At 39.6% G+C, this 72,089-nt stretch overlaps 3 protein-coding genes and 1 long non-coding RNA gene across 8 annotated transcripts; 2 read left to right on the forward strand and 2 right to left on the reverse strand.

Annotated features, from left to right (window-relative positions):
* Nucleotides 1-2,644: 2,644 nt before the first annotated feature.
* Nucleotides 2,645-24,756, reverse strand: LOC114312073 (uncharacterized). Of its 5 annotated transcripts, none has more exons than XR_014328513.1 (7): nt 24,571-24,711; nt 24,125-24,369; nt 23,856-23,994; nt 22,753-22,806; nt 6,009-6,201; nt 5,298-5,438; nt 2,645-3,092 (listed from the first exon to the last, which is right to left on the reverse strand). It is a non-coding gene; the product is annotated as an uncharacterized LOC114312073 (long non-coding RNA). The 5 variants fall into 5 exon arrangements; XR_014328514.1 differs by lacking the exon at nt 6,009-6,201 and adding an exon at nt 7,009-7,097; XR_014328511.1 differs by lacking the exon at nt 6,009-6,201 and adding an exon at nt 7,009-7,194.
* Nucleotides 24,757-29,190: 4,434 nt separating this feature from the next.
* Nucleotides 29,191-33,122, forward strand: LOC114312002 (B3 domain-containing transcription factor FUS3). The gene is made up of 6 exons (XM_028258185.2): nt 29,191-29,625; nt 31,649-31,738; nt 31,923-32,023; nt 32,190-32,236; nt 32,344-32,420; nt 32,542-33,122. The coding sequence occupies exons 1-6, from the start codon at nt 29,320-29,322 to the stop codon at nt 32,938-32,940; spliced, it is 1,020 nt and encodes a 339-aa protein (XP_028113986.2). The 5' UTR covers nt 29,191-29,319; the 3' UTR covers nt 32,941-33,122.
* Nucleotides 33,123-35,717: 2,595 nt separating this feature from the next.
* Nucleotides 35,718-42,329, reverse strand: PHT3;1 (phosphate transporter 3;1). The gene is made up of 6 exons (XM_082867713.1): nt 41,809-42,329; nt 39,869-40,230; nt 39,738-39,781; nt 36,520-36,734; nt 36,311-36,435; nt 35,718-36,189 (listed from the first exon to the last, which is right to left on the reverse strand). The coding sequence occupies exons 1-6, from the start codon at nt 42,106-42,108 to the stop codon at nt 36,126-36,128; spliced, it is 1,110 nt and encodes a 369-aa protein (XP_082723839.1). The 5' UTR covers nt 42,109-42,329; the 3' UTR covers nt 35,718-36,125.
* Nucleotides 42,330-57,840: 15,511 nt separating this feature from the next.
* On the forward strand, nt 57,841-72,083 carry LOC145824467 (uncharacterized). Its single transcript, XM_082924137.1, has 3 exons — nt 57,841-57,957; nt 70,289-70,871; nt 70,981-72,083. The coding sequence occupies exons 1-3, from the start codon at nt 57,841-57,843 to the stop codon at nt 71,901-71,903; spliced, it is 1,623 nt and encodes a 540-aa protein (XP_082780263.1). The 3' UTR covers nt 71,904-72,083.
* The last annotated feature ends 6 nt before the right edge of the window (nt 72,084-72,089 follow it).

Genomic DNA, 72,089 nt, shown 5'->3' on the forward strand with positions numbered 1-72,089 from the left:
AGAAGAACAAAGAAGAAGAAGAAGAGAAGAGGAGAGGAGCAAAGGGACAGAATTATCATCAGCAACCAAAAATCAACAAATCATCAACACAGCAGAGAGGGAGAGAGAGAGAATCATCATCAACCAAAAAGGTATAAACTTTTGTTTTCAACATTTATATATATATATATATATGTATATGTCCATGCATCAATTATTTTATGGAAGTTCGAATTTTTATTTGATTTTGTCTTATTTGGGTTTCAATGTTGATTTTGATTTGTGGTTGTGGGTTTGGTTTTGGTTTTGGGTTTGGTGTAAAATTCTCATATCTCTCTCTATATTGTTTTTTTTTTTGTTTTATCTCATTCAACAATCTAGAAAGAAGAAGAAGAAAAAAGGAAAAAAACAGAGGAAGGAAAAAGGAAAATGATTTGTCCCCCTAATTTTTTTCCCCCGAATCCCCCGAAATCACAAAGGAGAGAAAGAGAGGGGAAAGAAAAGAGAGGGGAAGAGGAGGCAGGTCTCAGCCGTCACAGCCCTCTGCCCGATCGTCGCAGCCTCGCCTCCGCCGTCGCCTCCGCAGGTCCGCCGTCGCAGCCCCACCCCTCGCAGCCCCTGCCCCTGCCGCCTCCGCCTCCGCCCCATTTGTTGGGCCCCCTCCAGTCCCTCCTCCTCCTCCTCCTCCTCCCCCTCCAGTCCCTCCACCTCCCTCTCCTCCTCCCTCCTCCTTCTTCTTCTTCCATCTTCTTCTTCGTTTCTGATTCAACCAAAAAACAAAAAAAAAAAAAAAAAAGGCAAAAACGACGTCGTTTTTGCCTTTAGGGGGATTCGGGGGACCTGTTTTCGAGCGACGTAGCATTGCTCAAGGAAAAAAAGGAAGAAGAAAGAAAGGAAGGAAGGAAAAAAAGAAAAAGACAAAAAAAAGAGGTGCCAAAATCTGCTCTGACTTTCCCACCCAACACAGAGAAGAGAGAGTGAGTCATGGAGAGAGTGAGTGTTATAATTTTCGAGCCATTCGGGGCGGAGCATTTCAAGCTATAAAGCATTACTGATAACCCTTACTTGGACCATTAATTGCAACTCGAGTAGTTAGAATTAATTGCAACCTCGAGTAGTTAGAACCAAGTTAAACAACTTGATATACCCAAATCAAACATAGATGAAAACATATTTGTCATACTAAAAGTGCATGTGAATTTTTTTACGGAAAGATAAGATGTATAAAAGTAGAAAAAAATTATTTAACAATTTATAATTTTTTTAACTATTGATAAAACGGAAGATGAGATAGAAGATAATAAAAAACAACGAAAGGACTAGCAAGAAAGAAAAAAAAAAAGAATAGCAAGTGTTTTGCCTCTTCCCACTAAGAAAGAATTAAGAATCCCTTGATGACCCCCTTTTCGAGACAAAAATAAGTAAAAGCGGGAATTTACCCCACCTAGTCACAAGCGAGAGTACCACTCGTGATTTCTCACCAAAAGTTCCAATCGTTCCAAGATTTCGATTTCATTTGAACCTTCTGTTGATTTTGTTTTGTGCCCCGACAGATTTTAGCTAGATTCGGGATTTGTTCTTTCAAATGATCCCCAACCACAATTAGATTTGGATACTGTTTCGTGAGATAAGTATAAATAGATAGCCATTCTTTGTGATGCATTTGAAAATTACATGCATATTCATCCCACTCAGGAAAAGTTATCCTCACCTTCTTAATTAGGGAATATCTGTGTGTCAAGAATTAAGTATAGAAGACTTAAGTGACAACCTCATCGAAATGCTTAATTCAATATCATATACTCATTTTTTGTTAGGGTTAGGCTTTTCTCATGTTAAAACACTGTAAGATTTTTCACTTTTGACGATTAAATTTTTAGTCGCCAAAAGTTAATTTTTAGTCGCCGAATAGTTTTAGCAACTAAATTATTTGGTCGCAAAAGTAGTCGCCAAAAAATTATCGGTGAAGGTAATTAAAATTATTTTAGTCGCCAAATGTATACAATTTCTAACTAAAATTCTAGTCACCAAAAGATTGGACATTAAATTAAATTAGACCATTTTCAACGACCAAACTTTTAGTCACTTAAAGTTTCAAATTTTTAGCTACTAAAATTTTAATCGACAAAGAGTTCTTCTTTTGGCTACTAAAAATTTGGTCGCCGAAAGTCCCACATCTTTGGCTATTAAATTTTTAGCCGGGAAAGAGTTTCTCTTTTGGCTACTAAATATTTGGTCGCCTAAAGTTCTACATTTTTTACTATTAAAATTTTAGTCGGCAAAAGTGTTTTTATCCTTTAGTTTTTTGTTTTTAGTTACGAAATATTTTAGTCGCCAAATATTTGATTTTCTTTTGACTACTAAATTTTTAGTCGCCAAATGTCTATTCTTTTTTTTTTTTTGCTACTAAACTTTTAGTCGTTAAATGTCTTTTTTTTTTTTTTTTTTGCTACAAAACTTTTATTCGCTAAATGTGTTTTCCCAATTTCTTTTTAGCTACTAATTGTTTAGTCGCCAAAAACATGATATTATATTTTATCACAAAATTATAATTTCTCTACAACTTGTCTATATTCCATGCAATCTGTAATACGTATATAAACAAAATGATACATACTATCAATCATTTCACAATCTACATCCATAGACAAAAAAAATAAATAACTTTAAATGTCAAAGCCCATACAAATCGACTATTGTCCAAACTAAAATAATAATTTCATACAAAATATATCATATAAAAATCAAAACCCTCCGTACACAAAAAATACATTTACTACCAAGCGAAATTACCATTTGGCATGGTACAAATTACTATCGTAATCTGTACCACGACAAAAGGTGATATATGAACCACGACAAAAGTTTTCTATAGACCATGACAAAACGTCCTATATGTATGCCGACAAATGATATATATGTACCACGACAGAAGGTAATCTATGTACCACGACAGTCATTATCTGTTGATTGCCAGAAGTTTTCTATATCAGTAATAATGAACTACACAAAAGCTGAGGACGACAAAAGTATTATATTAATTCTACACAAAAGTGAAAATTCTTCTTCATACACCAATATGAATTATCCACAAGTCCACGCAACAAAACCATCTACAAAGAAAAATAAAAAACGAAACATTAGAATTGATTACAAAATATCAATTCAGTCAGCCATATGGAACATGTAGTAACATGCATTTAAGGTAGAACAATCGAGAAATGCCTTCTTGGAAATAAAAGAAAGTATATATATATATATATGTATCATATAATATTTATTCCAACCAACTGCACAAACAATCTAGTATGTAATTTCTTTGTCCTATAAATATATAAAGGCAATTATTAGAATATGCAGATGTTATTTTCATAAAGTTTTCGCTTTTTAAACTAAGTGTTGCAAGTTTTTCGACAAAGTGTAAGGCGTATTCGGGAGCTGTTATGAATTTTTGCCCCCAGAAAGTTCTCTTTCGAGTAAGTTTAGGGCGTATTCGGCTCTAACTCCCAACCTACGGGTCCGAATTACGTTTCGTCAGTTCTCACAAGTCCTATTTGTCATGGCGAAGCTATCCGTGTGAGCCACACTGTCGTTCGGGGACTATTTTGAATTTTCACCCCCGAAACACCCTTTTTCGACTAAGTTTAGGGCGTATTCAACTCTAACTCCGAACCTACGGGTCCGGATTACGTTCCGTCAGTTGTCACAAGTCTTATTTTTCATGGGGGAATTGTCCGTGTGAGTCACACGGTGGTTCGGGGGCTGTTTTGAATTTTCGACTAAATTTAGGACGTATTCGGCTCGAACTCCCAACCTATGGGTCTAAATTATGTTCTGTCAGTTTTCACAAGTCCTATTTGTCATGGCGAAGCTATCCGTGTGAGCCACACGGTTGTTCGGGGGCTGTTTTAAATTTTTTCCCCTGAAACACCTTTTTTCGACTAAGTTTAGGGCGTGTTCGGCTCTAACTCCCAACTTACGAGTTCGGATTACATTCCGTCAGTTGTCACAAGTCCTATTTGATATGGGGGAACTGTCCATGTGAGCCACATGGTGGTTCAGTGGCTGTTTTGAATTTTAGCCCCCAAAACGCACTTTTTCGACTAAGTTTAGGGTATATTCGGCTCTAGCTCCCAACCTATGGGTCCGAATTACGTTCCGTTAGTTCTCACAAGTCCTATTTGTCATGGGGAAGCTGTCCGTGTGAGCCACACAGTCGTTCGGGGGCTGTTTTGAATTTTCGCCGCCAAAATACCCTTTTTCGACTAAGTTTAGGGCGTATTCGGCTCTAACTCCCAACCTACCGGTCCGGATTACGTTCCGTCAGTTGTCACAAGTCTTATTTGTCATGGGGGAATTGTCCGTGTGAGTCACACGGTAGATCGGGGCTGCTTTGAATTTTCGCCCCAGAAATGCCATTTTTCGACTAAGTTTAGGGCGTATTCGGCTCTAACTCCCGACCTACGGGTCTGAATTACGTTCCGTCAATTCTCACAAGTCCTATTTTTCATGGAGAAGCTATCCGTGTGAGCCACACAGTCGTTCGGAGGCTGTTTTAAATTTTGCCCCCGAAACGCCCTTTCTCGACTAAGTTTAGGGCGTATTCGGCTCTAACTCCCGACCTACGGGTCCGAATTACATTCAGTTAGTTGTCACAAGTCCTATTTATCATGAGGGAACTGTCCGTGTGAGCCACACGGTGGTTCAGAGGTTGTTTTGAATTTTCGCCCCCGAAACGCCCTTTTTGACTAAGTTTAGGGCGTATTCGACTCTAACTCCCAACCTACGGATCCGAATTACATTCCATCAGTTCTCACAAGTCGTATTTATCATGGGGAAACTGTCCATGTGAGCCACACGGTCGTTCGGAGGCTGTTTTGAATTTTCACCCCCGAAACACCCTTTTTCGACTAAGTTTAGAATGACCTAATACACCCTCAGATAATTTCACAAAACCAGTGTCAAATAAATTGTTGCATACTAATACACCCTCAGATAGACAAAATGGCAATACACTATTATTATGTTCTTTACATCACCTTTTGCTATCATTGTATTAAACTAATATAGAAAATATAAATCCCAATACTGAATAAATTTTCATCTATTAACATAACCATGCCACCAAGGACCACAAACTTTACAAAAATCATGTAAATCAATTCGATATTCAAATCTGGCTTCATTAACCACTAATGGATCACACGTAATAAACTTTGTGCTCAAAGAATAGATCTCAGGAAAACAAATTTTTAAACACACACACAATTCTTGAAACAAATCATAATGAATGCATTTATATGTAACCAAAAACGTACCTGTAACTTGCAGAAGTTGGCGAGAATTTTGTTGGAAAGTCTAAGAGACATTTTATCAAACAGTTTGGAGGCAAGAAAAAAACAATGTATTCAATGGAAAGGATTCCATACCCTGTATTCAACTTTTGTCCCATCTTCATTCTGAAAGCAAAAGAAAAATGACTAAGCACATCAACAAACAAGTAATGAACAAGCATTACTCAACAGTCAGTTAGAAAAGTGTCACATTGGTCAATCAAGAAACAAACACAAGAAGTAACTCAAAAAATTATAACTCAAGGTGAATGGAAAGTCCAATGTAGATCAATAGCTATGAAATTACAAAACCCCAACTTGAACCCAACAAGAATCCAATACTCACAGACATTAAGCTCATATTTACGAAAAGGTTAATCAACACTACTCCACTCCTCCAAAAGCCAAATCTTTGACGCATAAATATGTGTCTTTCACGTTGTATATTTGTAATACTTCATTCAATAGCAGAATTTGCAAATACAAAGGGTTTAGTTGCAGCTTATTCTCAAAACAACAGAGGCAACCAACAGATTAGATCAAACTGATGCAGCCACAAATGAGCAAAAACAACAAACAAAACGCAGCCACTGAAGAGCTTAGCAGGACAACAAGACAGCCTCAGATTAGATCAAATTCTAAGCCACTAACAGCAGACTACCAACAGCAAACAGTGCTGAGCAAACCAGAAGTTACCAGACTAGCACCATGACTAACACCACTGCTCCACATTTCCACAGCCACAATTCAATCAATGACTACTCCACAGCTTAATACACCAGAACCTTTTGCCCCTGCAGTGGCAGATTAGGACAGAATACAGCACAAAGACAGAGTGCAGCAGCTGATGCTCCAACACACAGGCACCTTCTAACTTCAATAGCAAAACCTGATTTGCCTCCAATTGAGAACCAGATTAGTTCTCTAGTTATTTAATTCTCACTTTCACAAAACACAAACCAAATATTTATGCACTTACATATTGGGTTTTTTTGCTCATATGAGTTTTTTCAGTACTTACATGTTGGGATTAGTTACTAGTTCTATCAAGTTCATTCTTGGAACATGAAAAAAAAAAAAATATTCAAACCAACATTTATTTGAAAATTTGTTATCAAGAAATGCTTTGTGGGACATCAGTGGTTGAAACTTGAATGAACTTTTCTGAATTTAGCATGGTGATTGGTGAGTCGATAGCAAAGCGCATATTACACAGGCCATCCAAAAATTGATCACTGAGTCACAAAATCTCAGAATATGTATTACCATTCTTAATATGAATTTGAACTTGGAATGCCAATGGAATGGAAAATTTCCCAAGGAAAAAAGCAGTGCACACTAAAAGTAATTCAGCTCAGAAATAGATTTTCTTCATATTACTAAGAAGTTTGAGGAACTTTGAGTTAATCGACAAGGTTTTGAATTAATTGACAAGGTTTTGAATTTTGAGTTAAGTAATGTCTTAGGTGAATTGAGGAAGCAATCAATCAAATTACTAAGAAGTTTCAAGGAACTTTAAAACCATAGGATTGAATGTAATAGAAATTATCCTCAAGAACAAAATATCGCTTTTGGGGCAGAACAAAGCTCAAGAATCCACTTCACTGAACTGAACAATTAGAAACTACATGTCTAATAGGATGAGAAACAAACATGAGCGAGCAATATACTTTATCTGTGTGTCATTACTCATTACCTCATCGTAATTGAATGGATCAAAATTGGATACTACTTTGATAGTAGCTTTACCAGGCTTTTTTGCTTGCACAACCCCATAGGCAGATACTGATATAATACCCAAATATAACTCAATATAACCATGGAAATCGGTTACTCTTTTTGGATCCAATAGATGTAGCTTAGAAGAAGTAACACAAAAGTGCTGCAAAAATATGAAGAATCTCTAAAAAATAAATAAATAAAATCTTCTTTTGAAAATTGACTAACTCAAGGACTAGTTTGACAACCCAAGGTGTTAATCTTGTTGAATTACTTTAACTCCCCAACAAAAATGATTTATAAACACACAAATCTACCCTTTTGTTTCTACATTTGCCTTTTACCTTCTATCATAATTACTCTCCTATCCTTAACAATTTCAATCAATTATATATAGACTATCTATCTTACACTAATGATGAGTTAAATATAATCTTTGTTCCACCATACAAATATATGAAATATCATCCTTATGTAAATAAAATTACAATTATGTTATCAAGTTGCCATTAGTTTACCTCCTTTTTGAATTAATTTTTCATTCATCGCATTTTAATAAATATTAAGACGAGGACATTGCTTTAATGCCAAAGAATAATATTTCTGTTAAAATTTGAAGTAAAGTAATATCTGAATAACATTTTCTACTTAAATGACAAGAAATGTGTGTGTATATGGAAATAATAATACAGACTTAGTACATGGGGAGAGATCCCTTTACATCCAATGTAAAACCTTTTTAATCTTACATTACATCGTTTCATAACTTTTTGCTAGATTCATATTTCATAAAATAAAATGGATCATTCATGCATGCCAAATTTTAGGTTAATCAGAGATTAAAAGTGTACGGGGAGGAAATAATTCTCCTCGTATAATCCTGTTGACCAAGTCCACGCTTCTCCGTACGACGTCGCTTTCTCACCTGAAAACACAAACGTGAGCTAGCCGGCGGGTGTGTGCCGGAAACCTCTCCGATGCCTAAGTCAGAAAACTTGACAAATAGACAAAGCTCTAAGTTCTCAGAAAATTGTGTTCAATTACCTCCTCCAAGGTGATGCTTGTCAGCTTTTATAGGTTTCGAGTGGCATAATCCTAGTAGGACTTTTATTTCTCCATGCAGAGTCCTCCTAGGATTCATACTCCTAAAGGATAATGCTTATCCTTTTACACCCCCCCTGCTTAAACCAAGTGGGATGGTTTTCTCCATGGCCGAACTACCATTTGACCGAAGTAAAACTGGCTATGCTGAGCCACAAAGTAAGCCGAACTATCCTTAGTTCAGCCCTTCCCTTTACTCTTCCTTATATCGGTTTCTCATCTGTTCAACCCATGGTGTGTTTGGACCGAACCAACGACTCTCGACCGGTATAACTCCCTGACCGGTACACCTCTAAGGCCGACATAACTTCAAGGCCGGTCTAACTCCAAGTTGCTCCCGGACCCGAAGTACATTTACAATCCTTTAACCGGAGAAACTTTATAATTCCTGAGCCGAAGTAATTTTACCTCCCTGGGCCGGAGTAACTTTGTTTCTCCTAGGCCGGAGTAACCTTGCTCTCTTGGGCCGGAGTAACCATTACGGCCTTTTTACTTAGTCCTTCGCACTTTGGGCCTCAAAGCCCAACTCGCAGCTCGGCCTAATTTTTCCCAAAAATTACCCTCTCAATTGCCCCTTAATTCCATCTGCGCAACATGATTGGGATTACCAGTCTACTGGCCGAGCTAGAGTTTATTAAGCCTTTCCAGCCGAGCTAAAAACCCTTTAGCCTCTCCAGCCGAGCGAAAAACCCTCGGGCTCTCCAACCGAGCTAATTTTACTTCGGGCTTCACTTTGTCCGGTCAAAACGTCTCTTCAATCACGACTGTAACGCTTCCCTTTCCGTATACACGTGGCACGCCCCCATTCGTAGAAGGCAGCTGTCAACGCCGTCTTCGTGTTTCGTAATTTTTGAACAGTTCCCGCTTCTTCCCTTTTCTTTTCCCTCTCTCTCATTTCACAAAACACTTTTTTCATACTTGAACCATTCACCTTTGGATTAACCACTCTATCATTTCCTTTCTTCTCTCTCTACCTTGTGTTCTTGCTGCTCTCTCGTTGCTTCTGAAGACTGATCTTGCTGCCATCATCACATCTTCAGTTCCCTCTTCTTCAATATTGGTAAGTAAACTCATTTTCTTTCCTTCGTTTTGCTTTCGTATATGTTCTATGTATTTGGTTTAATGTGTTTTTGCAAAACAAGTTCTTCACTTTCTGTTTTGCTTCTGAACTCTCAGTAGAACTTATGTATGTGTATGAACTATTCTGTAGAAAATTAGTTTCTGATCCAAAATCTTGCCCCAACCGAACTAGGATACTGTTTTTGTGCTACAGCGGTAGATCATCTTAGACAATTAACCGAACTAGAACTTGTAAGATGACAGTAGCTTTGAAAAATAAATTTTCGATTCAATTTAGCCGAAATAAGATCACCGAGCGAAGTATGAACTCAATAAACCAGGAACCTCAGTCATTAACCGAGCTAAGCCTTTGGGTCTAAGCCAGCTTTCTCGGTTTCTATATCAGACTCCGAAAGCTGCCCCTAGAGGCTCAACCGAAGAAACAAAACACATAGGTCAACCGATTTAGGCCCTGGGGCTAAGCCAGCTCTCTTAGTTTTTAGATCGAACTAAGAAAGCCGCCCCTAGATGGCGAACCGGTCTAATAAGCAACTTGCTCAAACCGAGCTTACCAAACCTTTTGCCAAACCGAGATATCACCTGCCCTTAAAGCCGAAATAGGGCATTTTTACCTTGTTTTTAATTTGCAGCACGGTCCTATGATCTGTGCTTAACCCCTTTGTTTTCTACTTTGCAGACTTAGGTTGCCCAGGCATTCCTTCTTGTGCTCAACCGAGCTACTTGAGTCCAACCTTCCGACCGAGATAACTTATTAATAATTTATACCACAAATGGGTAAGTATAGGTATCTGGTAGATACCCCAGGTGGCATGGCCGAATTCCGAAGGGATTATGGCATTCCAGATGATGTACACCTTACCCTAGCCAAAAAGGAAACCATTCCGTGGAACAACCAAGGCTTTGTCCCCTTTACTGTTTTATCTATTATAGAAACCGGACTAAGGTTCCCGGTCCAGCCTTTAATTTGCGAATTTCTTAGGCAAACCAGACTATGCCCAACCCAGCTATCCACCAATACATACCGGATAATAATGGGTATTGCCGAGCTAAACCGCCAAGCAGGCTTGAACCTCGGTTTAGCCGAAATCTTCCACCAGTACTCCATAGGTTCCAAAGATGATGGCTGGGTTTATTACCTTAGGATACGCCGACGTAGAGAAAAGATAATAAAAGATACCCCGGATAAGGATGTTAATGACGACGACTTCTTCTGGGTATCGGGCAATTTTGAGGATCACCAAGCCCAAATCCCAGGCCGAAGTATTAACTAGAAGAAAGGAGAACCTAGTAAAGTTACTTCGGTTTTATGCATGTCTTTCTTTTACTTCGGTTTCAGGCGTCATGACCGATCTAACAGTCGTATATTTTTTGCAGACTTGGCCCATCTTGCTTCCTACTATAGTTACCCACATCTGAACACACTCCGAGCCGCACTACGGATTAAAGAAAGAAGTTGGGCCAAGCTTCTAAGCTTTGAACCGACCTACCGATATAGCGGTCGTCGAAAGGCCCGAGTGACCGATTTCCTTCTTGAGGAGGCACCAGAACCGGACCCAAACTTGCCCGAAATACGACTTGTCCCATTAACTGCTGAAGAAGAGATGGCAAAGAAAAGCAGAGTTAGGGCCCTTCTGACTGCAACAACCAGGGCCGAAGTACCACCAACTATTGAAACGCAGCCTGCCGTTGTGGCCCTCCCTTCACAACGGCCTTCTTCCTCTCGCCCTTCCAAACGCGTCCGATCTACATCAACCGAACAGCAACTTATCGATGAGGTTGAATCCATCCCCCAGAGTCCTCCACCTATCCTCCAACCGGAGCAAGCCGACCGAGCTGAACCTTCCAATTGGTCTCCGAAGCTAACCTTCAACGACCGAGATATCAAAGTTTCCGATTCGGTTGTTGCTGAAAAAGATCATTTGTTGGCATTCAACTTGGCCAAGAGTGTGTGCCTCCCAAAAGATATGGAGCACCACTTAAAGCAGCTAAACACCGAAATGAAGTCAATCCGGTCCGCATCGAAGTCCATGATTTTGGTAAGTAGCTCTGTCAGTTTTTTTTTCTGTCTGATTTCTAACTTTTACTTCGGCTTAAGAGAAGTCTTCGTTTTGTCAGGCCTTACAGAAGAACAACATCACTTACAAGAAAGTCCAAGAGCTTAGAAAAACCACAAGGCAGGCAATGGCGGAAGCCGAGGCAAAGGTGGCCGAGCTAGAAGAAGCTGAAAAGAAAATGGCCGAGATGTAAGCAGAGAACGGCCGACTTGCCGATCTGGTTAATTCGGCTGAAGCGAAGAAGCAGAAAGCCGCCATCGCTATGAAGGACAAGTATCTGCGGGAGTTGGTGAAGCTTGAGAAGAGAAAAGACACCGAAATAACTCAACTAAAAAAGAGCGCGGAGGAAGTCGAAAAGGAGGGGTACAAGCAAGGTTACAAGAAGGCAGAAGATGCCTATGTTAAACAATGCGACGCTGCCAAGGAGCTGTTCTTCAAGTGCGGCTGGATGGCGGCTGTTGAGAAGCTCGGTCATGATCAGCAGACCGAGGTCTTCGACCCTCCAGCTTACTTTATACCGAAGTCCTTTGCGGAGTATGCGGATGCCTTGCAACAAGAGTTTCTGGAAGACTCCGATTCTGATGACTCCTCTGCTCCCGAAGACATTCCGGTTGTTAGTGCAGACCCATCACTTCGGTTGGAGCCCATGGTAGAGGACCTACCTATCGAACAGCCAAATGAAACCGTGGTTCCAACCGAAAGCATCCTGGCAACCGAGAGTGAACTTCCTCTTGAAACCGGTCTTCAAGTCGCTGGTGACGCGGCTTTTGACGCCGAAATTGAAGAACTTTTTTCCTGATTTTTTTCCTTTTTTGTTACCTTTTTTTTTGTAACCGGGCTATGTCCTCTTGTACTTGCTTTTTAATGAATGAAAATTTTGTTGGACTCTTATTCTGGTTTCTGATTCATATGCTTGCACTTGTAATGTCTTCTATTTACTCCAACTGTTATTTCGGTTTTGGCTGGTTAAACTATGCTTACTAGCCAACCACTCCTTAGCTGATATAATCACTTCGGCTGAGGAGTACAAAGTGTTTAATCCAGCCAATCCAGTTTCAGCCATACCCTTACTTTGGCTGAAGAGTAACAAGAGTTGGTTTATTCCAGCCAACCACTCTTCAGCCTTGCACTTACTTCGGCTGAAGAGTAACAAGTGTTGGTTTATTCCAGCCAACCACTCTTCAGCCATGCACTTACTTCGGCTGAAGAGTAACAAGTGTTGGTTTATTCCAGCCAACCACTCTTCGGCCATGCACTTACTTCAGCTGAAGAGTAACAAGAGTTGGTTTATTCCAGCCAACCACTCTTCAGCCTTGCACTTACTTCGGCTGAAAAGTAACAAGAGTTGGTTTATTCCAGCCAACCACTCTTCAGCCTTGCACTTACTTCGGCTGAAGAGTAACAAGTGTTGGTTTATTCCAGCCAACCACTCTTCAGCCATGCACTTACTTCGGCTGAAGAGTAACAAGTGTTGGTTTATTCCAGCCAACCACTCTTCAGCCATGCACTTACTTCGGCTGAAGAGTAACAAGAGTTGGTTTATTCCAGCCAACCACTCTTCAGCCTTGCACTTACTTCGGCTGAAGAGTAACAAGTGTTGGTATATTCCAGCCAACCACTCTTCAGCCATGCACTTACTTCGGCTGAAGAGTAACAAGTGTTGGTTTATTCCAGCCAACCACTCTTCAGCCATGCACTTACTTCGGCTGAAGAGTAACAAGAGTTGGTTTATTCCAGCCAACCTCTAAGTTAGTTTTTTCCAGCTAACTTAGAACAATGCTTGCAATATACCTAATCTTTACTAAGGCTAACTTTTACAAAGAACATCTTGTGCTGAAAAGAATTGCTTGTTTTATTGAAGGAAGAAAAAATTACATATGTTTGAAAAAAGAAAAGCTAAAAGTAAAATAACTTGAGATTGGCCGTGTTCCATGGCCTAGGGATTACTTTGCCATCCTTGTCTTCTAGGTGGTATGCCCCTTTGCCTGCTAACCCAACCACCTTATAAGGACCTTCCCAGTTTGGGCCTAACTTGCCATCTCCTGGGTTTGAGGTGTTTCCCATTACTTTGCGCAGTACCCAATCTCCAATCTTGAATTGTCTTGGATGGACCTTTTTGCTGTATTTTCTGATTAACTCTCGTTGGTATGAGGCGATGTGGACTAGTGCTCTTTCTCTTCTTTCTTCTACAAGGTCGAGTTCTAAGGCTATGGCTTCTCCATTTAAGTTTGGATCAAAATTTTCGCTTCGAATTGTGGGGAGGCCAACTTCTAGTGGGATTACTGCCTCCATTCCGTAGGCTAAGAAGAATGGTGTTTCTCCTGTCGATCGTCGAGGTGTGGTGCGGTAAGCCCATAAAACGTGAGGAAGTTCATCTGCCCACTTGCCTTTTGCCTTTTCTAGCCTTTTCTTTAGTCCATCCAGGACGACTTTATTTGATGCTTCTGCTTGTCCATTTGCTTGAGGATATGCCGGTGTAGAATTGTAAAACTCTATCTTGTACTCTTCACAAAAGTTTCTAAAGATTCTGCCGTCGAACTGAGTACCATTGTCTGAGATCAGTGCTTTTGGTATGCCAAACCGAGTGATAATATTTTGCCAAACAAACTTCTTCACGTCTTTTTCTTTGATTGATGCCAATGCTTCTGCTTCCACCCACTTTGTGAAGTAGTCTGTTGCTGCGAGAAAGAATTTTCTGCCGCCAGGCGTTGTTGGAAGTGGTCCTACTATGTCCAAGCCCCACATTGCGAAAGGCCAAGGGCTAGTTAATGGTAGGAGTTCTCTTGCTGGTTGATGTATTTGGTGCGCGAATTTTTGGCATTTCTCACACTTCTTCACATATTTCTCTGAGTCTGCTTGCATATATGGCCACCAATATCCTTGCGAAATAACCCTGTAAGCGAGCGACCTTCCCCCTTGATGACTTCCACACACCCCTTCGTGTATTTCGAACAAGAATGCTTCTACTTTGCTGGGATGAACGCACTTGAGGTAAGGCCCAGAGAATGACTTCTTGTATAATGCCAAAGATGGAGATAGCCAAAATCGCTGCGATTTTGCCCTTATTCTGTTGGCTTCTTTTTTATCTTCTGGTAGGATGCCGTCTTTTAGGAACAGGATGATGGGATCCATCCATGAAGGGCCTAATTCTGTGCAACATACTTCTTCTGCTTCGGGGTCTTCTATGCTTGGTCTTGGTAAGAAGTTGATGAGTAATGGATGAGGGATTGATGTATCTGCCATTGAGGCGAGGCCTGCTAGTTCGTCCGCTCGGCTGTTTTCCTCCCTGCCAATTTGTTCTATCCTTACTACATCAAACTTCTTGATCTCTGTTCTGACTAACTCTTGGTACTTGGCCATTCTGTCATCCTTTGCTTCGTATTTGTCAGAAATTTGGTTTACCACCAGCAGAGAGTCACTGTATACCATTAGTTCGGTGGCCTTCATGTAGTATGCTGACTTGAGTCCTGCGAGAAGCGCCTCATACTCCGCTTCATTGTTGGATGCTGGGAAGCCAAGGTTGATTGCTTGCTCTACAACCAGGCCGTCTGGAGAGATGAGGACTATGCCAAGCCCTGCACCATGCCGGTTGGATGCTCCATCCACAAAGAGCTTCCACATCTCTCCAACGAATAACTTCCAGCAAGTGGAAGGATCAGATGATGTCGTGGGGTCAAGAATGGTGTTTTCTTCAAGGTCCATGTTGGCTGTCTGCCCTTCGTCCTCTGTTTGAACTGCTGGTGAGCTTTTGTTTGTCTCTTCCTTGTTGTCTTTAGTATGGTCTGCCTTGATGCTTGATTGACTACCTTCTACTAGGGGTTGCGCTATTCCTGCGTCAACTTCCGTCCCTAGTTCGGTTGTGTCAGTTAGGTCGACTGGGCAGATATGATGACTTCCAGGAGTAAACTCTGCGACGAAGTCTGCCAAAGATTGGGCTTTTATTGCGGTCTTGGGTTGGAACTTGATGTCGAATTGTCCCAACTCTACTGCCCACTTCAAAATTCGCCCACTAAAGTTCGCCCTTTCAAACAGAGCTTTTAGTGGAAAAGGCTGTGAGGACGACTATGGTGTGGGCGTGAAAGTAGTGCGCCAATTTTTTGGATGCCATCATTAATGCTAATGCTAGTTTCTCCAAGGGCAAGTACCTTGTTTCGGCTCCCAACAATGTCTTGCTGACATAAAAGATGGGCAAGTGTTGTATTCCTTCTGCACGAACCAACACTGCGTTGACTGCGTGCTGAGAGACTGCCAGGTACAAAAAAAGTTCTTCACCAGGTACTGGAGTAACAAGTAGTGGTGGGGAAGACATGTACTCCTTCAAGCTTTCCAGAGCTCGGTCGCATTCTTTATCCCACTCAAACTTGGCCTTTAAAGCTTGGAAGAATGGTCGTAGTCTGTCTGATGACCTGCTTATGAACCGGTTGAGCGCAGCTGCCATACCAGTGAGATGCTGTACTTCTTTGACTGAGTTTGGTCTCTCCAACTCCTGGATTGCTTTAATCTGAGAGGGGTCTGCTTCTATACCTCGGTTGGTCACCAGGAAGCCCAAGAATTTGCCAGATCCAACTCCGAATGCGCATTTGGACGCATTGAGACGCAACTTGTGTTTCTTCAGGATCTGGAACATCTCGCCTAGATCTTTAAGATGGTCATTCTCATCCTTGATTTTGACCACCATGTCATCGATGTAAGCCTCCATTGTTCTGCCTAACAATGGTTCAAACATCTTGGTGACCATCCGTTGGAATGTTGCCCCTACGTTCTTTAGGCCAAAGGGCATGACCTTGTAGCAATATAATCCCCTTGGTGTCGTGAAGGATGTGACCTCCTGGTCTGGTTCATGCATGGCGATCTGGTGGTAGTGTAACAACCCCCATACTGTTTACTGATTAATGACCGATTGATTACCGATAATCACCGATTACTGTTAAACGAAACTGATAATGACTGATAACTGACTGATAATTGAACTGATTAAAAGTACTGAACTGACTGACTGAAATTGGAAACCGAATTGATTGAGTATATGTTAGTTAAATTGCATTCTATCTGTTTGACTGTATGATTATCTGTTCATGCTTATATGTTTAAACTGCTAATTGAAGGCCATATCGGCGGCCGAATTAGTAACCGATTGATGTTTTATGAGCGTCATAATTAATGTGATTTTATAGTATAATTACCTGAAAATTGATTAGGTATGATTAAATTAGATTAAATTAAGCTAATTAAAGAGTTGGACTTAATTACCATTTTGCCACCCTTAGTGGCCCACTCAATATAACATATTTGAGCCTCAATATACACTTAGGCAACATTTTGCTCAGCCATTTTCTTGCTCTAGCCGACTAAGAGAGGGAGAGAGTGAGAGAACTTGGAATTCATCTTGAAGAATTGCTTAGATTGAAGTGTAGATTTCACATTGAACTTCCCTATCCTAAATACAAGACTTAAGGTAGCTCCATTGTCTTCTCGTTCATGTTTTGAGTGGATTCTTGCATGGTTCATGTCATATTGATGGAGTTTAGAGCCAACCATGGGTTAGATGTTGAATTGAAGCTTGATTGTTGCATGCATGTACATATATTGAAGTTTTGAGGTTGTAGTTCATAATGCCTCACATGCATGTCCATCTTTTGGTCATACTCCATGAGTTCATCTTGTTTTTGAAGGTTGGAGCTCTTTTGAAACAGCATTGAAGTTTTGAAAATGATTTAAGATCATGCATGTCATGTTTGAGGATTGTTCTTGGAAAATGGTTTGAAATTGGGTTTGAATAAAACACCCTTGGGCTTTGATTTCTCAAATTGAGTTTTGAATCATGTTTAACTATGAGTTTACATGTGTTTTCTGGAAATTTAGCCCAAGAGGTCGAGTTTTGATGCTTTTGAACTTGGTTTTGAGCTTGGAGGTGCAATCTGGGTTTTCCAGATTTCGCACTTCCGCTCGAGCGGGGGAAATGCCGCTCGAGCGTGGAATCCGAGCATCCAGCATCTCTCTGCACTGTTTTACAGTCCGCTCGAGCGGAGTATTGGGAGCTCGAGCGGAGTCTTGTCTCAAGCTCGAGCGGGCGTCGAGCGGAGATTTCACTCATCCAGTACTTTTACAGTACGCTCGAGCGGGTAAGTTTACGCTCGAGCGTGTACCTTTGTTGCATGACCGCTCAAGCGGGGAAACTTGCGCTCGAGCGGGACTCTGTTTTTCTGAAAATGCTTTTAAAAGTGTATTTTTGCATCCTCATCCCATCCTAGGCATTCTTAGGCCTAGTTTAAGACATTTAGATGAGGATATAGATGTAGAACACACCAAGGCAAATTAGGGATGAAGTTATGATTTTTCCCAACTGTGTAGCATAGTGTGTGTTCAACTTGTGAACTGTGTAGGGTTGGCAACTGGGGAGACACGCTCTAGCATACTGTAGCCCAGAACTCTGTGAGTAACGATTGTGTAAAGATATGTTCAACTGATATCTTTTGAATACTGAACTGAACTGTTTACTGAACTGGTATTATTTACTGAATGAATGTATGTCCTTTATTTCTGAACTGTACTGTGGCATCCTTAGTACTTACTGTTTACTGTTACTGTTACTGCGACAGAATTCTCTGTCGGTTCCCTCGTGGAGCCACTACTGTTTACTGACTGATGGCCATCATTACTGTTCGGTCTCTTAAGACCTACTGTTACTGTTATGCTAATGGATGTACCACATATGACTGTTTACTGTACTGAACAACTGAAATACTGATTGAATTGAACTGTTTTCATTACTGTAAGGACATTCATTCTAAACCCCTTTACGCTTTATGTTATTCACTGGGCTTTAGCTCACTGCTCATATATATATGTAGGTGTACAGGCACCAGATCGGAGCTAGGAGCGTCAAGGTAACTCCAGTTTTGTCAAGCCAGCCTTTGTGCCTCACTGCGAGGTTCCGAGTTGCCATGCTATGGCTTTGGGGTGTTTTGTTTGTTTTCCCCCGCCTGTCTTCATACTGTCCAACTGTCCTGTATAGACTGAATGTTTACCGTACTGTTATCAAGGGATTAGGTCCCTGTACTGTGTGACTGTAAATTCTGTATAGACTGTACTGTTTGTGTATGTATGAATGCATGAAAAATCTTTTTGGCATACAGACTGTCACAGCTCATTGGACATTATTTAACTACTGTATTGGCTTCCGCCAGGCCCTGTACTCTGTTTTACTGTATTACTGTTCAGCAGGCCTTCGGTAATCTCGGATTACTGGCCGGTTATGGTGCTAAACCCATAGGGCCGGGTTTGGGTCGTGACAGGTAGCCTCTGTATGCATCCAGAAAGCTAAGTCGGTTATGCCCTGCCGTTAGGTCCACCAGTTGATCTATCCTTGGTAGAGGAAAGCTATCTTTTGGGCACGCCTTGTTGATTGTTTTGTAGTCGACGCAGACACGCCATTTACCATTCTTTTTTGGCACTACGACTGTGTTGGAGATCCATCTTGGGTAGTGCACTTCTCTTATTACTCCTGCCTCCAGCAGGTTGCCTACCTCTTCTGCCACTATTTCGGCGTGGTGGAGTGCCGATCTGCGTGTGTGTTGGATGACTGGTCTGGCGGATGGGTGGACATTGAGTTGGTGACTGATGAAGTTTGGATCAATACCTGGCATGTCGTAGGGCGTCCAGGCAAACACTTCGATATTAGAGGTCAAGAATTCCAAGACCTCTAATCTCTCAGTGCTGGACAACGATGAGCCAAGCAAGAAGAACTTATCCGGGTTCTTCTCATCTATTTTTACCTCCACCAAGTCCTCCACCGCTTTCTGATCAGCCTCTTTGCCGACGTCCGCGAATAATTTATTACTTTCTGGTTCTTCCACCGAATGAACATATCCTTTGGCAGCGCGGCTGCCATTCACCGTGGCGAAACATTGTTTTGACATGATCTGATCTCCATAGACTTCTTCAATTATACCGGTGTCGTTGGGGAACCGCATTACCTGATGGTATGATGACGCTACCGAACGCATGGCATGCAGCCATGTTCTGCCCAAGATGATGTTGTAGGTGGAGGGGACCTTCAATACCCAGAACTCCACTTGTTTTGTTACGCTTCCCGCTCTGACCGGAAGAATTATTTTGCCGACGGGCCATTCTGGCATGGAGTTGAATCCAATTAGGGGAGAAACTGCAGGCGCCAAGTCTTTGTCTTGCAGCTTCAACTGTTTGAATGTTTCGTAGTACATGATCTCACATGAACTACCCTGGTCAATCAGAATCCGCTTGACGTCAAAATCTTTGACTCGGAGAGTGACAACCAGAGCATCATTGTGAGGACAGTATATTCGATCCAGGTCTTTATCCGAAAAAGACATGACGTTTGTTGCCTCTGTCTTCCCTTTCTTGGTGGCTGGTTGGGCACCTAGCACTTCTCTAAAGTGCTCAGCCTTTTTAATTGATCCTCTGAGCTCGCATACGCGCTCAGGTTCAAAAACTCCATGTATGACATTGATAATACCTTGAGGCGGTGCGTCGATTGGCATTCTGTTGAGATGGTTATTATGATCTTGGGGGGCCGGTTGCGTCCCTCCTTCAATGTATTTGTCCAAGTGGCCTGCTGCCACCAATTCTTCCAAGTGCTGTCTCAGTGGCGTGCAATTCTCAGTTCGGTGCCCCTTTTCTTTGTGGAAGGTGCACCGTGATCTGTCGTCGTAATCTTTCTGAGCTTCCCCTAGCTTGGCTGGCCACTTGACAAAAGGCTCATCTTTTATTTCGCTCAGAATCCGATATATTGGTTTTTTGAACACCGTTGTTATGGCAGTGCGGATTCTCAACCATCTTTTGTCTGGGTCTTCTCCGTTATCTCGTCTGCCACGCCCGTTTTTATTCTGCCGATCTACTGCATTGACCTTTGCTGAGGTCTTCTTTTCTGGTACTACGGTTGCACTAGATTTTGCTTTGGCACGTGCGCCATCCTCTTCTACCCTGATGTGCTGATGCACTCTCTCCATCAGGGCTTCCATGGTAAGGGGTGGCGTCATGGTGATCGAGTCCCTTAGTCTGTTTCCGACTGGAAGGCCTCTTTTATACTGCACAATGGCTAGATTGGTGGGGCAATCTCCAATCTGGTTGAATGTCTCCCAGTAGCGACTGTTGTAAGATCTGAGGGTCTCTTTTTCACCCATGTCGATGGAGAGCAACTGGTCTATTTCCACCGGCGTTTTAGTGTTTGTTCGAAACCTTGTTACGAACGCTTCTGCCAATTGGGCCCAGGAGGCTATGCTGCCCTCTGGGAGCTTTTCGAACCAAGTCAAGCCTAGGTCGCCAAGGCTTGACGGGAAGAGTATACACATTAAGGCCTCGTTTCGCCTGTACACAGCCATGACTTGGCGAAAGTGGCTCAAGTGTGAATACGGGTCCGTCTTCCCTTCATATGTAGTGAATTTCGGCTGAAGGAAGCCTGATGGTAGGGGCGCGTTTTCAATTGCGGGAACAAACGGCGAAATCTGTAGTCTTGCTAAGGCTTTGTCCGTTGGTTCATATGCTGGGCGCGGTATTGGCATTCCAACCTCGACGTTTCCATGCGTCCGAGGAGCCAACCGTTGTAAGGCAGAGACTCTGTGTGGATCGCGTGCCCTGGCATCCTCCTTGCATCGTGCTTTTTCTTCGAGCATGGTTCGTAAGTCGGATGACCTGGGCAGCTCTGTCTGTCTAGATCTAGTTTGGTGTGAGTGCGAAGGCCAATACGTGCTTCCTTCAGTATATGATCTTTCGGATCTCGTCCTCTCAGACCTGGAGTGACGAGTTCTGGAAGATAAGGAATGAGTGTCGCCTGTCCTGAGGCTTCTGCTCTCTCCTTGGGAGGGTGTAGTATTCCTACTACGATTCTCTGAGTGGCGAGGGGGCGTCTTGTGCTTGCGCCCCTCTCCTGTCGCCACATCTTTAGCCTTCATCTGGCGTTTCAAAGCCTCCATGTCCGCCGCCATCTTCCGAATTAGTTCATCTTGCTCCTTCACGCGATCTTCCAGGGCTTGAGGATCAATCCTCCTCCTTTGCCTGTCAGGACTTTGAGAGTGATGAGGGCTGTTATTCCGCCTTCCCCTGCCACTCCTTCTGGAGTTATGTTGTTGGGGCTCCAGATCTGCCATAGGAGGGACAGAGGGTAATCCTTCTCGCCTTGCACCCCCGTCTGGAGTTAGCCCGTCGACGGCGGACTGCGGTAGTTCTTCAATGTGTGCCATTGATTAAGAAAAGGAGAAGCTTAGTCAAGAGGTTTTTGTTCTTGTCTGTTTGTTCCCACAGACGGCGCCAATTGTACGGGGAGGAAATAATTCTCCTCGTATAATCCTGTTGACCAAGTCCACGCTTCTCCGTACGACGTCGCTTTCTCACCTGAAAACACAAACGTGAGCTAGCCGGCGGGTGTGTGCCGGAAACCTCTCCGATGCCTAAGTCAGAAAACTTGACAAATAGACAAAGCTCTAAGTTCTCAGAAAATTGTGTTCAATTACCTCCTCCAAGGTGATGCTTGTCAGCTTTTATAGGTTTCGAGTGGCATAATCCTAGTAGGACTTTTATTTCTCCATGCAGAGTCCTCCTAGGATTCATACTCCTAAAGGATAATGCTTATCCTTTTACACCCCCCCCCCCACTGCTTAAACCAAGTGGGATGGTTTTCTCCATGGCCGAACTACCATTTGACAGAAGTAAAACTGGCTATGCTGAGCCACAAAGTAAGCCGAACTATCCTTAGTTCAGCCCTTCCCTTTACTCTTCCTTATATCGGTTTCTCATCTGTTCAACCCATGGTGTGTTTGGACCGAACCAACGACTCTCGACCGGTATAACTCCCTGACCGGTACACCTCTAAGGCCGACATAACTTCAAGGCCGGTCTAACTCCAAGTTGCTCCCGGACCCGAAGTACATTTACAATCCTTTAACCGGAGAAACTTTATAATTCCTAAGCCGAAGTAATTTTACCTCCCTGGGCCGGAGTAACTTTGTTTCTCCTAGGCCGGAGTAACCTTGCTCTCCTGGGCCGGAGTAACCATTACGGCCTTTTTACTTAGTCCTTCGCACTTTGGGCCTCAAAGCCCAACTCGCAGCTCGGCCCAATTTTTCCCAAAAATTACCCTCTCAAAAAGTTCTCTTATTATTCTCTTATTATCTAGATAGACCACCAAGTTAGAGTCATATTCTATTAAACAATACCAACATATATATAGATAGTTCGTGATTTCTAATTGACCTTAATTTGGCAAACAAGATTAAAGCAGGAGGAACGTGTAATCTAACGATCAATTTTATTTATTTATGTCATTTGTCTATAACACTATATCTATAACAAAAAAAAAGGTAGCAATTCATGATATATGTCTATTAATTTTAACAATATCATAACACAGTTAGCAGCAGAAAATGCACCAACATGGCAAGATAATAAGTTCCGATACTCAAAGAGAGAGAATATGAACATCAACAAACAAGGAATGTAATCAAACTACTTACAGGAAATGAAAGATACAAAACAACAGTCCACTCAGCCCAAGACAATGGCATCACCTACAACACAAAATTCAAATATTTGAATTAACAACCTCATGTAAGGGGGCAAAAAAGTTGAATCATAGAAAAGAAATTGCAGTAAATAGATAGAAGTAGAAGATAAATCACTTACGGAAAAAAGAATAGACAGAGGTCGCACGTACAAGATAAGAATATGAAGGAGCATGGTTAGTACAATTGAACCAACAAGCCACAAATTACTCCAGGGAGGGATAACACTAAATAGGTAAGTGGTATTTATTTATTTTCCTTTTCAGTGTTTGAATAAACAACAACAGCATCTACAACTAAGAATGAAAGACAAAAATATGACTTTCACTTATAATAGTAGCTTGAAATTATAAAAGATGGTTAACAATTGTGTAAGATAAATGACTGGGTGACAATTGTGTAATAACTTATAAACCGACTTTATCATAATCTAGTTAAACTACTAAAACTCAGTCATTTTTCGGCTTATCTCTCATGTCTCTAAATAATATATCATCTTTATGTTACGATTTTGTTTTCTCTGCCTTGACTGTTTCAATTTTTTGCTTCTAGATTGGAAACTATGATCACCCCTAATAAACATAACTCGTGGATGGCATCATCATGCATTATTGAAGGAAAGTATCAAGATCAATTTAGTAGTTTAAAGTTTGCTACCAAATAAAATTCCTCCTATTGATCACAACTAACGAGCAAATACACAATTGTCTTAGCTTCCTAGGGGTATGTAGAACATAACAAAAGAAGATTGATCATCATCATCGCACCATTTCGCACAAAATATGGCACAAACAAGGTTCCATAGTCCTAAACTTTTTTAAGGTAAATAGAAAAGTAGACAATGGTATTAATAAGAGAGTACTGCTTTATCATTTCATCACATGTGAATAGAGTTTTTCAAAAACATCAGCTTATTTAGTTTGGATTTTCAGGATTCACTTTTTAGAAAATTAAAATTTTTTGTTTTCCATAAATATTTTTGTTTTCAAAAAGATCAACTTTTGACGGCTAACAACACACGACTGCCTGTGTTCAAAACACACCAAACATCTTACCAGACATCAGGACGGAGCTCAGTGGTTGCAGGAGGCATCCATCTTCCAAAGTTATAGACACTTTCACCAACTTTCCACACAGGCACATCCTTTATTATTCTCGCCTCCTTCAAGATACTTCTTCCACTCTTTCACAAATCTAAAATAAAAAATAAAAATAAATAAAATAAAACACACATACAAGGAAAAGAAAGGTGTTCAAGTTAGTGAAGTTAGTTGAATAGGATGGGGATGGGTTGGAAAGAGAGAGACACTGAAAAGAAGATTACCTTTCATCCTTTTCAGTGAACTTCACATTTTTCACCACTAATACCCATGAATCAGCACTAATGACCAAAGCCGTCTTTCCAATATGAAGAATTTCATCAACATTAGTGAAACTCAGTAGAGTATTCCAGGATACTTGACAGCCATCAACCCAGCTCCTAAACCCCTCAAAGCAGGACACACAATCGCAGGGACCCCAAATTTTTCCTTGATAAACTCAAATGCCTCAATGAACCCAAATTTTTCCCTCAACAAAAACAAAGAGAACTGTTAAATTAGCTAGACAATCTACTAATGCAACTCCAAATTTACTGCAAGTTGAAGAAATTAAACCAAAAACAAGCTAAACAGGAAATTAAACTAAATAAATAATATAAACCCTAGAGCAAGAGTGACAAAATGGGAAAATAGAGGAAGGGGAAGAGAGAGAGAGAGAGAGAGAGAGAACCTGTTCGTATTGAAGCGGTGGCGGTGTGATTTGCGGCGGTGTGGTGGCGCTGTGCGTCTTACAGTAAGCAATGGTGGTGAACGACTGCAGTGAGGTGAGGTTTGGTGGTGACTGGTTCTGTGTGTGTGTGCGCGCGCGCGCGCGAGAGAAAGAGAGAGAGAGAGAGAGGAGAAGATTCCTGTTTTCAAAAATGCTAAGAAGAACTGGGGAGCCTTTATTTGCACACACCATTTACCCTCTTTACACACACTTAATGAATTTTTTTTTATTACATTTCAGTTCCAAAATGAAACTATCAAAATAACCTTCCTCTTCTCCCCCAACCCCCGTCTCTTTCAGTCCAAAAACCTAACCCTAACCCTAACCCTAACCCTAACCCTAACCATCATCCTCCATGGCTGCCGCCTCTCTTTTCCGCCGTTACCTTTTCCTTCACCACTGCAACTCCCTTTCATCTGCGAACCCATTGCCTTCCCGCTTCTCTTCCCCACCACGTCGGGCATCGTGGAATCGCCTCCGTTCGGACTACCAGTGTCGAACGAATCGCCTCCGTTCGGAAATCAACCATCGAACCAATGAATTTGGTTCGACTATCACCATCCGAACAAAGCACACTGGTTCGACCATCAACATCCGAACCCCCTTTCGTCTGCGAGCCGCCGTCGCCGTTCGTCTGCGAGTCGTCGTCGCCTTCCTTTTCGCGACTGAGAGGAGAGAGAGAGAGAGGGGGTCGCCGGTGCTGCGTCGCCGTCAACAAGGTGGTTGCTGCCTAGGGTTAAGGTTAGGGTTTGATCGTTGTTGGCTGGTGTGGAAGAAGGTGTGTGAATTGGGAGTGTGTGTATGGGTATACCTGGAAAAAAATTGTGTGTGTTGAGTAAATTGTTTTTTTTTTTTTTTTTTGGTGTGTGAATTAGGAAAGATGTGTAAAAAGAGGAATGTGTGTGTGTAAATAGAACCTCCCGAAGAACTGGCGCCATTCTTTTAATGTTCACTAAAATTTTATATACCTTTGGCGACCAAACTTGTTGTTTGTCGCCAAAGGTTAATTATACCAACTAATTTAATTAGTAGCCAACATTTAACAAACAGCGACTAATATTTTAGTCGCCAAAAGTAGCCATTTTGGCTACTAACGGTATTTTGGTCACCGAAAAGAAATATTCACCGACTAAATTTTTTGTCACGAAACATAAAAGTAAAATTTATGTTTTTTATTTAGGCAAAAATTACCTTACAGCAACTAAAAAAATTTTAGTCACCGAAAATGAATATTTGCCGACCAAAACTTTGGTCACCAAAATTTAATAGCAAACATTATACTAGGTTTTTGGCGACGAAATTTATTTCAGTAGCCAAAAACTGGTATACCACGACTAACAAAAATTTTAGTAGCCTAAAACATGATCTAGTGCCGACTAAAATAATTTTTAGTCGCCTATTGCTCATATTTAGCGACTAATTTTTTTTAGTCACCAATAATGAAGATACAGCTACTAAAAAAATTAGTAGCTAAAAATCATATTCAATGGCGACCAATATAATTTTTAGTCGCCTATTCTACAACTTTTGGCGACTAAAAAAAGTTTAGTCGCCAAATTTGGTCGCCAAAAGTGTGAATTGTTGTAGTGAAATTTCAACCTGACAGAACTTAAGGAGTTCGTAGGGCTCAACACGGGTCTCATTTCGATAATTCGAACCGTTTTGATAATCGTAACTTTTTTATTTTATCACATTTGTCTCTAAAAAATGAATAGTCTATTTCAAATATATATTTGTGGTCCATTTTTTCATAGACAAATCCAATAAAATGAAAATTTTATAATTGTTAGATCGAGCTATTTCTTTTCATGGATAATATACATTGCGAGCCTTACAAAATAAACAGTTCGGATTATCGAAATGAGACCCATATTAGGCCCTATGAATCCCTCAAGTTCTATTATATTGAAATCTCAATATAAAATAAACTCAACCCATTTTGTATCCATCTCTTTCTCTCATTTTAAGTTTTTCAAACTATTATTACTCATGAATATTATTCTCTTAAGGGTCTATTTGGTAACTATTTCGTTTTTAGTTTTCAGTTTATATTTACAAAAATTTTAAAAATTGTCATAAACACTTGTTTGATAATTTTTTTAATTTATAAATGGTTGTCTCAGTTTATGAAATTGAGAAAAAAGCGTAAACTCAAAAAATGAGTTTACGTTGGTTTTTAAACAGAAATTTAAAATTTTAACTAACAATTTTTTTTTTCAATTATTTTATTTTCAATTAATTTTTTTTCAATTATTTTATTTTCAATTAATTTTTTTTCAAATAATTTTTTTTAATTATAATGTATATGATCCCATAGTCATAAATAATAAAAAATAAATATAAATATTTTAGGCATGAACAAACATATTTTTTAGTTTATATTTTTAAAATTTTTCAAACATTTTGTTTAAACCAAACACGTTTATAATTTATGTTTTTTTTAAAAATAAACAAAAATTAGTTTATAAAATTTTTATAAACAAAAACCAAAAATGTAAATGTTACCAAACGCTACCTTAATGTTGTACAAGACAGATTTAGAATTATCACTATGAGAGTATAGAAGTATGTTTATGAGCATTAAACCCTTATAATTTCAAATTATTTTAAAAATTTTAATATAATATTTAATATTTTTCAAATATTTGAGAATGCCATCACCCCACCTGTATTGTAAATCCATCATTCGTGTTATATCAACACGTGATTTTTTTTTATTCTTATTTTTAAAAAAATATATAAATATGAATTAGTGATATAAATTTGGTGAGCGGAGAAGTGATATAAAGATAGACTACACCACATATCCATTAGGAAGTATTGTCCCTTAATACCGACAGTGCATTTACAGGAAATCCTACCGCACCTATGTCGGGGTTGAAGCCAAAGCCCCAACATGCTCTGGCCACTAAAAAATATGTTTAACCCTAAGAAGGGACTATAGAAACTCGAACTCAAACTTTGAGCGAGAAAATCGAAAGTCTTACCACTAAACTAACCATTGTTTAGGAGTGTAAATTTGGCCCACTTGTCTGTGGTCCACTCGAAACCTGCCTGCGACTTGGTGCAGCCTGGCCCGTTCAAGCCCGGGCTCGAGCCTAGCTTGAAACCCTAGGACTGAGCTTGGGCTTAGGCCATATGTTTTGAGGCTCGGCCCAAAGCTTGACTCATCGGCTTGTTCAATAACCAATACGAGGCTTGGCTCAGTAGAGGCCTAGTGTCATTTCTTGTAAAAAAAAAGAAAAAAAAAATGATCAGGCCCACCCAAACTCACCTCAAGCTTGAACTGAGGCTTGAACACCTCCTGGGCCTAATTTCCTAGCCCGTAGGCCGGTACAGCCTGAATTTTGACGAGAGACCACGCGGCCCAACAATGAGCCGGCCAAAGCCCAAGCCCGAGTAGGCCAAGCTGGGCCAAATTTACACTCCTACCCCTATTGGTGATACCATCTATTTACATTACCTATGTGTGCAGAGGCATGCAATACTCCAAACAAATACTATCACAAACAAGAATGCTAGGACCTAGAAATTTATTACTCCATTTGTTTCAAAATAATGGCCTTTTTTAAGGAATTCAACTTTTTTTTTTTATAGTACAGTTATTATATTTTAAAAATATTACCCTTTGATAGTACATTTTTTTAGAATATCAATTGTCATAATTGTACTTTTTGTATTATTAATGAATTTAAAAGAAGAGCAAAATAGTAAATTTATATTATTTTATTCATTTATTTTTAAAAATAGACTAATATTTTGAGACAACAAAAAATAAAATAAGGAACTAATATTTTGATCAAAATACGATTTCTTTCTTATTATTTGAGAAATTATAAATTAACCCTTAACGTTTATATTTCTGCCATCACTTATCACAAATCGGGCGATCGTTTCAAGTATTTTCGACGTGTTCTCTTTTGGTGATTATTAAGACTATTGTTAGAGTAAGAGTGAAAGTACGAGTGAAGAACCCATCAGTCTGGACAGTGACGTGGAATTAGCGCCAAGTCGTGCGGTGCCACCCCTGAGAAGAGGAAATTAAACAAGAGCGGTTTTCAGGTGGTATCCTCTGGTGCTGCGTTTGAAATTTGAAATTCCGGTCTTCGCAACGCTAGCTCTTTCGAGAGAGTTTGAGTTTGATGATCCCTTCACTGGAGCAAAAGGCTAGAGAGAGAGAGAGAGAGAGAATCTTGCGTCATGACTCACAGGAAAAACGGAAACTAGAAAACAAACAATATTAACAATTACGCCCAAACAAACTCCATTGATTTCAGTTGCAGAGAAAAACAGAGTTTTTTCAACATCTGGACTTGGTCCTCACTCAGTCCCCAGCTCACCCTCCTCCACTTTCCATTCGTCAATCTCTCACTCACTCATTCACCCCCCAACCCACCCCACCCCACCCCACCCCACATTCACAGATCTAACCCCCCACCGTACCCTCCCCTCCCCTCCCTGGGATTTGGTAATAATAATAAAAAATAAAAAAAAGTAACGATGAATGGGGAATGCACAAATGGCATTGACATCGAGGAAAGTTACCGGAAATGAATGACTACAAAAACCCCCCACCCACTACCCCTTTTCCCGTATTTGTTTTTTTTATCAAACCCCCATTTTGCGATTGCCGAGCGTCGATCGTTGTTCCCCAAAACAACCACACTCCACTGAGAGGAGAGAGACAGGGAAAACCCCAAGTCCTAGCCGATGGGGAAAAACGAAGCGTGTGGTTTCGCGGCAGGTGCAGGTGTTGGTGTTGGTGTTGGTGTTGGTGTTGGTGTTGGTCATGTTGTGGCGAAGAAATGGGAGAGAGGCTGCTGTGATTGTGACGAGTCGGATCGGACCGAGTTGACTCGGGACCACTTCGCCGGGATGAGGAGTGCTGGTGTTCAGAGGAAGAAAAGGATGCCCCGACAGAGGCGATCCTCCCTCAACCTCAACCTCAACCTCAACCTCAATCTCCTCTTGCTGCCCTTCCCTTCCCTCCTCGTTCCCCACGTGCCCTCACCTCCCGTACGTGAACGCCTCTTCTTCTTCCTTTTTCAAAATAAAAATAAAAATACGTACCTAATAAGTATATATGTTTCTTTTTTAGGGTCCTGACTCAGTCTTCTGAGTCGGTACCGAGTAGTAGTTCCAGGTGATATGATTTCGGGAAGCTGTGCTGTGCTGTGCTGTTGCTGTGTGCGGAGTAGTTTCTCTGAAGACTGGTTTTATTGTTTAGCTGATTTATTATTATTATTATTATTATTTTGTTTATAAATAAAATTATCTAGAGATTTGATTTTGGGTTGTTGACATAATTAGACTTGAACTGTTCCCCAACATCTAGAGTAGTAGTTGACAACTTGACACAACACAAGTATATGTTTATAAGCCTTTGGTGTACGACAATTCTAGAAATTAAACACCCAAATATGAAATAGAGATTACCATGGCAAGTAAAATTTTTTGAGGAATGTAATTTGAAAACGTATTCGTGAATAATTACTCATGAGTAATAATGATGAATCATTAGGATATGCTTGTTTTTTAATTACAGTGAAGAAAACAAACAAATTTTTAATGGCATTAACTAAAGTAGCAACTTAACCACCTCCCTTGTGTATGTATACAGAGTTGCAGTTTTTTGGTGATGCAAAGAGTTGAAGTATTCTTTTTCTATACTTCTTCCGCAAATTGTTTCCTATAAGACTTTTGAGAAAGTCAAGAATATCATTTTACCTGACTATTTGCATCTGACCAAATGAATCCTTATTGAGTTGGCTAGCTATCAAGATATCAACACTCTCATCAGGCCCTCTGTCTCCCACAAGAATTCCCAAAAGTTACGAAGATGTTTTCTTCAAGGATGCTATTTGTTTATGAGTACTTGTGTTTTGCAACAATTGCTTTTTGTGCAAAGAGATTTTGATATATCATTTATTAGCTTTGGCATTTTGATTAATTGTTTCCAACATACCCTTTAATGGTGGAACTCTATTGACGGCTGGCAAAAAGCCAATAAGGAACTACTATATGCAATTGTCAGTGACTACTGCGGCTAGTCTCGAATAATCAATTAGCGGCGGTCAATAGCAACCGCGATTAATCTATACCATTTAATTAATTAGCACTGATAATCTCAAACATATAATAGTTAGGGGCTCTTTGAGACTTGTTTCATTTCACCTCTCTAAGTCACCCAAACTTGGTTCGTATAATCTAGAGGCCCCTCCACCTATCAATCAATTGGTTTTCAATTAGATGTCTTAAAAATTCTAACATGGTATGTCTCTCTCTGCCTAGGTTTTTTTCTCTGCTCTCTCTCATCTCTCTTGTAGGACAAGAGTTTGTGATATTGTTTGCCAATTAATTAGGGGCGGCCATAAACAACTGCCGTTAATCTTATACAACTAATAGGTGGCGGTCAGACAAGAATTGCCAGAATTGTAGTGAGTTTGTGATAATGTTTTCCAATAGCGGCCATCAACAACTGCCATTAACCTTATACAACTAATAGGTGGCGGTCAAACAATAAATGCCGGAACTGTAGTGAGAATGCTTCACTCTGTAGTTACACATGAGTTTGTGATAATGTTTTCCAACTATTTGTCGGGATTGTAGTGAAAGTGTTTCACTCTCTAGTTAGACGAGTTTGTGATAATGTTTGCCAATTAATTTGCGGTGGCCATCAACAGCCACTATTAATCTTATACAACTATTAGGCGGTGGTCAAACAAGAATTGCTGTAATTTTAATGAGAATGCTTCACTTTTGATCATATTTCCATGAATGTAGGACACTTGAAGATGAGAAGCTCTGGATCGACAGTCCACCAGGCTAAATTCTAGTGAGAATGCACTTACACTTGACACTAGCAATTTGCTGAAGAATATGTTGCTTGTTGTGTCAGATGTTATTAGCCTTGTTAATGTCTCTGTCATCTCCTTGCATAAATTTGTTTATGTAGTTTATTTGACTATGTATTGAATGTAATTAGTGCTTACGTGTTTAATTTGACATGCAAATCTCAAATAATGGCTATGTGCTTTAGGTAATTGATCGAACAAGGTTGAGGTTTCTTTTTCAGAAGGAACTTCAGACGAGTGATGTGGGCTCCCTCAGGAGAATGATAGTCCCTAAGGTCTGCATTTTTATGTTTCTACTTTGAAAATCATGTTTTTGAAATCACCATGATATATTATAAACTCTGAATTTATTACTTGGGTTCATTTGATGCAACTTGTCATCTAAACCATAGTAGCTCAGAGGTGCTGTGGTTAATTCCTTTAATTGATATTATGGAACAACTCAATTTCCAATTTCAGAAGGCAGCTGAGGATTACCTTCCTACCCTCACGGAGAAGGAGGGATTTTTTGTGAGAATGGATGATATGGATGGCTTGCATGTCTGGAGTTTCAAGTTCAGGTTTGAGTTTAACTAGTTCCTTTCGATTATAGACCACTCTCCAATAACAGATTCTGAGTTTAACAAGCTGAAGTGTGAAAGATTATCTGATCAGTCCACTTCGTATGCAAGCAATCTCACTTTTGGGGATTTTGTTTTTCCCCCACTCTCCTCCTTTTGTATACAGATATTGGCCAAACAATACAAGTAGAATGTACGTACTTGAAAATACTGGTGAGATCTTCACAGCTTTTTATTTCATTTTTCTTTTTTTGTCTCAGAATTTCCTTTTTCTTCATTCAAGCATTGAATGAAATATATTGTTGAATATTTTTTTATAGGGGAATTTGTGAACACACACGCCCTAAAACAAGGAGACTACATGATGATGTATCAAGATCAGCAAAACCAGAATTTTGTAAGCAAGCATTTGTTTCCTTATAATTTAGGAAATTTTTCTCGATCATTTCACTCCACTTACAGAAATTATATGTATGTGTAATAATTACTGATTAGCTCCTCAACCTGTTGATTATCAGGTAATTCGAGGAAGGAAAGCTTCGGATCAGGATATATATATTGAATGTACAATGAATGGTGTTAATGACTTCTGCCCTGATGATTTTGAGGTAAATAATAGTGACTCTTATCATCAGCCGGTTCCTGTGAACTTCCCCACAGTGGATGATACCACAGGACCATTGCCTTTTGTTTATGATCAAACTCCCTTTTCAAGTGACTTGAACAGATCTTATGTTTATGAAACCACCTTGTCAAGTGGCTCAGACTCGTCTTATGTTTATGAGACTACCGTCTCAAATGAGACTCTGCTTGATTTTTGGAATGCACCAATGACCTACAATCCGAAGGTTGAGCCTATTGGAAACTTCGAGTCCATAGAGAACTCGTCTATGGAGGAACTTCTGTTAAGCTTTTAGATTTCTAGTTCTGGAGCACTTGTTTCACCTGTAATACTAGGGAGGAACTTTATCATGGTTACTCAACTCAAGTTGTTAAAATATAATAGGGAGGAACTTTATCATGGTTACTCACTCAAGTCGTTAAAATATAATATTTATGTATGTAATAAATCAAGTAGAAAAACTTTGTACTTTCTTTCTCTCTCTCTCTTTTATTTTATTTTTTGGCAATGTTAATTTTCATGTGACTTGTTTTTCTAGATGGGGTTGATTGACACACACTATACGTCTGAAAAACAAAAACAAACAAACAAACAAACAAAAAAGTGCTATGACTTTTGGCGACTGAAAATTTAGTCGCCAAATGTATTTTTTCTTGTAGTGTGCTGACATTTTAAAATGAAATAAAAAGATCAGTTGAGTTTTTTGTTTTGGATTTTGATGCAGCTAGCTCGAAGTCCACTCTTACACATTGGGACTTGTTTGGCTATCTTTGTTTTGATTTATCCACTCGTTGCGGCGATTTTTTTCTGATGTCTTTTCAGATAGTCTTGTTTGGGGTGTCCTAAAAAAGTCAAAAAGTACTATCCTATTTAAGTCATATTACCTCTCTATTACATCACTTCAAACCCAACCCAAACCTAACTCATATTTCATAAAAAGTCAAAAATTACACTTATTTAGATCATTCCAAACCACTCCTATGTTTGGTCGGATTTTTACTTGATCTGTTATTGGGTTGGATTGTTGATCATGGGTTGGGTCTGAGCCAACAAGTCGAGTCACCCTAGTGGTCCTGGTCCTGGTCCTTGCTATTCTCGTATGCATTACATATATTTAAAATAAATTTTAATATATAAATATAATCATTATAACCTTGTTAAAAGCAAGAGTTTTTCTAGAAAATGTGTACCATTGGAATTTTTTTGTAGTGTTGATACCACTTTGTATTATAATCAAACTACTTTCAATTATAACCAAATAGACCATAATTAATCCTGATCAAACACCACTCGAGACAAAATGAAAGACATTTTTTATTATAATCAAATACTACTTAAGACATAACTAAATTTTTTTTATTATAAAATATATATTTTTTGGTGTGTATTATAAAATTTTTCTAAAAACAAAACATGTATGTTTTCAAGTGACTTTCAGTTGTAGCACTGCTGGATTCAAAGATTTTGGTCTTAGTCCATAAAATGGAGACAATGGAGCTAGCTCAGTTGGTAGAGCGCAAGGCTCTTAACCTTGTGGTGGTGAGTTTGAGCCCCACGGTGGGCGTCTTCATCATTTTTGGTTTACCTTGGATGTCTTTTAGTTTTGGGCGCAATCTTTGGTCCCAAAAATATCAACAAACCGCTTTGTCACTTGTTTTGGGCGCAATCTATTTATTTTTTTTATTTTTCAGAAAATTCTACTCTCGTATTTTTTGTTTTTTTATTAAATTTTTTTAATTTTTAATCACACCTAACATAAACACACATAAAAAGTATAATTTTTGTAAAAAAAATCTTTTAAAAATTCACTAAATACTAAAAGTATAAAAAAAATATGAAATATATTTATTAATTTTTTAAAATATTTTTTCACAAATTTTTTTCTTTTTAGATGCATCTAAGTAAAGTACATCTAAAAAAATATAGAAAATACTTAAAATTTTAAAAATATTTATTAAAAACAAAAAAACTCAATTTTCAAAAAACTTAATCTAAAAAATTCAAACCAAACACACATAATTTTTTAGGAAGAAAAAAAAATTGAAAAAATATCAAATCAGTGGATTTTATTAAAAATAAATAAATTAAAAATCAGTGAAGATTTTTATAAATATTAATAATTAAAATTATAAATTTTTTCATAAATTTATATATATATATATATTTTCTACCGTCACTGGAATGTAATTACCCCAAAAATATTCAACTACTGTCCGTTAGAACCTTCATATTCTCTTTGTTTGTGATGACCTCATTTAAATGAGATCATATTATATATGTATATATATATATATTCACAAATAGGTGAACGTGCGTGGTGAGTTCATCGAACTATCAACAAAATGTACAGTGATAAATACAGATTCAAATATCACCACTGAAGAGGGACACTACCTGATAACATGAACAGTGTTAGGAGGGAGCTAGAAAAAGAGACTTACACTGCACATGTTCCATTCATTTACCATCAGACCGACAGTCAGCCACCAAAATACTCTGCTTTTTCATTATATGCAAGACGTCCTCGTTATGAGGTAGGTTTCTAAAAGATCCCAAGTTGAGCCAATTATCAAAACCGTCACAAAGAGCCAGTTACCAGTTCTGCCTACGATCTGTTTCCCTATGTTAAACATGTCACAACCTCTAATGATCTCATTCCAAAGACCAAGATTGTCATTGTTGAGCTGCAAATAAAGGTCAGCCAAGGCAATCAACAGTGCTGGGGACCCCCAATGGGGGTGACCCCCAGCACCCCTACCTCTACGTGGGAGGCTGTGAGAGCAAGACTAATAAAATAAATAAATAAATAAATTTAAGCCAATCAAAAAAGTGGGGTGGTAGGAGTCACCCCACTGGGGTCTAAGGCATTTTTTCAAGGCAATTTATTCACCAAATGACACATTAATGTACTGTATATAGGCAAATGAAACTCAAGAAGAAATTTGCAACGGATAAATCAAAGCAAGAATCTTCAGATAATATTGAAACACAACCAAATAGCAGAAGATATGCACTCAAACGAAACATCCAACCCTAACCATCCACAACTTCAAGTAAGGGACAAAAAACAAATAAAGACGGGCATAATTCCCATGCCTTTGCATAACCCAAAAAAATAAATCTGCATGCACCAACTGTGTATCTCTTGACGGACAGAACTAAGTATAAAACCCCCAATCTGTCCATTATTTGGTTTCATCTTGCCTTGATGGGGCGGGAATAACATAAGAGCATCAAAATGTGATTTTGTACCTAGTAGCTATCAATAAGTATTCCATTTTTGAAAAAATGAGACGCAAACCGTCCCCTATATATCAAAGTTAATGAATGAAAGCTGCAACGAGTTTCAAATGCAAAAAGAATATTCTTGAACTGCTAGGAGGCCATCTAAGCAACATCAACGACATATGCCATGATTATCGATCCCTCTGGGGAACTATCATCGCAGTTTCTCACACGACAAGACTATTTGGGTTGATTCTATGCCTTTGCAAGCTCAGTAGCAGCGGGCACAGCGGCAGGAACAACTCCACCAGTGGTTGGCCTGGAAATCACATGAAACTCCATCAGAAATATACTCCAACAACAGATAAACCTAATAAGCTTTGAGAAGAGAATTAGAAACCATTACTCTACATGCATAAAATACAGGAATAGAAACTTACAGCCCAACAAAGACTTTAAAAGCATCATAGATTCCCCACTGGGCTCCAGTGAGGGTTCCGATCATGACAATACGGATGGGAAGCCCCCGGGTAAAGAGACCCCAGAGCCCAAACTTCTTCACAGCCTGCACAACCAGAAGATGAAAAATTAAAGTTAGATAGAACACATAAGGAATTGAAAGGGACCCTGATTCTGGCAAAGCACTCACATCACCAACAGTTGCCCCCTTGGCATTGTTAAGAAAAGAAACTAGATTGTCAGCAGGATGAGACACGATTGCACAAAAAACACCAGCAACATATCCACCGGCAAAGCTCACACCAAGCTGCAGAGGCTTGCTGCACTCGCTCTTGGGCTTGGGGATGGCATACTTGTAGAGCATCTCTACGATGGTCTCAAAAGAGGCAAATTTCATCATTGTATCTGCAAATCAACCAATTTGATCTTTTAAGATTCAAGCAAGTGCTAGAATAGATGTGGCCAGGGGTTAAAAAGCACAAATAAACATCTCAGACACAAAAACCATGACAATAGTTCATAACCAATACTAAGGACACCATGCAAAATTCCACCAAAGTTTGGGCTGGTGACTAATGTAAAGGTGAAATTCATTGTAATATATATATAAAAAAAATAAAAATAAAAAAAGTGACAAGGAGGGCGAAGTGGGAGACACAAGGACCAGTTCACAAGCTCCTTATTTAGAGGTCATTAATTACTATAGGCTACACACTAATAATTTATCCATGGACTCCACATGACACATGATATACAAAATATCAACACAGAGACATTAATGGGAAGTTCATAAAATACATCAAGTACATCTATTTGATCAATATGTGTTTTCATTCATAGAAGAAATTTTTAGAAGAAGGCCTACTGAAATGCAAGATGTAAATGCCTGCATCTTTTATCAAGAATCACCAGCAATATTATCATTTGCATGAACACGAATTGCTTCCTATTCTGACCAATATTATCATAGAAGTCTATTAACCAAATATTAGATAGGTCAAATTTCACTTTACCACCTCGTTGTTTTGGTCCATGTGCGAATTACCCCCCTATCATTTGGAAATAACCACATAACTCCCTTGAAGTTTATAGACTAAAGTGCACCATTAGGGATTCCGTCCAAGTTAACAAGTGTGAAACACGTGCCAAAACATAAGGAGATTATGCGCTCATTTCAAAATGTTAAGGGGATGACAAAAATGTTTATGGTTTGTACAACAAGGTTATTTATGTAAAAGGGTATTTTAGTCTTTTCTCTTAAGCCATTAATGGGCCTGACAGTGAGCTTTAGTTCACAAATTGAAGGGAGCTCATGTGCTTATTTCTAAAAATGACAAGGGGTTATGTGCACATGGGCCAAACCATAGGGAGGGCAAAGTGAAATTTGCCGTACTTGATAACCTTAAATAATACTGCCAGAAATGTAAACATATTATTCACAAAAATTGCATGCGCAAGTCCCAGAAGAGCACAGCAATGGTTGACAGTTCAAAGAGATGTCTAGCGTTAACTACCCATATGATATGACTATTTACACAAATGATATATGCTATAAACCAATCAAGGAGCAGGCCAATGATCAATATTCCAGCTGAGTTCACTTCCAAAGGGTAGAACAAACTTAAAAGTGCGAGTGAAATCGAGTAACCAGACAAGCATGCAGATTACAAGTTATGACTTGTTCAACTGTAAACACACAAAAAAGGTAAAACAAGTGTGCCGTGCATTCAGACCATAAACAAAACATTGAAGAGCAAAAGATCAAAATCAGTGAGCTTCAGCTGATTCCAAAATATAATCAAATGAAACAAACTGTCAAACAGGAAGGTTGTCAAAGACCTTGAATGTCTCTGTTCTCATCCTGTGGTTCATTTAATTTATTATGTTTCGTATAATTCTTGTGTATGAGATGTAACCATTTTGGAGTCCTATACATCACAACCTCGGTGAAGTTAAACTCTCCTGTGCACAAAGAGAATGAGAGAGAAGGATTTTCCTTTTTTCCCCATTCCTATACTGTTTGTGTGTGTGTGGGTGAATTGGGGAGGGGGGTGGATAGCACTGCAACTCGTGTCTACTTTTGTTATAAATAAAATGGAAGTGATCCATGTCAAGTGGCCCACGAGAACCATAAATATCACTCACTTTGAAAAATTAATCTGAGGGTCATATCATCTTCCATACATCTCCCGCAGCAACATCAAATTTCAAGGAATAGGTGAAGTGGTTATGCTATGAATCCAAAATAAACATGAAAATGAGTATTTCAATCAAATTTGCAGTAAATGAACAGCAGATGTTACTGCTAGACAATAACTGCTGCCAAAAATTATAACTAAAAGGTAGACAACTACTAAAATAAAATATTCCTAAACTTAGCGATAATCAACATTCACATTGTGCAAACTAAAACTATATGAAGAGCCAGAAAACAATTTGTGCAACGGTGTATGCAGGGGGCGGACTCAGGATTTGTGTCCAGTAGGGGCAAACACAAAACCTAACTAGACCTATACATGTTTTTTTTTCTCTAATAGACATCATCTTTTTCCCTAATTTTTAAACACAGCTCAATAGTGAAATTTAAAAAATTTAAACTCAATTCAACAGAATTCAACCCTAATGTCAAACCCTTAACATACAAGTCAACAAATCACATTAACTAAACACAATCCAATACAATTTCGAGTCACAATATGTTAAAAGCTATTAGTACCCTAAAAAATCTAATAAAATAGTTAACATCAAACATGCATGTGTCATACTAAAAAAGAAATGAGAAATCCTTAGATATAAAACAGAGATGGAAAAAAATATTTGAAAAAATGAGGTGAAAAAAGCCATACATATATAAGCAAGTGTGGCCCGTGAGCGGAAAAAAAACCAAAACAAAACAAGTGGATACCTAAAGATGATGATTTGGAAGTATCAAGTATGTGTTTATGTGTGACTACTCGTTTAAAGATGTAGCACTAGAATTTTTCTTTTTTCTTTTTAAGGAAAATAAAAGGACAAAGAAGAAAAGAAAAATGACTGGAACTTGAAATTTTAAAAAAAAATCCAGAAATCAAGACTGTGTGAAGCGAAAATCCAAAAAATCTAAAATAGCAGAACTCCAATATTAGCAACAAGAATGCAAAACTGCAAACAATAAAAAAGCAAAAAAAATAATTATTATAATTTATAATCATAATAATAATTTAACAGGAATGCAATATAAAAGGCAACATGTATATAACAGAAACTAACAAACTTTTAATAGCCATAAGCAAGATTTCAGTAATCAGTAATTAAAATTATCCATTGAAACCATGAGCCATATTACTAGTCAACAATTATTCAAAAGCCATAGAGACAAAGGGACAAATAATAAAATATAAAGTCTGACATGTGGATGGCTAAACTTACATGGAATCTGACGTCCCCAAAGAGGAACAATGCCCTTGTACAACCTACACAGGATTAACAAAATTTAAACTACATACATTTTTCAACACCTAACTCGTTGTTAAAACAAAAGAAATAGATCATAAGCATACCCAAGAGTGCCTTCAGATTTGATGAACTTAGGAAATCCATCTGACAGTCCTCTTGCAAAGCCTGGTTGAGTCTGAACACGGACCTTGACCGCCTCAAAGGGGCAAAGAGCAACATCTGCAATCACCTCCGCAGATGCCGAGCCAGCAAGGTAGATCAAAGTTTTGTATTTGACTGCATACTCTGGTCCAGCAATGTCAGAGTAGTATTTCTTAAAGAATTCATAGAAGCCAAACTTGCAGGCACCCTGAGCACTATAACCAAGCAGAGTAGGCACCCATCCCCTAAAGAAGCCCTTGACCCCCTGCTCCTTCAACAACACTCCAAAACCAGAGGAGATGCTCTTGTACTTGGAAGGGTCAATCTAGTGAAACAGTATAGCACAACAGTTAATTTGCTTGCTCAGGGTCAGGAGAGAACATATGACATTCAAAAAATCAAAAACAAAGTGAAACATAAATGAAACAATCCATCGATCTTTTTACACTATAATTAATGCATGACACATCAGATTCAGACAGGTGTGTGATAGAATCCAAGTAGAATTCCCATCTACTAACATGTAAACATCTACAGCTAACATAATCGGATAAAACAATTGATTCTGAACGACAAAGAAAATCAGTTATGAATTATGATCTGGCAATAGTTACGGAATAATAAGTAGACCTAATGGATATCTATAATTTATAGCAAGCATAAATCAATACCACTATGTTTGGGAATCTGGGAGAGAAAAAAAAATAAAGAATTGCTTAAAGTTATAAGAGAAAAGAAAGAGAAAAGAAAAGAAATGATTGCGATTTCCTTTGGATAAGTAACAAATAAAAGAAAAGAAATTATTCACTATGCTTGGTTACCACTTTTCAAAAACACTTTTCAGAAAATTCTACTTTCTTATTTTCCGTATTTTTTTGTTTTTACTGAATTTTTTAAATATTTTGAGCAATTTTTTTAATTTTTAGACATACCTAACATAAATATACCTAAAAAGTTAAAAAATTTTGAAAAAAACCTTTTAAAAATTCACTAAATACCAAAAATACAAAAAAAACGAAAATTCAGTACATTTTTTGTATTTTTATGTATTTATTAATTTTTAAAAATAATTTTTCATAATATTTTTACTTTTTAGATACATCTAAGTAAGGTGCATCTAAAAAGGTAAAAAAAATATTTAAAATTTTAAAAATATTCACTAAAAACAAAAAAATACGAAAATCAAAAAATTTCAATTTTCAAAAAACTTAATTCAAAAAACTCAAACCAAGCACACTGATTATTATTTCTCTTCTTTTTTGATTAGATTTTATAAGAGAAAAGAAAATAAATTATTTTATATTATATTACCAAAATAACTTTTTTATATTTTCAATCATTTTATTTCTTTTATTTTTCTAACGACAAAATTGGTATTATGAAAATATTGATTTTTTTTTCTCTCAATCTCTCCACTTTTGAAAAAATTAAAAATGAGAATTATAAAATAAATGAGTTTCTTTATGCTTCTTTTCATTTCTCCCAATTTATCTCCACTTAAATTAACTATCGAAACAAATAAGAGAAATACATACATCCCATCTGTTTCCTTTTCTCTCCAAATCACTCAATCCAAACCTATCCTAAGTAGGCCAAGCCTGCAGAAGATCCGAATCAATAAAATATTCAAGCACTAAAACACAGATCTAATCCAGATACAAGTCTAGCAACCAATCCAACTATCAAAACAAAGAATCACAAAACAAATTCAAAGAGAAACAACGAAGAGCAATAGATCTAGTTACAATCTAAGCCAGTCTCTACACACACACACATAAGAAATAGAGAATGATCTGATGAAAAAGGAAGCAGATCGGAAAAGTTGAGAGGTGTGAAATGAAGGATTGAATTGAGTAGAGTAGAGAAGTGAAGTGAATAATATTAACAGATGGATGGAGGAGACCTGCATATTACACTTGACGAGGTCAAGAGGAGTGACGGCCATGTGAGTGAGGCCACAGCTGAGGATTCCACCGACAGTGCAGGCTGCGTAGTATTGAGGCGAGTACAACTGGACCTTTCCTGGCTCGCTGGGAGCTGGAATGACGAAGCTCTTCGGGGACGACGAGACTCCTTCAGTTCCATTTGCGGATGCTCGCGAAGAAGACCAGAGGGGGCTAGGGTTTGAACTTTTCGTCGTCATTTTCGAAGAGTAAAGAAAGCTTGGGATCAGAGATTGACGAGAGTTCTCAGAGAACGCCATGAGCTGAGAGAGAGTGCCGACAGGGGAAGAGACAGAGAGAGGAGAGATCGGAAGCGAGAAAGAAAGGAGAGAGGACCGCCCACCAGCCCCCAATCTGTCAGCCTTCCTATTTCTGTGTCTGAAACCCCTCTCTGCTCTCTCTCTCTCTCTCTCGGAAAATAGCCAAATTCGGTTTTTATTCTCACTCCGCGTTCGGGTTATATTTATATACGGCGACCAGTGAAATGAACCTGGCACTCCCCCCTATTGGATCGGCGAATTACGAAAATGGACACATGCGTTGAATTATTTCGTTAATTCTTTTTTTTTTTTTTAAAGTAATCAGTGTTTGTTTTTAATTTTTTAAAAATTAAATTTTTTTAATATTTTTTTTATTTTTAATAAATATTTTTAAAATTTTAAATAATTTTTTATTTTTTTAAATACATTTTACTTAGACGTATCTTAATAATAAATATTTATGAAAAATATTTTAAAAAATTAATAAATACACAAAAATATTTTTAAAAATGTATTGAATTTTCGTATTTTTTATATTTTTGATATTTTGTGAATTTGAAAAAAAAAATTTACAAATATTATGGCTCCGTTTGGTAAGAGTTTCGAATTATAATTCTACCCATTGATTTGAGTGTGTTGTTTGTTTTAAGCTTTCAAATCATAATTCTACACTCATTTCTTAAAACTCAATTAAAAAAATAATCATTATTTTTCAAAACTCATAATCAAACACATAATTCAAAACTCTTTTCAAAACTTAATTCAAATAAATATTTTAATTTTTTAAATATTTAAATGTTTTAATTTTGTTAAGATTTTAAATATTTTAAATTTTTTAAATATTTTTAAATATTTTAATTTCAAAATATTACGATTTTAATTTTTTTAAAATTAAAATATTTTTGTTGTTATGTATTTGGTTATAATTTGAGTGTAGAGTTGTGAAAGTAGTATGGAGTTTTGAGTTATGTGTTTGATTATGAGTTTTAAAAATAATTTCTTAATTGAGTTTTGTTTTATGTGTTTGGTTACGATTTGAGTGTAGAGTTGTTTTTAAATTTAAAATATTAACATTTTAAATTATTTAAATTTTTTGAATATTTATTTTAATTTCGTACTTATTAAATTTTTAGATTATTTAAATTATTTAAATATTTATGATTTAAATTTTTTGAATATTTATTTTGAAAAAAAAAATTATTTCCTTTGTAATATTTTCAATTAAAAAATTGATTAATGTTATTTTCTGTTAATAATAAATTTTTTTAATTGAATTTTAAAAAGAGTTAGGTTATGAGTGTTGATCTGAATTTTTAATAGTGTGAAAATAGTGTGTTTTGTTATGAGTTATAACAATTTGAATTAAGTTTTGAAAACTCTTTACAAAACTCATAGCCAAACAAATTTTCTACCTTCACATGTCAAATCAAACTTTCAAAACTCAATTTCACACTCAATTCAAAACTCAATTCAACACTCTATTCAAAATCATAACCAAACAAAGTTTCTACACTCAAATCATAATTCCACAACTCACAAGCTCAAAATACAACTCATACTCTCAAATCATATTTACAAAACTCTACCAAACGCAATCTATACTTTTTAAGTGTGTCTAAAAATTAAAAAAAAAATTATTTAAAATATTAAAAAAATTATTTTTTTCACAAATATTGTACCTTTTTATTTTTCATTAATACCATTATCTCAACAATTTGTCCAACCCAATATGATTAGGGGAGGGGGCATGGCATGACACTACAAATTCACTTATGTCATGTTCTATTGTCATCTTTATATTTGTAGATCCTATTTATTTTTTAAGTGTAACTCATATTTCTTAATTTTGAATTTATGTAGGATAGATTGCAATTTTCATTTTTTAGTTGCCAAAATCACAAAATCAGTTTTGATGAGATCAATTGTTGCCGTTCGAGAGTAAAAAGCAAAGCAAAATAAAGCAAAACGAACTGGGCAATCCGAATCTAAATTTTGTTTACCCAACCAAAAAAAAAAAACTAAAAAAAGAGGGAGAACTTACTGATAAGTTTTATATACAAAATTTAAAATTCATCTAATTTCAAAATAAAATACTTGTGCCAATTAATCCTATATATTTTTAATTGTTACAAAAAATCATATATATTTTTTTTAAAAAAATTAAAGGCGCTCATACATTTCACTATTGTCGGACTTCCGTCACATGGTCATCAGAGACTCGTCGAAATATTCAACATCACCAGAAAGTCGCCAGAATATCATTGGAAATTAGCCGGAGTATCACTAAAATGTTCTGAACATCACGCCGTCGAAATGTCTAGAATATTCGATAGACGTCATGAGTATCGCCGGAAACTCACCAGAATGTCTAGAATATTGTCAAAAAAAAGGACCTAATAAACTGAGAAATTAAAGTGAAAAAATATAACAAAATGTGTTAAATATTGTACGGGGAGGAAATAATTCTCCTCGTATAATCCTGTTGACCAAGTCCACGCTCCTCCGTACGACGTCGCTTTGTCACCTGAAAACACAAACGTGAGCTAGCCGGCGGGTGTGTGCCGGAAACCTCTCCGATGCCTAAGTCAGAAAACTTGACAAATAGACAAAGCTCTAAGTTCTCAGAAAGATTGTGTTCAATTACCTCCTCCTAGGTGATGCTTGTGAGCTTTTATAAGTTTCCCGTGGCACAATCCTAGTAGGACTTGTATTTCTCCATGCAGAGTCCTCCTAGGATTCATACTCCTAAGGATAATGCTTATCCTTTTACACCCTCCCCCACTGCTTAAACCAAGTGGGATGGTTTTCTCCATGGCCGAACTACCACATGACCGAAATAACACTGGCTATGCTGAGCCACATAGAAGGCCGAACTATCCTTAGCTCGGTCTTCTCTTCTAACTCATTACTTCGGCTGCCCTTATTCAACCTTGGTGCGTTTAGATCAAACTTCCAAGTAGCAAGTTCTGACTGACCTAACCAGAGTATGTCACGACCGGACTAATTTCGAAGCCGGTCTTCCCAGAACATATTGCGACCGGACTAACTCTGAGACCGGCCTAACTCCGAGTTTCCTCTGGACCGGAGTAGCTTTACTCCTCCTTGGGCCGAAGCAACTATCTTTTCTTGAGCCGGAATAAACTCACCTCCTTGGGCCGAAGTAACTTTGTCTCCCCAAGGCCGGAGTAACCTTGCCTTCTAGGCCGGAGTATTCAGTACGGCCTTTTTACCTAGTCCTCTGCGTTTTGGGCCTCAAAACCCAACTCGAAGCTCGGCCCAATTTTTCCCAAAAATTACCCTCTCAATTGCCCCTTAATTCCATCTGTGCAACATGATTGGGATTACCAGCCTTCTGGCCGAGCTAGAGTTTGTTACGCTTTTTCAGCCGAGCTAAAAATCCTTTAGCCTTTCCAGCCGAGCTAAGTTTACCTCGGGTATCACTATATCCGGTCAAAACGTCTCTTCAATCACAGCGACTGTAACGCTTCCCATTCCAGTGACACGTGGCAAACTCTGATAAGCTGTGGCCAACTGTCACGCCGCCCTACAAAAATTTCGTACAGTTCCCGCCCCTTTTTGCCGCTTCTTTCTCTCTCCTTTTTCACAAAAGAACCATTCTACTTTTGAATCATTCACTTACATTCTTCAAATCCTTCGTCTTCTCTCTGTGTGCTCTAACTGTTCTTCCATTGTTCTTGAAAAGGCTGTGGTTTTGCTGCCATTCTTCCTTCCTCGCCTTTGTTTCCCCCTGGTAAGTTTGAAAAAACTTGTTTTTGCTTTCTTCTTTTCTGTTTTCCCTGTCTTGGTGAAGCATGCTTGTGCATTTTTTTTGTTTTTGCCTCTGTATTCTTATGAAAAAATGAATAGAACTTGTACGTGTATGAACTGTTATGTAGAAAAACAAGTCTTAAATCCAAAATCACATTGCAACCGAACTAGGATCCTGTTTGCCCCAAATATGTAGATTTCTGTAGTCAATAACCGAACTAGAACTTGTAGGAATGTCAGTAGTTTCTTCTGAACCACTCTAGCCAAGATAAGATCACCGAACAAGCTTGCACATACCGAACTAGGTACTTCGGTCTATAACCGCGCTAAGATTTTGGGGCCAAACCGGCTTTCTTAGTTCTGAAACCGAACTCAGAAAGCCGCCCCCAGGGGCTCAACCGGAGTAACTTTCCTCACACCGCAACCGATTTAGGCCTTGGGACTAAACCAGCTTTCTTAGTTTTTTAGACCGAACTCAGAAAGCTGCCCCTAGACGTTAAACCGGTCTAGACTGCTCAAAACCGAGCTAACAAACCTTCTGATGGGCCGAGGTAGAACCAGCCCACTAAGCCGAAGTAGGATTTGTATATCTTGCTTATAATTTGTAGCGCGGTCCAACGATCTGCGCTTAACCCCTTTGTTTTCTACCTTGCAGACTTAGGTTGTCCAGGCACTCCTGCGTGTGCTCAACCGAGCTACTGAGCCAAATTTTTGTACCGACATAAATTATAAGTAATTTATTCACCAGATGGGTAAGTATAGATATCTAGTTGAGACCCCTGGTGGCATGGCCGAATTTAGGGAAGATTACCAAATTCCTGACGATGTCCATCTGACGTTGGCCGAAAAAGATGCTACTCCCTGGGACAATGAATGCTTCGTCCCTTTTACCCTTCAATCCATAATAGAAACCGGACTACGGTTTCCTGTCCAACCGCTAATCTGCGAATTTCTTAGACAGACTAGGTTATGCCCCACTCAACTGTCCACCAATACATATCGTATTATAATGGGAATAGCCGCACTGAACCACCAAACCGGACTAAATCTTGGCCTAGCCGAAATATTCCATCAGTATTCCATCGGCTCGAAGAATGCTGGGTGGGTCTATTACCTTAGGATTCGCCGCCGCCGAGAGAAGATAATTAAGCACACACCGGACAAAGACCTTAATGATGATGACTTCTTCTGGGTCTTTGGGAATTTTGAGGATTTTCAAGCTCAAATTCCTGGCCGACCTATAAATTGGAAAATGGGAGAGCCTGGTAATTTTACTTCGGTCTTCTGCTTTGTGTGTTATCTCGGTTGTTTAGTCTATTAGCCGAACTAACACTTCTCTTTTTTGCAGATTTCGCCCATCTCCATTCCTTGTATAGCTATCCCAACCTCGGAGTTTTGCGAGCCGCATTTCGGATTAAAGAAAGAGGTTGGGCCAAGCTTCTAAATTTTGAGCCGACCTATCGCTACAGCGGTCACCGAAAAGCAAGGGTGACTGACTTCCTTCTTGAAGAAGCACCGGAGCCGGACCCAACTTTGCCCGAGATAAGACTAGTCCCTCTAACCGCAGAAGAAGAGATGGCGAAAAGGAGCAGAGTTAGGGCCCTTCTCACCGAAACAACTAGGCCCGAAGTAACGCCTCCCAGCCAATCGCAGCCTGCTGTTGTCGCCCTCCCTTCCCAACAGCCATCCTCTTCCCGCCGAACCAAACGTGCCCGAACTGCCGAACCCGAACGAGTTTTGATTGATGAAGAACCTCCTATTCAGCCGAGCTTACCACCGAGCCCCCAACCGGAGTCTTCCGACCGAACCATCGGCTGCTGGGCACTGAAACTAACCTTCAACGACCGAGACATTCTAGACACAGACTCGGTCGTTGCTGAGAAAGACCACCTGTTGGCCATCAACCTGGCCAAGAGCGTGTGTCTGCCCAAAGACATGGAACATCACCAAAAACAGTTAACCATCGAGCTGAAGTCCATCCGGTCTGCTACTAAATCCATGATTCTGGTTAGTGACTTCGGTTGCTTTTCTGTTTATGTTTCTTTTTCTTTTTAACTCTTTCTTCGGTTAAAGGGAAGTTGTTTGCTTTGTCAGGCTATTCAGAAAAACCAAATCACCCACAGGAAAGTACTGGAGCTGAGGAAAGTGACTAGGCAAGCAGCGGCCGAGGCAGAGGCGAAATCGGCCGAACTAGAAGAAGCCAGAAAGGAACTGGCCGAACTCCGAGGTGAGGTCGGCCGACTGACCGGAATGGTTAGTTCGGCCGAAGCTGAAAAACAAAAGACTGCCATAGTTCTGAAGGACAAGTACTTGCGCGAGTTGTTAAAACTTGAAAGAAAGAAGGATGCCGAAATAAAGGAGAAGGTAAAAGAGGCTGACAAGCAGGGCTTCAAGAGGGCAGAGGATGCTTACGCCCTACAATGCAATGCTGCCAAGGATCTTTTCTTTAAGTGCGGCTGGAGGGGAGCCGTTGAGAAGCTCGGTCATGATCCTCAGACCGAGGTTTTCAACCCTCCAGCCTACTTTATACCGAACTCCCTGCTGGAATACGCCAATACGATGCAGCAGCAATTCCTTGAGGACTCAGGTTCAGATGAAGACTCTGCCACTGAGGATACTCCGGTTGAAAACGTGGATCAGATAGATCGGCCCGAGTCCAGAGTGGAAGATCTGACTATTGAACAGCCAAATGAAACTGTGGCTCCGGTCGATACCACTATTGTGACTGAAGGAGTCCTGCCGCCAGAGACCGGTCTTCCAGCTGACACTGATGCTGCCTTTGATGCCGAGATTGAAGATCTTTTCGCTTGACTTTGTATTCTTTTTCTTTGTAACCGAACTACACTCGTTTGTAATGACTTTTTCTTTGAATGAAAATTTTACGCCAACTTTTATTCCGGTTGTGGTATGTATGCCTGTATTTTGTAATGTCTTCTATTACTCCAACTGTTATTTCGGTTTTGGCTTTCTAAAATATGCTTGCCAGCCAACCACTCCTTAGCCGATATACTTACTTCGGCTGAGGAGTATACAGTGTTTGGTTACTTCGGCTGAAGAGTAACAAGAGTTGGTTTATTCCAGCCAACCACTCTTCAGCCTTGCACTTACTTCGGCTGAAGAGTAACAAGAGTTGGTTTATTCCAGCCAACCACTCTTCAGCCTTGCACTTACTTCGGCTGAAGAGTAACAGGTGTTGGTTTATTCTAGCCAACCACTCTTCAGCCCTGCACTTACTTCGGCTGAAGAGTAACAAGAGTTGGTTTATTCCAGCCAACCACTCTTCAGCCTTGTACTTACTTCGGCTGAAGAGTAACAAGAGTTGGTTTATTCCAGCCAACCACTCTTCAGCCTTGCACTTACTTCGGCTGAAGAGTAACAGGTGTTGGTTTATTCCAGCCAACCACTCTTCAGCCTTGCACTTACTTCGGCTGAAGAGTAACAAGTGTTGGTTTATTCCAGCCAACCACTCTTCAGCCTAACACTTACTTCGGCTGAAGAGTAACAAGAGTTGGTTTATTCCAGCCAACCACTCTTCAGCCATACACTTACTTCGGCTGAAGAGTAACTAGAGTTGGTTTATTCCAGCCAACCACTCTTCAGCCTTGCACTTACTTCGGCTGAAGAGTAACAAGTGTTGGTTTATTCCAGCCAACCACTCTTCAGCCTAACACTTACTTCGGCTGAAGAGTAACAAGTGTTGGTTTATTCCAGCCAACCACTCTTCAGCCTAACACTTACTTCGGCTGAATAGTAACAAGTGTTGGTTTATTCCAGCCAACCTCTAAGTTAGTTTTTCCGGCTAACTTATAGTATTTGGTTATTCCGACCAAATGTCCTGCAGCCTGGATCCTTATCCTGGGCTTAGGAAGGGTGTTGGTTTAATCCAGCCAACCTCTAAGTTAGTTTTTCCAGCTAACTTAGAATAACATGTTTGCAATATACTTAAGTCTTGAAAGCTAACTTTTACAAAGAGTAATTTGTGCCAAAAAGAATTTCTCATTTTATTGAAGGAAGAGAAAATTACATGTTTGAAAAAGAAAAGCTAAAAGTAAAATATCTTGAGATTGGCCGTATTCCATTGTCTGAGATCAGTGCTTTTGGTATGCCAAACCGAGTGATAATATTTTGCCAAACAAACTTCTTCACATCTTTTTCTTTGATTGATGCCAATGCTTCTGCTTCCACCCATTTTGTGAAGTAGTCTGTTGCTGCGAGAAAGAATTTTCTGCCTCCGGGTGCTGTTGGAAGTGGTCCTACTATGTCTAAGCCCCACATTGCGAAAGGCCATGGGCTAGTTAAGGGTAGCAGTTCTCTTGCCGGTTGATGTATTTGGTGTGCGAATTTCTGGCATTTTTCACACTTCTTCACATATTTCTCTGAGTCTGCTTGCATATATGGCCACCAATATCCTTGTGAAATAGCCCTGTAGGCGAGCGACCTTCCCCCTTGATGACTTCCACATACCCCTTCATGTATTTCGAACAGGAAGGCTTCTACTTTGCTGGGGTGAACGCACTTGAGGTAAGGCCCAGAGAACGACTTCTTGTATAATGCCAAAGATGGAGATAGCCAAAACCGCTGCGACTTTTCCCTTATTCTGTTGGCTTCTTTTTTCTCTTCTGGTAGGATGCCGTCTTTCAAGAACAGGATGATGGGATCCATCCAAGAAAGGCCTAATTCTGCGCAACATATTTCTTCTGCTTCGGGGTCTTCTATGCTTGGTCTTGGTAAGAAGTCGATGAGTAATGGATGAGGGATCGATGTATCTGCCATTGAGGCAAGGCCTGCTAGCTCGTCCGCTCGGCTGTTTTCCTCCCTGCCAATTTGTTCTATCCTTACCACATCAAACTTCTTGATCTCCGTTCTGACTAGCTCTTGGTACTTGGCCATTCTGTCATCCTTTGCTTCGTATTCGCCAGAAATTTGGTTTATCACCAGCAGAGAGTCACTGTACACCATTAGTTCGGTTGCTTTCATGAAGTGTGCCGATTTGAGTCCTGCGAGAAGCGCCTCATACTCCGCTTCATTGTTGGATGCTGGGAAGCCAAGGTTGATTGCTTGTTCTACAACCAGGCCGTCTGGAGAGATGAGGACTATGCCAAGCCCTGCACCATGTCGGTTGGATGCTCCATCCACAAAGAGCTTCCACATCTCTCCAACGAATAGTTTCCAGCAAGTGGAAGGATCAGACGATGTCGTGAGGTCAAGAATGGTGTTTTCTTCAAAGTCCAGGTTGGCTGTCTGCCCTTCGTCCTCTGTTTGAACTGCTGGTGAGCCTTTGTTTGGCTCCTCCTTGTTGTCCTTAGTATGGTCTGCCTTTGTGCTTGATGGACTACCTTCCACTAGGGGTTGCGCTATTCCGGCGTCAACTTCCGTCCCTAGTTCGGTTGAGTCAGTCAGGTCGACTGGGCAGATATGATGACTTCCAGGAGTAAACTCTGCGACGAAGTCTGCCAAAGATTGAGCTTTTATTGCGGTCTTGGGTTGGAACTTGATGTCGAATTGTCCCAACTCTACTGCCCATTTCAAAATTCGCCCACTGAAGTTCGCCCTTTCAAATAGAGCTTTTAATGGAAAGGCTGTGAGGACGACTATGGTGTAGGCGTGAAAGTAATGCGCCAACTTTCTGGATGCCATCATTAACGCTAATGCTAGCTTCTCTAAGGGCAAGTACCTTGTTTCGGCTCCCAACAATGTCTTGCTTACATAAAAGATGGGCAAGTGTTGTATTCCTTCTGCACGAACCAACACTACGCTAACTGCGTGCTGAGAAACTGCCAGGTACAGAAAGAGTTCTTCACCAGGTACTGGAGTAACAAGTAGTGGTGGGGAAGACATGTACTCCTTCAAGCTTTCTAGAGCTCGGTCGCATTCTTCATCCCACTCAAACTTGGTTTTTAAAGCTTGGAAGAACGGTCGTAGTCTGTCCGATGATCTGCTTATGAACCGGTTGAGTGCAGCCGCCATGCCAGTAAGATGCTGTACTTCTTTGACTGAGTTTGGTCTCTCCAATTCCTGGATTGCTTTGATCTGAGAGGGGTCGGCTTCGATACCTCGGTTGGTCACCAGGAAGCCCAAGAATTTGCCAGATCCAACTCCGAATGCGCATTTGGACGCGTTGAGGCGCAGCTTGTGTTTCTTCAGGATCTGGAACATCTCGCCTAGATCTTTAAGATGGTTATTCTCATCCTTGCTTTTGACCACCATGTCGTCGATGTAAGCCTCCATTGTTCTGCCTAACAATGGTTCAAACATCTTGGTGACCATTCTTTGGAATGTCGCCCCTGCGTTCTTTAGGCCAAAGGGCATGACCTTGTAGCAATATAACCCCCTTGGTGTTGTGAAGGAGGTGACCTCTTGGTCTGGTTCATGCATGGCGATCTGGTGGTAGCCTCTGTATGCATCCAGGAAGCTAAGACGGTTATGCCCTGCCGTTAGATCCACCAGTTGATCTATCCTTGGTAGAGGAAAGCTATCTTTTGGGCACGCCTTGTTGACTGTTTTGTAGTCGACGCAGACACGCCATTTACCATTCTTTTTTGGCACTACCACTGTGTTGGAGATCCATCTTGGGTAGTGTACCTCTCTTATTGCTCCTGCCTCCAGCAGGTTGCCTACCTCTTCTGCCACTATTTCGGCGTGGTGGAGTGCCGATCTGCGTGTGCGTTGAATGACTGGTCTGGCGGATGGGTGGACATTGAGTTGGTGACTGATGAAGTTTGGATCAATGCCTGGCATGTCGTAAGGTGTCCAAGCAAACACTTCGATATTAGAGGTCAAGAATTCCAAGACCTCTAATCTCTCAGTGCTGGACAACGATGAGCCAAGCAAGAAGAACTTATCCGGGTTCTTCTCATCTATTTTTACCTCCACCAAGTCCTCTACCGCTTTCTGATCAGCCTCTTTGCCGACGTCCGCGAATAGTTCATTACTTTCTGGTTCTTCCACCGAATGAACGTATCCTTTGGCAGCTCGGCTTCCATTCGCTGTGGCGAAGCATTGTTTTGACATTATCTGATCGCCATAAACTTCTTCAATTATGCCGGCGTCATTGGGGAACCGCATTACCTGATGGTATGATGACGCGACCGAACGCATGGCGTGCAGCCATGTTCTGCCCAGGATGATGTTGTAGGTGGAGGGGACCTTCAATACCCAGAACTCCACCTGTTTTGTTACACTTCCTGCTCTGACTGGAAGGATTATTTTGCCGACAGGCCACTCTGGCATGGAGTTGAATCCAATCAGGGGAGAAACTGCAGGTGCCAAGTCTTTGTCTTGCAGCTTTAGTTGTTTGAATGTGTCGTAATACATGATCTCACATGAACTACCCTGGTCAATCAGAATCCGCTTGACGTCAAAATCCTTGACTCGGAGAGTGACGACCAGGGCATCATTATGGGGGCAGTAAATTCGTTCTAAGTCCTTATCTGAAAAGGTCATGACGTTTGTTGCCTCTGTCCTCCCCTTCTTGATGGCAGGTTGGGCACTCAATATTTCCCTAAAGTGCTCAGCCTTCTTGATTGAACCTCTGAGCTCACATACGCGCTCGGGTTCAAAAACTCCATGAATTACATTGATAATGCCTTGAGGTGGTGCATCGTTTGGCATTCTATTGGGATGGTCATTATGATCTTGGGGGGCCGGCTGCACTCCTCCTTCAATGTATTCGTCCAAGTGGCCTGCTGCCACCAATTCTTCCAAGTGCTGTCTCAGTGGCGTGCAATTCTCAGTTCGGTGCCCCTTTTCTTTGTGGAAAGTGCACCGTGATCTGTCATCGTAATTCTTCTGACCTTCCCCTAGCTTGGCTGGCCACTTGACAAAAGGCTTGTCTTTGATTTCGCTCAAAATTCGATATATTGGTTTTTTGAACATCGTGGTTATGGCAGTGCGGATTCTCAACCATCTTTTGTCTGGGTCTTCTCCGTTATCTCGTCTGCCACGCCCGTTTTTGTTACTTCGGTCGACCGTGTTGACCTTGGCAGGGGTTTTCTTTTCTGGTGCTGCGGTCGTACTTGTTTTTACTTTAGCACGCGCGCCATCCTCTTCTACCCTGATGTGCTGATGCACTCTTTCCATCAGGGCCTCCATGGTGAGGGGTGGCGTCATGGTGATCGAGTCCCTTAATCGGTTCCCTACTGGTAGGCCTCTTTTATATTGCGCAATGGCCAGATTGGTGGGGCAGTCTCCAATCTGGTTGAATGTCTCCCAGTAGCGACTGTTGTAAGATCTGAGGGTCTCTTTTTCACCCATGTCGATGGAGAGTAACTGGTCTATCTCCACCGGTGTTTTAGTATTTGTTCGAAACCTTGTTACGAACGCTTCTGCCAATTGGGCCCAGGAGGCTATGCTGCCCTCTGGGAGTTTTTCAAACCAAGTCAAGCCTAGGTCGCCCAGACTTGATGGGAAGAGTATGCACATTAAGGCCTCGTTTCGCCTGTACACAACCATGACTTGGCGAAAGTGGCTCAAGTGTGAATACGGGTCCGTCTTCCCTTCATATGCATTGAATTTTCGGCTGAAGGAAGCCTGATGGTAGGGGTGCGTTTTCGATCGCTGGGACAAACGGCGAAGTCTGTAGTCTTGCTAATGCCTTGTCCGTTGGTTCGTAGGCCGGTCGCGGTATTGGCATTCCAACCTCGACGCTTCCATGCGTCCGAGGAGCCAACCGTTGTAAGGCCGAAACTCGGTGTGGATCTCTTGCCCTGGCATCCTCCTTGCATCGTGCTTTTTCTTCTAGCACGGTTCGTAAGTCGGATGACCTGGGCAGCTCTGTTTGTCTGGATCTGGTTTGGTGTGAATGTGAAGGCCAATACGTGCTTCCTTCAGTGTATGATCTTTCGGATCTCGTCCTCTCAGACCTGGAGTGACGAGTCCTTGAAGATAAGGAGTGAGTGTCGCCTGTCCTGAGGCTTCTGCTCTCTCCTTGGGAGGGTGTAGTATTCCTACTACGACTCTCTGAGTGGCGAGGGGGCGTCTTGTGCTTGCGCCCCTCTCCTGTCGCTACATCTTTGGTCTTCATCTGGCGTTTCAAGGCCTCCATGTCCGCCGCCATCTTCCGAATTAGTTCATCTTGTTCCTTTACGCGATCTTCTAGGGCTTGAGGATCAATCCTCCTCCTTTGCCTGTCAGGACTTTGAGAGTGACGAGGGCTGCTATTTCGCCTTCCCCTGCCACTCCTCCTGGAATTATGTTGTTGGGGCTCCAAGTCTGCCATAGGAGGGACAGAGGGTAGTCCTTCACGCCTTGCGCCCCCTTCTGGAGTTAGTCCGTCGACGGCGGACTGCGGCAAGTCTTCAATGTGTGCCATTGAATGAAAAAAGGAGAAGCTTAGTCAAGAGGTTTTTTGTTCTCTGTCTGTTCTTCCCACAGACGGCGCCAATTGTACGGGGAGGAAATAATTCTCCTCGTATAATCCTGTTGACCAAGTCCACGCTCCTCCGTACGACGTCGCTTTGTCACCTGAAAACACAAACGTGAGCTAGCCGGCGGGTGTGTGCCGGAAACCTCTCCGATGCCTAAGTCAGAAAACTTGACAAATAGACAAAGCTCTAAGTTCTCAGAAAGATTGTGTTCAATTACCTCCTCCTAGGTGATGCTTGTGAGCTTTTATAAGTTTCCCGTGGCACAATCCTAGTAGGACTTGTATTTCTCCATGCAGAGTCCTCCTAGGATTCATACTCCTAAGGATAATGCTTATCCTTTTACACCCTCCCCCACTGCTTAAACCAAGTGGGATGGTTTTCTCCATGGCCGAACTACCACATGACCGAAATAACACTGGCTATGCTGAGCCACATAGAAGGCCGAACTATTCTTAGCTCGGTCTTCTCTTCTAACTCATTACTTCGGCTGCCCTTATTCAACCTTGGTGCGTTTAGATCAAACTTCCAAGTAGCAAGTTCTGACTGACCTAACCAGAGTATGTCACGACCGGACTAATTTCGAAGCCGGTCTTCCCAGAACATATTGCGACCGGACTAACTCTGAGACCGGCCTAACTCCGAGTTGCCTCTGGACCGGAGTAGCTTTACTCCTCCTTGGGCAGAAGCAACTATCTTTTCTTGAGCCGGAATAAACTCACCTCCTTGGGCCGAAGTAACTTTGTCTCCCCAAGGCCGGAGTAACCTTGCCTTCTAGGCCGGAGTATTCAGTACGGCCTTTTTACCTAGTCCTCTGCGTTTTGGGCCTCAAAACCCAACTCGAAGCTCGGCCCAATTTTTCTCAAAAATTACCCTCTCAAATATTGATAAACTGAAAGAGGAAAAAAAAAAGAAGTAACAATGAAAAAAATATATATGTTATTTTCAATTTTTATAGGATTTAAACAAATAATTTATAATATTAATCAATTTAAAAAATAAGTTTTGAAACTGTAAAATGTTACAGTTTCAAAGTACGATTCTATTAATTATTTATTTTTATCAATCAAACTGAAAAATATGTTATGAAACTACAAAAATTTACAGTTCTAAAGAAAGTTATGAAACTACCAAATTTTACAATTCTAAAATAGGATTCAATTCAGCACCAAAAAAATTGAAACAATAAAATTTTACAAATTTCACAGCCTATAATTAAAATTCAAAAATAACTTGTTTAGAATTTGAAAATTTTCTCAATTATAACACGAAAATAGAAGTGTATATAGCACCAAAAAAAAAATATTAAAACTAAGAGATCAAAGGAAAAAGACAGATATAGAGAGATGCTTGTACTCCGACAACTATTTTTTTGTTTAGATCTAGCTGGATCTAACGTAGATTTACTCAGATCTATATCATATCTGAGTAGATTTACATCAAATTTGAGTAGATCTACTCATCTTCTTTGTCGAAAGCTCATTTCTTTCGCTGTTGGTGAGCACAAAGTAAGGAGTTGGTGTTCAATGGTTGCCCGTGAACCCTAATCAATGGTGGTCGCCAGTCGCTGGTGACTGTAGATTAAAGAGAGAAAGAAAAAAAAAAAAAAAAGTAAGGCGTGGTCGTGGTCATCGTTGATATTAGAGAAAGAGAGATACATAAAAGAAACAAGGTGTAAGGAAAAAGGCAAAGATAAATGGGTATAGAACTTTTGGATCTATCTAAAAAGTTTTGGAGTTAAATAGAATACACACTGTTCAAAAAGGATAATCTACCAGTCGGTCCTGTTTTTTTGAGTTATTACCTATTAAGTATTGTCTTATATTTTTATGCACCATTAAGTCCTATTAGAATTTTCTTTCTCATTTTTACCCTTGTTTTATTTTGTTTTATTTATTTACTTTTTTCTACTTTTCCATTTTGTTTTTGAACTCCAAATTGCAAACCACGATTTGGCCACCAACCACCATTTCTGATAACCAGTGACCACCTCTGATCTTCTACGACCATTACTAACCTTCAACAACTAACTCTAACTTCCGACAATATTTTTTTTGGTCATTTTTCATCTCCAACACGTTACTATCGCAACCACCTACTCAAATCCAGTGGCAATGAAAGAAAAAGAAGGGGGGAAAATGAAGAGAAGGAATAAGAGATATGAGAAGCCATTACCAGAGAATAATTATCATCATTTTATGTTGTCACAACTCAAGACAAAGAATCAAAAGTCAAATCCAGTGATAAATTTATCATGCAACAAATCTCAACTAGAGTTGCAGCGATAAATTTATCACTGTTGAATTTGTTAAAAAATTTACAAATAGCAAACTTTATTTGAGAAAGAGAAGGGCATCACAATATTCTATTATGAAGCATTGGCAAATTTATTCATTTTGTATGTGCTCTGTCATTCCATTGATAAAATACCTACACTTACACCTACAAATCTATAATCTAATAAATTTATCTTTCATAAATTACTGAGTGATAAATTTATCACTGAATTAAGTAACAAATTTATTAGATCAGTTACACGTCTATAGAATATTAACAACACATTTTAATGCACTGATTGGATACTTTGCATCCTAAACGAGTGATGGAAGAAGATTGTGGCAATGACGATGTCGAAGATGGTAGATCGGTGATGGAGGAAAATGGTGGCAACGATGATGTCAAAGACAGTAGATCGATAATTGAGGATTGCGGTGTTGAAGTTAGCAAATGAATGATGGGAGAGGAGCGGCGGTGATGGCAACGAGGGAGAATGACGGTGGTATTAGGCGAATGAGGAGAAGAACGACGACATTGGTTGAGATGAGTGTTGTTGACAATGATATATGAAGATGTTGGTTGACCTGAGTGACATACATGGTCATGGAGAAGGAGGATGAGATGGTGTGTCAGTGACAAAAATATGAGAGAGAGAGTTTGAGAGAGAGAGAGAGAAAAAAAAAGAGTGATAGATGTGTTTGGGTTTAGGGTAAAATACTCAACTGAATGTAAGGAGTAAAAATATAAAATGCGCTAAATTATTTTCAATCAAAACTTCGTGAGAATTAAATCCAACCCAAAGGACCGTTCCATAACTCCTCATTTCAAAAAGGACTTATGGATAATTTATCCCAAAAAAAGTTTACTAGTGTTTTCGGGTAACCAAAAGGAATAGAGAATGAGAATTGATGCAAGTTGGGGGGCACATCCGTAAATCCGTGTGGCACTTATGAAAGACAACACACAAAACGGAGAATCCCAGCGGAGAGTGGGTAGCATATTATTAGCATATTCCTCAGACATATTTTGGGAAAGTTTTTGAAAAATAAATGGGGCCACTCTCCAACTTTTTATTGGTCTTCAATGCCCGTTACTATGCTATAAATTTGTATGTTTTTTATTTACTATGCCCGTTATTGTTTTTTCAATCATATTTTATTTTAATTATTGTATCAATTTAATATATCTTATTACTCATTTATGTTATTAATGCTGTGATGATAAATGATAAATAAAATGTGGTAAAAAAATAATAAATATAGCATTCATTTATTTTTTCTTCCAAAAACGTTACATTAAATTGTATTTACCATCTAAATGTAGCTCTATCTTCCTAACTCTTACGTTATGTTTGATTTATTGAAATGAAATTGAATGAAATAATTATTTTATTGTAATATTCACTATTACGTTTAGATTACTATAAAATTTATGAGAAATATATCACTTATAAAATTATCATTCAATTAGAAATAGAAATCTTATAGGAAAAGTGCTAATCAAATTTTTGTTAGGTTTAGATCGATAAAGCTTTAATTAAATTTCACCATACAATACAATGATCAAGTAATTGTGTTAGACTTAGATCGATAGAGCCTTAACTAAAATTTCACCATGCAATACAATGATCAAGTAATTGTGTTGATATTCTATGCCTTGAAAGTTTAAGAACTTCCTTAGAGAAAAAATAATAGCAATACAAGAAGAGAGAGAGAGAGAGAGAGAGAGAGAGAGAAAAGTTGATATTTGTGATTGAATGAACAATCAAATAGTCATTAAAACTACTCCTATCTAAGTTTGAACTACTCCTATGTAGATTAGATCTATTCATAGAATAGACAAATAAGCGGAAATCAAGTCATGTATTGATTTGTTGGTGATCTTTACAATAGAGCTATCAATGGTAATTTATACAAAGAAATGTAGGGAAAAAAATGTCTATTAACCATCATCTAATCGCCTATATAACTTTCTCCTTCTTATACTGTCACTTGTCCTTCATCCTTTGAATTTTCAAAACTTGACTTAATTTCTGAAATTTTCCTACATAATCATAATAATAATAATAAGTGCTAGAAAGTTTAAACCTAATCATAATCAATAGAAAATTTATTTATGATGCAAATAGGAAATTAAGAAATGTCAAGGATTTTAGTTAACGGAGTAGCGACAACTCATTTAATTATAACTAACTTTATTAAAAAAATGTATATATATCTATATAATATGGGAGAAAGGTTTTTGAAAATGTCCAAATGTATAAGAGATACATTTAGTTTTAATGGTCTAGATCTTTTTAAACAAAAAATTAACGGATTAGATTACTTTTTTTCCCGCCCATACACTTTCGACTTTCTCTCTCTCTCCTCAAAACTTTTTCCAAATCTGTTTGAAAAACATACCACTCACCCCAAGCCCCCATTCACGCTCCTCTTTCTCTCTCAAAACAGAACCTACTCACGCTTCTGTCTCCTCTCTCTTCTCACTCATCTCTCTTTTATCTTATCGCTGATGTCGACCACCAATTTCCCTCCCCAACCCTCTTCCTCCAAAGGTGACCTTTCCCAGTCGTCCTCTCTCCCCTTGGAGTGTAGACTATTCAAGTTGGATTCGAGAAACGACTTTTGGATTCGAGAAACGAAAGAGCATCGAAGATGATCCTCAGTTCGTCGCTATTCATCACCTTTCGCCATCACCTCTCGCCATTGCCATTACAACCCAGCCATCCAGATCTGGAATGGTGGAGTAACTAAGGAAAAAAAAAGAATTTTCTTTATGCTCCGAGGCTCTTCTGTAATCGACCAATACAACGACAACATTGGCTTTGGATGTTAGTGAATTGAGATGGTTATATAGCTGAGAGAGAAGGCGATTTCGACACAGAAGCCACCGCCATGGAAGTAGACAAGAAAATGAAGTTTGTGATGTGGGTTGGGATTTTGGGGGATGTAGAGCCTTATAGATAAGCTAGTTTCTGGATCGATTACAATGTCTTTGGACTGGACACCAGTGTTGGAATTGGTTGAGGGAGGGACTGTTTGGTGCCTATTAATATTTCTACTCTGCCATCTCTGTATACTTGAATGAAGTGTGGAAATTCATAAACTATTTCTTCATCTTTGGTTGAAGACATGGTGAAGAAACATAGTAAGGAATGCAAAAAATAATCAATCTTTATGTATATTATTATGTATTTTATATATTCAATCTTTATGTATTTTATATAATCAAATTGTGTTGATATATTATTATTTTTTTCAATAGGAATGCAAAAAATAATATGTGGAAGACAGAGCCTGCAAAGGATTGAGTGGCCACTTCTTTCCACTGACAAATCGCTTGGGCTGCTAATGGTATTTATTATTTATTTTTTAGTATCAAAATGCATCTCAGATTGTTTATTTTTAATTTTTTAATCTTTATATAAATTCTATAATTATTTAAGAAAAAAACAAAGAAAAACTTATGGGACATCTCATCTGCTTTTGACTGTATGTATTTTATGAGTGTTTTGTTTACTTTTAACTATTCCAAATAGTATTTATTTATTTATTTATGAGCAAAGTTGTGTAGAGTTTCCTATTGTCCATAAAAAAGTTTGATAATCATTGCAGTTACCGAATCGAGCGATCAATAGGAAAAGATAGTGACAGACTATGGATTGTCATGAAATCATGCTATTTTCTTTTTTAAACAATCATTTGGTTGATAATTGTTTAACTAAAGAAATTAGGGGTATCTAAATAAGTCTTTTGGAGTAGCAAATGTGATGGCTTTATATATGTCTATGATGAATTCAAAATACCTATAATTATAATGAGCTTTGATTTTAATGGATTTTGATTTTGGTTTCAATTTCATCTTTATAAAATTGGAGTTAGTGGGGAAAGAGAAGGGTCCAAACTTGGACAATTGTTGTGCTCTGATTTCTTAGCTTGCTTGGTTTCATTTTTCCAAAAACATTTTTCAGAAAATTCCACTTCTTTATTTTCTGTGTTTTTTTGTTTTTATTGATTTTTTTAATATTTTAAGCAATTTTTTTACTTTTTAAACACACCTAACATAAATATATCTAGAAAGTAAAAAAAATGTCAAAAAAATCTTTTAAAAATTCACTAAATACAAAAAATACAAAAAAAAATTAAGAATTCAGTACATTTTTTTGTATTTTTATGTATTTATTAATTTTTAAAAATATTTTTTTACAATTTTTTTACTTTTTAGATACATCTAAGTAAGGTGCATTTTAAAAAGTAAAAAAAAATGTCTAAAATTTTAAAAATATTCACTAAAAAAAAAAAACACGAAAATTAAAAAACTCAGTTTTAAAAAAACTTAATCCAAAAAATTCAAACCAAACACATTATATTCATGTTGTTGTGGCTGATTTTAATATTTAATTTTCTCATTTTAAATATTTCTTTTTTCCTTAGAAAGGGTTTTAATGTGATTGCTAAAGTACATCTATTGTAAACAATGAAATAAAGATTAAAAAAATTTATCGTAGATGTGAAACTCCGTATTTTTATATAACAAAAATAATATATATTCAATTTTCTTAAGTAATTATTCGCAATATTTTGAATTTAATAGTTTGTATATTTTTAAACTAAAAAAAAAAACCCGTATTTTTATAATAAAAAAAATAAAATAAATAATAATAATAATAATATATTTAATCAAACTCTAATAGAAGTCAATTAGACTAATTAAGTTAGGTGAGATTTAAGATTAGTTATAATTAACTAATTTTGTGTCAATCAAGATTCATTAAGACTAGGTATTGCTCAATTAAATTAATTAGTATAATGGCTTTAAAAAAAAAAAATTTGAGAGTGTTGTGTTGGGAGCCTTAGATGAGTGCACATGTGTAGTGTGGTGCCTCAAAAGAAGTTTTGTGTGTGTAATACATGTGCTGGAAAGTTAGACTCAAATAGATAGAAAAGAGAAAAGAGAAAAGAGAGAACCAAAGAGAGAGAGAGAGAGAGCTTCATTGTTTTTGCATGCAATGTAATTAATCTGCTGGTGCAAAACCGTGAGAAAGAGAGATACACCCGTGGGTGAGAAAGAGAGAACCAGAGAGTTCAACTCCTTAAATCTTTGCTGGAAATTTGAAGGAAAACCAAGGGAAAAGTGAAGAAAATGAAGGAGAAACTCAAGTTTGGCTTGGATTTGTCAAAATTATGCAAGATTAAATGTCTATGAAGACTCTAGGTAAGGATTTGTCTCTCAAAACTTGAAGATCCTATGGTATTAGAGTTGGATTTATGGGCCATTACATGTATTTTGCTTGAGCATGTTAAGAAGAAGGTGATTCCTTACATATATACAAGTGTAGGAAAGGGTTCAAGAAAGGAGTTGGAAAATTCGAAGATCTTCGAAGATCCTTGAAGAACAATTTCGAATTCTCTAGAATATGATGAGAGGCTTAGATTCTTCAATAATCTCAACTTAGGAACACGACAACAAAGAAGATGATGGAGATAAGAGATTGGGTGAAGAAGAAGGCAAAATGGCTAGAGAATAGAATAATGGCAAGGCTCTCCCATGGATCTCCCACTTTCACTCTCAAAGGTTGATAATGGAGAAGGGAAATTAGTTCTTTCCCAAGAGTTAAAGATCTCCAAAATCCATCCCTTGTAAAGCTATGGGTGGGTGCTATTTATAGGCACCTCATGATGTAGGATGGAGCCCATGTGCAAGGCACATGGGGGATATTCTCTCTAACCACCTTGTCCGAGGAGGTGACCTCTCCGAGGAGGTGACTTCTCCGAGGATGAGAAAACCCCGAAGAGGAGATCACTCCCTCGGCGAACCCTTCTTCTTAGCCACACCTAACCAATGATCCCCAATCATCCCAAAGGGTCAGGGGTAGTCCCAGAGGACGTCCTGCCGCAAAAAATATTGCCGAGTCTCATGGACCCCCCGGGGTCGTGCCACCTCGACCCGGGTATAGGCTAGTTTAACCGAAGAGTGAATTTATCTCCACTCACCGTCCTCGGGATCGGGTCCTTTGTTCGAACTCCATTACGCCCATGGTTCTGGTGCGTAGATCCCGGAAAGCTCCGAGCCCGCAAGTGTTCTGGGACTCATTAACGGAGCGGCTTCTAGATTGCATCTGAATCCGTTCGAAGCCAAGTGCTTCGGATCTCTAGATTCGTAGGTCCGAATCCTTTCGAGTCCGAGTGCCTCGGATCTCTAGGCTTGTTCAACACCCTTTCGAGTCCGGGCCCGAGTAAGTCTCTAAGTCTCTAAGTTCGTGGATCCGAACCCCTTCGAGGCTTAGAGCGATTCAGCCCGTTTGATGGCGATAAATCTGGGCCCACCGATTCTTGGACTTGCAATAAATTCGGGCCCACTAATCTTGGGCTATTGGGCCTAAATAATTTAGTGGGCTCAAATTAGCCCCTCTTACAACAAGAATATGTTGGAATTTGAAATTATATGTTACATGCATCCTAGGATTGAGTTATGTTGAAGTTCAATCTTATAATTTGAAAGCTATGGAAAGGAATTTAGACTAGATTGATACATACATCATGAATTTTGAAGGAATTAAAAATAAAACTTTGTAGATATTATGAATTGTTAAGATTTGGGTTTGCATGTAAAAATCAAGTTTATGGAAAATAAATTAGAAGGTAATTATTAAGAAATTGATGTTGAGATTAAATATTTGAGTTTGATTCTCTTCATCCTTCACATATTCGAAGTTTTCTATTACATGCATGGTAAGTTTTCAAGATTTTAGAATTTAATTCATATTTTAAAGTTTATGAGTTTGAGATTAAATTCTGATATAAATTAAGAAGTCAAATTATAAATTGAGCTTGATGATGTAAAAATTGGTTGGATTTGGTAAATGTTTTATACATGCATTTTGGATTTTGAGGAACTTAAGGTAAACAATTTCATGTTTTGAAGAGAAGAAGGAAGAAATTTTATAAGAAAAATCAAGTTTATGGAAAATTAAACATTGGTTTAATTTTGAATATAGAAGAATTAATTAGTTTTAATCTTAATGTCATGCATGCAAATATTTTCCTAAGGGTCATATAACTTCAATTTCATGTACATTAAAAAGGAATTAGAAAAATGGTGTAGAATTGAATTAGATTCAAAATTATAGAAGTTAATTCGAAAATAACCCTTTTGGGTTTGAATTTACAACAATGATTCATCCCACTAAAAACATCACCACTAATAGCACTAATGCATTAAAAAAGTAAAAAAAAAAAAAAAAAAACATAACTCCAAGACCAAAACATCACATCATTAATGGCGGGACCCACTGCCACCTAATTAGTGGGAGCACTAATTAGTGCTCCCAAGCATTTTTCTTGAATTTATTTGTCTTATATGAAATTGAGTCATTCAAGTTCTTTTTGAAGAGATGAAGGAAATGTTTTAAGAAAGTCAAGTTTATGGAAATTTGGAATTACTCCTAAAGTTTTGATTTTATGATTAGATTTTTATTTAATCCATGCATGTGATGTAATTTAAGAATTTTATTCAATTTAGATACATTTTAGAACACCCATGATTATAAATCAAGTATTTGGTTAAGAATTTAGTTAAGTTGATTTTGTTATTAATAGTAAGATTGGATCTATTTGTATTATATACATCATGGAATTTCAAGAGGTTGGGAAGTCTAATTTATATTTTAGAATTGTGGGTTGATGTTACTGAGATGAATTAAAACTAAATTTAGGCAATTGGAACATGATTTTAAATGAATTGTTTATTTAAACTTTGTACAATTGTTTATTATTGTGTGACGTGTGTAATATTTTATGTTCGAATTTTTATGAGTTGGTATAACATTATTTGTGATAAGAAAAAAAAAAAATTGGAATTATTTGTGATTAATATCAAAATTAACTGAAAGGATTAAAGGCATATACAAAGTTAACAATTGACGGTTAATACCAGTTTTCAGAGTGAGTCTTGTTTGGCACACACGGATAATGCTCTTTTTTTTATTTAAGGAAAGTGCCAAAACCCTAATCCTTACAAACTTTGCACAGCCGCCACACCCATTTCAGCCTTTCTCTTTCTTTTTTTTTTTTATTTTGAAACTCATTTCGGCTGACTGTCTCTCTCAACCAAGACCAACCCAAGCTTCATATTCTTCAAAGAAGCTCCCTATCTGTAATACCACAGGGCCACCGCCGCTAGCTCATTGCTCGTTGGTGCAACTCCCCCGTCGTTGTCGAAGACCCACGCCACAGCCGTGATTGGCCAGTGCTGGCATAGCTCTACTGCGATGTCACTGTTAATGCTTGCTCACAGCCCACTACTGCAACTCCAAGCGCCCGGCACCGTCGGTGTCACCGACCCATCCTACCGCTGGCCTCTCTATGCTGCTTTGCTTCCGGCCTTGACCGCCCACTCAACGCGACATGCGTAGTCCTGCCCAGCGCCATTCAGCTCACTATCTGCAAGCAAACCGAGACAAGACCCAGCCTACCATCTTCCTCAACGAAGCTCTGCTTCTGCAATATCAGAGACCAGCACTGTTTGTTCATGCTGGCCGTCGTCGCAGCTCCAAGCAACGCCGCCGACCTACCTCAACGTCGCGAGCCGGCCATAGACTTGTCGCAGCCCTGACAGCCTTAGGCATCGTGGCCCAAGATATCGCTCACCTTCTCTTCAGTGTAACGAGCGGCTCTTCAAAGACTTAGACACGCTGGAGCTCAGTTTTTGGTTGATCAACGCCGACGCCGACTCCGACTCCGCTACGTCCTCAAAGCTGTCTTCGTCCTCAACTGTCCAACGCCGACTACCCACGTTGCCCTTTCAACGCGACGTGTGTGTGGGCCTGCCTAGCACTGTTTAGCTCGACGTCGGCCCTGGGTGTATGCGTCTCACGTTTGCGATCTTACCACTGCTTCTAGCCACAGTTCTCCATCTTGGTTTGCACTATCCTCAATTTATTTCTTGTCCATTATTATTTCAAATCCACTGTTGCCCTCTCAGATCTGTAGGTAAGCTCTGTTCAAACCCACTTTCTCTTCTTGCTTTGATGGAATTTTGTGCTCATGAATTTAGCTCTACTGGGCTTTAGTGCTTGTAATTTTAAATTCCACTGATGCTGAAATTTGTAAAGCTTGAGATCACAAGTTTGTGGGTGAATACTTAAAATCCACTGTTTTGAACTCTACATCTGATATACATAGATATATTGTGAATCTTGATTTGTTGATTGATGCTCATTGCTAAAGAAAATAAGACTTAAGTGAACCCCTCTTAAATGCTTGGTCACTAAGAGAAGTAAAATGCCCTGATATTGAATTTTGTAATTTTGGCCTGGGATGGGTAATACACTGTTGAACTTGCCCTGATACACTCTGAATTTGTGAACTCTGTCTTGGGGCTTGCTTTAGATTGAATCTGCTGGTGGTTCAGTTTTTTTATTTTTTTTATTTTTATTTTTATTTTTTTGCTTGACAAACTTTGGGCAAATATATATATATATATATACTGATTATCATATATATATTCTTTTTTTTTTGTTTAGAGCTCGGATTACCCACATTAGTCTTGGCTTGTGCACAATCAATCGCTGCTTCCGGCTTCAGCTTATCCGACGTCGACCACGCACGTTCGCCCTCTCAACGCAACGTGTGTGGTCTTACCCAACCTAGCTCCACATCGCTGCTTCCGGCTTCAGCTTATCCGACGTTGACCACGCACGTTCGCCCTCTCAACGCAACGTGTGTGGTCTTGCCCAAGCCTAGCCCAGTCTTGTTGATTACAGTCTGTAAAGCCTCTCTGATTTCAGCTTAAATTTCCAGTATCGGCTTCGGACTTCACCTCTCTAACTGCCCAAATTTGTAAGTATGACGTTCGACCCCCTCTTCCGAATATAAATATATTTTTTTGTGACAATGTAGAGGGCTCAAGCAATCTGATGAAAATAAAAATAAAATAAATAAATAAAAACTGAATCTGAATATGGACTCAATTTTTGTGGCAATCCCAATGATATATATATTTTTTTTTAGCTCAAACACCGTGATTTTGGCCATATGGAAACATGCACTAGCACTTGAAACCTTATTGAGGTGCTTGGCTTGAACATAATTTGTTGAACTTTATCACCGAGGAAAGGCCGAATATAACTTGTTGACTAGTATTTGAGCTCCATTTTTGACATGGAGAGAGAAAACCCTGGACTTATGAATATGGACTTTGGAAAGGACATTCTTGTAATTTGCATAATGATCCATTGAATCTTGCTACTGATAAGCAATGTAATATACTTCGGATCTCGGGCCTGAAATTTACTATTTAACTTCACTCTGTCCAAATTTTGAGCCCCGTATAAATTGGACCTTTAATATAGAACATAGTGACTTTAAGAAATTGACCCGATTGAACTTCATCATGAAGCGACCTATGACATTGCACCTCTTATTGATGATAGAAGACGAAAATCTATATGTTGATGATGCACCCATTGGTATTAAAATTTGTTGAGCTTGAGGAACACCCGAGAAAAAGAATTGTTGATGACTTCCGGGGTTGAACCTGGACTCTTGGTGTAAAAAAAATTCCTCGTAGAATTTGTTGAATTCATGGACTCTCAGAGAAACGAATAGTTGATGCCGAAATTTCATTCGAATGTGTTGCTTTAATTCCAATATTCTGAATTTTAATACGGTCAACTCCTTACTATTTATACCTGTTATTTCAGCCATATGTCTTCTCGAAAGAAACCCGCTGTCCCGGGGTCATCGGAACCGGCTCTCATGAAAGAGAGGGATGTACCTCCGGCATCTGAGTGGAGGAAATCTCCTTATTTTGGTCGGAAGGACCCCTTCTGGCGGGCGGCTACCTCCACCACTTCTCTTCTATCTCCGAAGGCGGCTCCATTATGTCTCACTGAGGACACTGACTCTGGACATGAGGCCCTCATTTCTCCTTCCTCGGTGCTACGCTTTCGAATTGAGCAGGGGGACTTTCCATACTGTTATCCTCAGTTCAAGGCCTTCTCAAACCCTCCTTTCGGTTGGCAAGAGTGGGTCGATGATGTCCTCTCGGACAGGAGCCTCTGTCAACGACTTCAGGAGGCCCGGCTATTGATCCCGGTGAAAATATCTAGATCTCTATCCATCCGTCGCAACAATGCTAGCCTGGAAGCCATGGCTCTTCGATGGAGCACCGAGACACACACCTTTATACTTGGCCAGCACGAGATGGGGCCCACCCTTGAGGATGTGTTCATGTTGCTGCGTCTGGAAGTGACCGGCCCTGATGCCTTCGACCCTGAGCAGACACCCCCCGAAGATGATTCTTTGATCCAATCTCTGAAGCTAAATCTTCAAACTTGTGGTCGGTGGAGTTCTGTTTTTGATGGTTCAGCGAGGAGGACTAGTCGAGTAAGGACGGACCGTGCCTCCTATACTGCATGGATCCGTCACTTCTTCAAGGATCTTCAGCCCTTGGCCAGAGATGCTGATCCTGACTCTCGGGAGTATGAAGCCGGTCCGATGTATGGCTCCAGGCTCTATTTCTTGGGATTTCTGGCTTGCTTCCTTTCATTCTTCATTCTTCCGAGCACACCTCCGGATTCCCTCAATCCTTTCGTCTTCCCCTTGGCAGTCAGGCTCTTCAGAGGAGATCGGATCCCTTTGGCTCCCCTATTTCTTGGGAATCTCTATTATCGGCTGGATCTGCTACATCGAGATATGGTTCGCTCCGTGGGTCGATATGAGCCTGTCTCCTTTATTCACAGCCAGTTCCTGCTATGTTTCTTCTTCGAGAGGTTCCCAAAATTTGCCCCTGCTCCGACTGTATTTGAGGCGGAAGTTCTTCGGGAGATAGTGGATAAAGATGGCATCCCCGTGCTCGATACTGATGGGTCTCGGACATTTGAGAAAGCGAAGTCTTGCCAGCCGTTGATTACACGTTGGTCACGTACTATTTCCACCTTATCCTTGAATACTCTAGTGGATGATCCCCGACGCTTTGTGGCACGGCCGTATGTATGCCCACCTGTAGGTGTGGCCACACCGCTTATCTATCATGGTTCCTCCCGCTCGGTGTCCTTTCCTTTGCCGAAGAACATCCCTGCACCCTTTGTTGATATGCTGATTATGATCCGTCCGAGTTCATTACCGGTGTGGCATGAGGAAGGCGTTGATAGTGCCGTTTATAGGCCTGACCGTGTAGCATGTCAATTCGGGTTTGATCAATGTGCCCCGGGGCCAGCACCTCATTTATTATCATTTTCAGAGAGCTACGGGCGCTTCAGTCGCCGGCTTATACACACCGTGCTTCCCATATCCGGCTCTTTGACGATGCCAGGCTTGAGCCGAGTAGGGGGTTTCACCCCCTCTTTCAGGCGGTATTGGCAGAAGAATATCGATGCGTTTATTGCATTTGTCCAGAGCAGACCGACCGTATGTTTGCCTCCACCGATTTATAAGAAGGATTCTTCTCTTCGGCTACCCGAGAGCCGAAAATCTGACCACATGTACGAGGGTTTCTTCACTTCATCTGCTCCAACTGACCCTTCTGCTCGGGCATCTGCTTCTAGCTTGGCAATTACTTCTCCAGAGCCAGTCCCTTTGAATAAGGCCTCTGGTCCTCGGACGACCCGCCTTAAGAAGATGGCTCACAAGAGGACTTCTGATGCCAGTCCTTCCGCTCCTCGCCTTTCCAAAAGGCTTCATGAGGTACCCGAAATTCTTGATTTGAAGCTACTTTCCTTCTTGCGACTATACCTTCTAAAATGAAAACTTTTATTTGCCCATGTTGTGTAGGATCCTGCGGTTGTTGACGTTCTCGGTACCGTGGCTCCTGGCCATGCTGCCTCCCCCAGACCGGACTCAGACTTGGACGACACCCTCCCTTTGTCTGCAAGACTTGTGAAGATGTGCACCTCTCGTATAGCAGTTATAGATGACGATGATGATGAGGCTGAGTCCTCCGATCATTTTTGTGACCTTATTCCACGCACACGTCGTCATCGCCCTACCGTAGCTGAGGAGGAGCACTACCTTGGTGACGAGTTTATTGGGGCTCACCGTTCTGATGTTGAGATTGCTGGAGGGACTGATGCCACAGAAATTGATGTCGCGGGCCATGCTTCTAGAGGCGATGTAGAGATGAGGTGCGCCTCTGGGAATGGTGTGGAGGTGGATGTGCTAGAGATCTCTGAGACTCGCTCTGGCACTTATGGTGATTCTCATCCTCCGGCCCTCCTTCCTTCTTCAGGGATGACTGCTACTGTTCAGGCTTCATCAGACATTGAAATCGATCAGGTGGTCTCTACACGACCAAGTGACTTTGTTGATGCTAGGAGTCCTTCAGTTGCCCCTGCTTTGCATATTGATTCTCCCTCTGGTAATCTTTCTTTCTGAAGTTTGTCATTTACTTATATCTATGAGAAATCTTTACTTAAATGACTTTCCTGTTCCCTACCTCTAATAAGGCCTTCTTATCTTTTCTTCAGTGTTAGCTGCTAACGGGGTCTTGCCTTCACCTACCTCAGACTCTGCTCCAGTGTTAGCTGCTACCGGGGTCCTGCCTTCACCTGCCTCGGACTCTGCTCCAGTGTTAGCTGCTACCGGGGTCCTGCCTTCACCTGCCTCGGGCTCTTCTCCGACTCTCTTTGTAACTCCTCACGGTTCTCCTTCTCAAGGGGGGACACCTGCCTTTGAGACAACTGCCAGAGGTTCTTCATCGCCAGTGCCTTCGAATATTTTGGATCTGAATCTTAGTGATTTCCACATTGATAGTGATGCTTTTGGTCTTTCCCCTTATCGTTCGGCATTCTCAGGCTCGGGACCTCTGCCGGGAGTTACCCCTCCGGGTGGTTCTTCTAACCCGATAGACATTGGGGAGATTCCTGAGACTAGCAGCTTTCCGGCCCCAATTCCTCCTTCAGCTTCTGGCAAAGTATCATTTCTCCATTATTGGGTAGCTCCTGAGTTTGCTTCAGTTCTACAGCTTGTGCATTCAAGTTACCCGGAGACCTTTGCTTCATTTGCTTGCCAGTGTCCACTCATTCAGACTGTTCTTCTCGAGTCTTTTGCTACTATCTTATATAGCTTGGACAGGCAACGGTTGTGTGACCTTAATGGGAAAGTAGTCGAGACGGCGTATCAAGGGATCTCTGACATGGAGCGTCACCAAGTGGACTTATCATGGCTTCGGAAGCGCCTGGATATAGCTTCGAACGCCAGTCATCAGCTGGAACTTATGTCTGTGCTTGCCTCTTATCGCACCTCTATAGATGAGATAAAGGCAACTCTTCCCGAACTTGAGTCGGGTTATGCTCGGGCCTTGGAGACTTTAGAGGCACACTCTACTGTTTGTCCTCCAGATGTAGATATGACGGGCAGCTTCTTCGAGGGTGTCTTTAGGAAAGATTGAGTTTTTTTTTTTATCATTACTTTCTTGCCCCTTTCGATAAAAATGTTTTATCTAGGACAATGCAATGAAATGACAAAATTTTTGTTGTTTGGATATTTTCGCATTGTTTTCTCATTCTACTTGATAAAATATTTATTTCGAATGATACAATGGAAAGAACAATCATATGCACATATAAAAGCTGAA

Source organism: Camellia sinensis, chromosome 4 (genome assembly GCF_055761805.1).
Source record: "Camellia sinensis isolate YWXY chromosome 4, ASM5576180v1, whole genome shotgun sequence".
Lineage (NCBI taxonomy): Eukaryota > Viridiplantae > Streptophyta > Magnoliopsida > Ericales > Theaceae > Camellia > Camellia sinensis.

Bases quoted from the DNA above. Each gene is read 5' to 3' on its own strand.
- LOC114312002 (XM_028258185.2), top strand. From the start codon at position 29,320: ATGGGGAAAAACGAAGCGTGTGGTTTCGCGGCAGGTGCAGGTGTTGGT. The intron at 29,626-31,648 runs GTACGTGAACGC...TATGTGCTTTAG, and splicing joins CCCACGTGCCCTCACCTCCC to GTAATTGATCGAACAAGGTT. The intron at 32,421-32,541 runs GTAAGCAAGCAT...GTTGATTATCAG, and splicing joins ATCAGCAAAACCAGAATTTT to GTAATTCGAGGAAGGAAAGC.
- LOC145824467 (XM_082924137.1), top strand. From the start codon at position 57,841: ATGGAAGAAGATTGTGGCAATGACGATGTCGAAGATGGTAGATCGGTG. The intron at 57,958-70,288 runs GTTAGCAAATGA...CATGTTGTGTAG, and splicing joins TTGAGGATTGCGGTGTTGAA to GATCCTGCGGTTGTTGACGT. The intron at 70,872-70,980 runs GTAATCTTTCTT...TCTTTTCTTCAG, and splicing joins GCATATTGATTCTCCCTCTG to TGTTAGCTGCTAACGGGGTC.